Source organism: Dermacentor silvarum, chromosome 2 (assembly GCF_013339745.2).
Source record: "Dermacentor silvarum isolate Dsil-2018 chromosome 2, BIME_Dsil_1.4, whole genome shotgun sequence".
Classification (NCBI taxonomy): domain Eukaryota; kingdom Metazoa; phylum Arthropoda; class Arachnida; order Ixodida; family Ixodidae; genus Dermacentor; species Dermacentor silvarum.
In genome coordinates this window covers 29,194,651-29,266,739 of record NC_051155.1, presented here as the reverse complement: position 1 = coordinate 29,266,739, position 72,089 = coordinate 29,194,651, and the positions used below count along the sequence as shown (strand labels likewise).

Below are 72,089 nucleotides of genomic sequence, written 5' to 3'. Positions count from 1 at the left end.
TCCTTTATGCTTCCTCTACTCTCTAGTCACGTGTTGACCTTGCACACTTCGGCTACGGCACAGAGGGAAGCAGCGGCACTGTCCCAGGCCGGCCAATGAAACGGCCCACGCCAGCAAATGCCCGCTTCCCGATAACGGTAGAAAACAAAACTTCAGGGAGCTGGCGCCGGGCCAGCTGGAGCGGCGGTGCCTGCACGGTGACAGTCGAAAGTGAGGGAACTAAGAGGGAGGGCGAGGGGAACCATCGAAGCGGCGGAGTTGCCGAGGCAAAATACGCTTCCCTGCCACCCTCACATTCCACGGTCTCCGCGTGCGCCCTTCGCCATGCTGTGCCGGCGCCACCCGCTCCCAGATGTTTTGTTTACTGCCGTTATGAAGCGAGCGTTGGCCGGCATTGGCAGTTTGGTGGCCCTCGCTCGCTATGCGCGCCGTTATATTTCACGACTCGCACTCAAGATTATGGTTTCAGCCTCACTGGCTGTTCGTTCGCACCACGTGCCCTTCTCTTCCACTTCGTCTCTCTTTCTTCCTCAAGCACTCCTTGGGGCGCCCGTTTGAGGGGAGCGTTCGCTGTCTCCGCTGACTTCCGTACTGCCAGGCAGTCGCACTGTAACCGGTATTTCGTTTCCCACAACTGCACTATAAGCGATACGTGTATACATGGAGTGCTATGGGAAAATTAACGGGAGTCTGAAAAGACCGCACTATATCCGGTCCTGCACTATAAGTGGTTACGTTATAAGTGGCCTATACTGTATTTACCAAAACTCACTGACAGGCATTTGTATGAAACTCCTTTCAGCAACATGAAAGTAAAATTTGCCCCACAGGTTTTAAGCAATAGTGTGTATCTGGCAATTGAGGCATTTATTGCTTTTGATGTTCTGCCTTCTACTGCCCGCATACAGGCAGCTTTGTACAAAGGATGGACATGCTGTTCAATGCCTTGAACAGCTCCGCAGTGCGCATTAGAGAGAGGAAATTGAGACACACAATTAATTTACCTCATCCACACAGCACATTGAATTTTTAAAGGCTTGCATGCTTTGAATAAATACCTGGAAATTCAATTGCCCTCGCCAACCTAGGACTATATTTGGATGGCGGATCACAATTAAAGCAATCATGTTGCTATGGCAAGACCTTCAGCAATCTTTTAATTTCCAATTCTTGCTGACACGGCGACTGAACTAGGATCTCCTAGAAAATATGTTCGGGCTCATTCGGCAGCATCATGGTTGCAATGAAACTCCAAATGACTACCAGTTTTCTGCAGGGCTCAGGCACATTGTAGTTTCAAAGCTTTTCAGGCTTTCTGACATCAGAAACTGCAAGGAGGACAAGGGTGTTCTTTTAACTCAGCTTAAGGCACTTCCACTGAGTAACCTTAGCCAAGCAACTGAAAGGGTCCCTAGCTCCACGCACGAGTGCTGCTATCACAGAAGGGCTCTCAGAAAGCAGTGAAGAAGAAAGTGAAGATGTGCTAGAGTCAAACATAGTTTACTGTGTGTGGATATTTTATACACACATTCCTAAAGAAAAGGCAGTGCACCTCATGTCACGACCTCCTGAAGGAAAGTAGCCAGGACCTCACAAAACCTAGTCAGTTATTCATGATGTTTAAAGCCGTTGAAATGAAGGACAAAGCTCTTGGCCATTTAACTGTGCCAACAATAATGAGTATGTCGTGAGGCTGGAGGGCAAATTTACTCATGAAATAGATGCTATTGCACACCATCATGGTGTTACAAGTGAATTGCTCTCCATTGTGGCAGTGGAGACTGGTGATGCCCCATTTTGCAGTTCAGACTGCAAGGAGCAACTTCTGAAGCTATATGTCCGGCTCCTACTTCTTTGGCATTTGCAGTTTAAAAACCGCGAATTAAGCCTGTCAGAAGCACCTAAATCTGCTGCCAAACGAAAGAAAAATTGTTTTTAGTGATTTCTCCAGTTTGTGAAGTCTGAAATAGGCTGGCTGGTTGTGTGAGCTTGCCTTTTCTAGCTATGTCTTATGGTGTAGGGCTAGCCTAGTTATTGATTTCATGCAAACTGTACACGAGCCTCTTGTAGTAAACAAATGTGAAACAGTGTGCGTATCCAGATCTAATTTTAATCCTAGCACTTGCCATGTTAACAACGTTCCCTTATATTTTGTCATGTCGCATAAATATCTCAGTGTACGCATTACAGATAACTTAAATTCGACCATTAATATAGAGTACGTCATTAGCAATGCTAATCACATGCTCGGGTACTTACGGCGCAACTTTTCCAAAGCACTGTCTACTTTAGAACTACAGCTTTACAAGACTAATTCGTTCGAAACTTGAATATGCATCTGCAACACAGGATCCCAATCGCGTTAATGTTAGTACTTCACTTGAACTAGTACAAAATAACCCTACTCGTTTCATTCTTTCTAATTATAACCGTACCGCGAGTATAACCTCAATGTAAACTAACCTAGCACTTATTCCACTAGCTAATCGCCGCAAAGTCGCCCATCTTTTGCTATTTCATAAAATTTACCGTCACACCACACTTCATGACGACTTCATACTGCCGCCTCAGTACATTTCAAACTGTAAGGATTGATTCATGTAACACAAAGCCCTTCTTTCAATCTGTCATCCCCCGTACATCTGAGAAATGGAACCACCAAGTATCGTAGCCATCACAGATAACAAACTTTCTTCCAAAACATTAGCTAACATTGTATAATCAGGAGAATTATTATGTTACAAGAACTCCCTGCACTTGTTTGTTTTACTCTACTACTTTGTAACCACTCCCCTCTTTAATGCCATGTGGCCCTGGGGTACTTGAAATAAAAAATAATAAAATGAAGAGTGACTGCCAGAGTTTCAGTCAACATAAAGTATCATTTCCTTAAAATTGCATAGAGCACTTTTGATCGTTGTGAAATTCTTTGCATTTTCATGTAGCAAATTATCATTGTGAGGGAGCAAGTAGGAGCTTGCTGCATTGTTTCTGTTCTGGTCGTCATAGCTATGACTGGAAAAGAAACAAGTTGGGACTCAAGATGTTACTTCTCTGATTGTCATAAAACACCCTTAAAGCAACTGAGCTTCTCATTCAAATTTCTCATTCCCGCTCGGTACGATACAGAACTGTAGACTGCTGCTTTCCTAATAGGGCTCACACCTCTCTATCTGGTAAACTTCCAAACATTTCATGGTGAGGCACATAGTTCAAGAAGACCTGTTGTCATTATGGTGACAGTTAAGCTTCTTGTGGCTTTGCGTGGCCAGCTTACAGACCAATAATCTCTCTTTTGTCCTTCTTCCTGAAAAGAGAAATGATGAAGCCATGACACACATGCAAGCAAAAAAGTGGTGAAACAAAAGTTAGCCTCATAAATGAACAAATCACGGTTCTAGTTGAAGTGTTCAGAAACATACCCTGTGAGGATTCGGGCCCTTGATGTTACTTCCAGTGGTGACACGTTCACGGTTGACTTGCATATCCAGAGACTATAATGGAGTCCAAAGTACAAATATGAGCGTTGTCTTTGAGGCTGGAGTCGAAAGAAGAAAGAGCCTCAATTACTATGGTGGAAATGTGGGTGAGCTTGTGATTCATGTATGACAAAGAACAGTGCACAAAACGCTCCATGACAGAAAATCACACACACACACACACAACACTGTTTTGAGTGTGCATTTCTTTCAGTGGTGTCCTTGTGCGGGCTGTGCTTTGTCAAGCCTCGATTAGATGACAATTGTTTCTGCCAGATACTAGTAATAAACATGTTCATTTTATTATGTCTTAAATACAATTATTCTAACTGTATCACCGGAAGTACATTTGCCACTAATGTGCAGTGAATTTATCGCGGTGTGTCATTCATGCAGAAACAGCCAAAACTTTATTAGTTATGCTGTACACATGTTAGGAACTTGGCAAAACAGCATTTGAATTGCTTTGGAAGGGCAATAACTTTATAATTATTACCATTTTCTACTTTTAAGAAATGAATACAGGAATCTGTTTTATCCGCCTCACGCGCAAAGAAATTCAAAGTTAAAAATGTGAAGCACTGCTTTTTTTTTACTCACCGGTGCACATGCCCAGGGGCTGCAAGGTTAATCCGCTTTCGTGGGTAATCTTCAAGCAGACTGTGCTCGGTTCCAGCGATGAATTTTCACGCTGGCTAGTATTTTTTTTTTTTCAAGCAACATGTCATTACGCGGCCAGACGCGGCAGATCACTAACGGCGGAAGCCGTGCATGCAGCCGTTATGCTAGTGAAACGTCGCAGCTAATAAAGTTTACCGTCTCTGTTTGGTTGGTGGCAGCTATCGAATGTTGGACGCATAAACTGGCTGAGATATTATTGATATCTAATTAAAACGAACCTGCGTGATGCTGCTCAAAGGAAACGACCACCCCGCTCGCAAATATATTACCGCTGTACAATTTGAATCAATCAACGACACAGACTGCAATCAATACCAGTGGGCTGCTGCTGATCACAGGTCAGCAGTGAGGCCTCAAAATGTTTTTTAACAAAGCACGGACTTTAATAACACAAGTCTAATAAAAACAATAGACTGCTTATTTTGTAAAAAAATGACACCATAACTATGTTTGTCGGTTATTAAATGTACATTAATAGATAAAATATTGAGTCGTGTTGAGCACCCCTAGCAGAAAAAATACAAACTAAAGTATGCGACCAAATTATAGTAGCCCCACTTGTACACTTATGCTGGAACGCGGCGCGGTTGATTTTTCGCCCTCTGTGGCCATTTGGTGAACTCGAGAGCTTCCAGGGCCTGGTTGGTCTTTATTCTATGGTATTGCTGCCGGCACGTAGGGCTCAGGAACAGCTGGTAATGCTGTGAGTGCGCTGGATTCCTATCTGCTGAATTCCGACTGTGTTCTGCTGAGGTACATTCCCACCGAGAATGACACAAGTGAGGCATTTAAGGTGGTGATACCGCGCGCGTTGAGAGGATCACTGCTACGCTACTTTCATGACTCGTGCATCGCTGGGCACGCGAGTAACCCCAAGACTTATGTTAAGCTGTGTCGCTGCACCACCTGGCTTGGCATGAAACGGGACATGATTCGCTACGCCCGCTCGTGTCATGTGTGCCAAAGCGTGAAGCCCTGAGGCGGACAACCGCCCGGCTTCATGCAGCCTATCGACAGCCAGACTCCGTGTAGGGTTGGTAATATTGATGAACAATTAATCGGTTAAAAGTATCCCGCAAAATGATTAATCTTCATCGATGTCCGCCTTTCATTTAACCGACTTAATTGATTAGACATGTTCGATTAATTGTTTTCGAGAATTCGACAGGAGTTGCGCGAAAATGTTGCAATCGTACTAGAGTGGCGGAGCATGAGCAGTGACTATGCGGCTGTGGTAGAGCGACTGTCGCTGTTTTTGCGAGTCCCGAGTGATGCCGAGCCGAATGCTTCCCCTCTCTTTACCCACACTGCACACACCAGCATGCCACCCGAAGCTGGTGGCTTGAAATGCCTCCACAATTCAAGGCATACTATATATAGCAACCCAGGCGTTGATCGTCGTGTCTTTCCTAGTCCACTAAAGACGACGCACGGCGTGGGCGCCGGTTTGGAGCACGTATTTGACATAAGGATCAAGTTCATGTCGATTCTAGCAAATGTGTAGCTTCCGAGCGTCTATTCTCACATGCTGGCTGTGTGGCCATTCAAGAAGGTGTCAGTTTCCCCTGAACACCCCAGCCAATTGACATTCCATGGTTTTGGGGGTGGTGGTGGTAATGTTGCAGCAGGCGTGGTTAGCCTGGCATACATATAGCCGAAAATTGTTCCGCCCAAGCCTCCTATGAGTTGAGATAAGGGGTGTGTCACCAGGTGTCAATGAGCCCCGTGTCTCACAGGAAGGCAATAAGCACTCTTTGCACTCTCTTCCCGATTGCCGTGGGCCTTCAGGGGAAAACGACGTCTTCAACTGTCCTGTGCGAAATACCACTTTTTCGCAGGCTGTCAACGATCGCGTTTCTTTCTTTGTCAAACTGTGGGCATATATATATCCAAATGAAATGGCCAATGTCGCCGACATCACCACAGAAGGCACAGAGCGGGGAAGCGCAAATTCCAGTCTTGAATGACCAAGCCGGTGTGTACGCGGAGTCGGTTGTGATGCGGTACAACAGTGTCGCTTCTTCGCGAGTAAGTCCATGGATCACACAGGTTTGGTGTGGAGTCTTGTGGATCGCCCTAAAGTGATAACGGATTGCATGCATACTCTAGAGTTCTGAAAAATGCTTGGCGCTCTCACTTTTGGGACACATGTCAGCGCTAGGCGTGCAAGAGCGTCAAGGCTTTCGTTTCTTTGAATTCCTACGTGGAATGGGATTGATTAAATTTTACGTTAAATTCCTAGCTCATTAGATCTTTGATCAGTGCTAGAGATTGCCTTGTAAACTTCTCTCGAGGTAGGCCAAAATTTTAAAGTAAGCGGCGACCTCTCGGTTCAACTTCGGGCTGTCCATAGGGCAGAGGGCCACGGTCTTCCGGTCCCTGCGCGGGAGCGGCCCGCGACTGCTACTGACTCCCCCTGAACGTCCCAACGCAGTTACTCAGGACCTGAATAAAAGTTCTTTGTCTGTCTGTCTGGGGTTTTATGTGCCAATACCACGATCTGATTATGAGACACCATAGTGGGGGACTCCGGAATAATATGGACCACCTGGGGTTCTTTAACGTGCACCTAAATCTAAGTACACGGGTTTTTTTACATGGGCAAAGATGTAATCGCTGTAATGTGGACTTTGTGTCCGTCAGCACGATATGTTATGCAGTATATGCCCGTAGTTTTCGCAAGGTTGCGGTAATTGCGGCGATTTGTACTGTTGTAGATGAACCTACGTGATCGAGGCGGTTAGACCATGATACACGAAGGGATGATATGCAGAATGCCGCTGCGCAGCTATCTATTTGTGCAAACACCGGCCCAGTCTGCGTACGCTTGTAGGTGGCTTTGGTACCGTGTGCTCAAGTGGTCCAGTACAAGGAACTTGGCTTCGGCAATTGGAATGATGCGTTTCGCCGGTAGCCGGGGTACATTGAGGCTGCAGGTAATGTCCAAAACAGACCATGGTGGGCCGAGACTACTCCGTTTAGGCCATTCTAATCCTAAAAATCCGAAGGTGTTCAGCGCCGTACGGAAATGAGAGTGAGCTCTTAAGCGCCGGAGAATCGCCATGCCTGCGGTGAACTCGCCCAGCCTTAACTGCTGCGTGAACAAGGCCTGAGACACCAAAAGGCAGAGTGGGAGAGACTGCTTCATTAGTAACCTTCATTAGTTTGAAGCTGCCCAAGCAACTCCCATCGCCAAGCGAAGTCCCTTTCTATATACTGCCTCCAAGCGCGCTAATAGAGAATGCGGTTTCTTATCAGTGTAAGCATGGACATTAGATTGTTTCCCCAACGTACACCTGCCAAGTGACCTTCAACCATGCGTCGCTACAGTAGCTTGATGTCTATGGTGAGGCCCAGGAAAAGAACACTATAGTTGCGCAACAAATTGGATGGCCTCTGATATGCAGCATCAAACGTGTTGACGTCCGCGTCACTCCGGTAATTTTCGTTTCCCCTGTGCAATTGCAATTCCTTGCATATTTTAGTTAGACTTCATCTTGCACTTCTGCCACTTTCTTATTTCTTGTTTAACTGTATTCCACCGGGCTGCACTAGTGCCATTTATCTTGAAACTTTGGGTAACAGCGCAAACAGACGACCACAAGAAGGGAGACACGTACATGCAAGCGCTGACTAACAACTGGTTTTATTGGCAAGGATAGCACACCCTGATATATGCTTGAGTGAAGCAAGGGAAAGGCGAGCAGAACGGACGCGCGCTCCATTTGCTTTCGTGGTGGCGTTGTGCTGTGAGAGTTCGTGTTTTGTGTAGTCTCTTGTGATGTTCGTGCTTGTTAACGAAACATGATGGGCTGTTTTGTCACTCTGCGCACTAGATTGACCGCGAAAGAGCCGCGGGTGTTTTGTTACCCCCGCGACGTTGAACGAAGGAAGAAAAGGGCAGCGCAAGTAAAACGTGACAGCTGGGTACCGACGGACACAACGAAGATATGCGAGTGAGGATCGTGATTTTGTTAAGGATAATGTCCCTTTGTAATCCTTTTCATTTTCACAGAGAAGTTGCTTGTATATGTTGGCATGCCTTTTCTAGTGATTATAAGGCTGCAGTATGGTGGAATCGGCGTGTTTGAGTTGTTGCAACGGCGTAGGTTTATTCTAGACGTTTCTGAATTGACCTTTCTTTTTGTAGCTAGAAGTATTGGGGCACTAGTAAACTCGTATCCTGGATACGCGACCGATGACAGTACCTACCTGGTCGATTCTTTTTTCAGCAAAAATTAAACAAGCACAAAGCATCACTCAGTCGGAAGAAAGTGATGAGAGAAGCGACTTCATTCTCGACTTAGAGGAAGTTTCTTCTCTTGGGGAAGATGTGTTCGCCCACTTGGCAGGCTTTTTGTTGAAGCCGATTATCCGCACAGTGGAACACTGCTCTGTGTGCATGCTAGCGGCTGAAGAACCTGGACAGGAACATCACCTTGATCAACTAAATGAATATGTCGAAGGCGGAAATTTTTTATTTATGCAAGCAGACAAATTCTGGACTTTGCTTTTTAATGTGAGGGTGTTCTCAAGTCTTTTGCTGAAGCTCAAGATCTGAGCTGTCTGAGAAAGACCATTGAAAGCACTGAGGAAATTATTGGAAAGAATGTAACCTTGCCAGAAAACCCATGTTATCAGCACAAAGATGTGATTGGAAAACTTCTTGAGCGATTTGTGTCCACTCATCTCCGCATCTATCTGCGATGGCTTAACACTCCTGAAAAGGCAACTGAGTGTTATGCTAGCATGACTGTAGCAGATACGAGCGTGCAGTAGGGCAACCACATTTTAACCAGATAACCTCGCTGAGAGCTTATAAAGTTGATTATTTAGTGCTTACTTTTGTAAATAAATTGTGTTTGAGTGTTGAAAGCTGTTCTCAATGCATTTTTCTTCTTCAGCAGGCACCTTAACTGCTGCAGGCATACTCACGCGACGTCTCCTAATTTTTCTCTCAGTTTCATAAATATGACGGGAAAACCCTAAGAAGCAAGATTACTATTAAAAGAGATTCAAACTTAACATTTCATCAAGTGTACAATTCCAGTAATATTTGTGGGTCGCTTACCAGGGAAATGAATAAATAAAAAGGGGGGTAACCTCGCAAACAAATCGTGTTACCTTCAGGTTGCGATACACTCGAAAAGTGTCGAACAACCTCTTTTGAAACGAGCACTTTATGCAAGCAAACTGTTTATCAGATGGTAAAGCAGAAAATTTGCATTTAAATCGCTTTAGTGTCGTCCTTAGCACGCCCGCCGCCCTTTTTTTCTGCCCAATGGTTAATCTGCAGCCGTCACACGCCCAGCGCCTCCGTATTGGAAAGAACCAAGATGGCGCCGAAAAGCGTGTGTGTCCCCACCCTGAAAGCGGCGCTGGGCATTGAGGCAGTGGACCCGTGGGCTTTCTCCGCTGCGGAAGCCGCGCCAAGGCGGCGGGCGTCTGCTACGAGCCTGATATTTAATTGCTATTAGCCAACATCGCAATAAGTTGGGATATATTAGGTACGTCACCGCAAGGTAATACCGCAGTGACTCACCGATCAGAGAACGCGTTTGCCGGCTGTAAATACGGGTATTTTGTCTATTTCCTTCTAGCTCGCTTGGTCCGCGCTTACGCGGCTGTTTGAGTAACGCATTCTGCGCGCTTACTTCATTTAGTTATGCGTGGAATGAGCAACGTGAACGTGCTGCAGAAGAAAATAAGCTGGAGATCGCGATGACAACCAGGAGAACGTGGAAGATGTGGCTAGCTCATGCTAACGCTTTTACTCTATCGTTCCCTTTCTTTTATTTCATGCATTCAATTTCTTTTATAAGACTGCCTCCCACGTTCTGCCGCTCCTTTATTAAGGCGAAATCCTTAACAGGCTCTTGGGAAGCGTAATGTGTCCGTCGGTGGGGCCGCGGTACCAAAAATAAATACAAACCGCGTAACTCTCGCGTCTCGTTCACTTGGTATATATTCCAAAGTATAGCGTGGAAAGGCACAAATGTGTGACTAAGATGACTGATGAACGAGAAGAAAGGGAACCGAGGGGCCCGAGTTTTATTAATCATAAGAGGCAAACAAACAATGACACATTGCAAGGACAACGTAGGGGAAATTACTTGTACTATACTAAGTGAATTAAAAAAATTATAAATTAATGGAAGATAGAAAAAGATGACTGATGGGTCATGGCATTAGTAACTTGACATACTTGCATTCACGTCGCGATTAACGACAAGTTCAATATCACGTGTGGTGCAATTTAAACCCGCATTTTTCGGCCAGAAATCCCTCTGATGGTGTGGGTGTGACGATAAGAACGTGTTGAATGTCAATCTCGATCTCAGCGTGTCGAACTTGCTCATATATCACGAATAACTGAGAGCACAGCTAGGTAAAGGGTATTAATAGTAATGATAATTTCTGGGGTTTTACATCCAAAAATCACAATATGGCTATGAGAAACGCCGTATTGGAGGGCTCCGGTAATTTCGACCGCCTGGGGTTCTTTAACGTGCACATATATCTATGTACACGGATGTTTTATGCATTTCGCCTCCATCGAAATGTAAGCCGCCGTGGCCGCCCAGGTGAAAATTTCCAACTGGGATCCAACTGGGATCAGCTGGGATGAACAGGTTCCAGCTGGAAACCAACTGGTCCCAGTTACACACCAACTGGTCCCAGTTGGAAAGCAACTGGGTAGCAACTGGTTCCAGTTGGGATCCAACTGGAACAATTTCCAGTTATACTGGGAGTGACTGGACCCAGTTGGGATCCAACTGGGACTTTGACCAGTTGTACTGGAATCAACTGGTTCCAGTAGAGAGGCAACTGGAACTTTCACCATTTGTACTGGAATCAACTGGTTCCAGTTGGATTCCAACTGGAACTTTGACCAGTTGTATCAGTAGCAACTGGAACCAACTTAAACATTGGCCAGTTGTTCTGGTAGCAACTGTTTCCAGTTTGAATCCAAATGAAACGGTGACCAGAAGTTTAAATGAAAGCAACATCCAGTAACATGCAGCAGCTAGTCCTACTTATACTGAGCAATTAAGTTTGGCAGTTTTAGCAATCCTAGCCAACATTCTAATAGAAGTCTGTAATAATTAGTCTAATACGTCAGTTTTGTATTAGTTGTATAAGTTTTGTATTAGACCAATAGAAATTTCTATTAGTCGTACTCATTTACCTATAAGACCAAGAGGCCGTGTGTATTAGACTTATTAGTCTTTTACAAGCAGTGTAGTAGACACGCGCGTGTCTACTGGTTTCTCTATTAGACTAACAGGTCTGCAGATTGTTGCTGGTCTGATACAACATGTACTGCTAGATTCCACAGCTCTTGTTTGCTGGTGAAAGTTAATTGACAAACAATTAGAATAGCGGACCGCTTGCTTGCATGGAGGGGTGTTTCTAATTAATCACTAAATAATTAAAAATTCTGCTGTACAATTGTGCAGCAGATTGCGTTCGCACGTTTGCATTAGTTTCAGCACACCACCTTTCAGCGACGTACACAAAAGCGACGTGCGCCTACATGGTCTTGCCAATTTTGCTTCACTGAGCCTCGTCGCGATGAGTCGAGGAAACAGCTAGTGTTTACAGCACAGCGAATACTCCCCCGCGAAAAAAAAGAAAAACGCGAACAACCAGCCGTCAGATCGCGGTGCCCGGTCAGCTTACGAACAACCATATTTGTTTGGCACTGAAGTTTCCTCAGTGTCGTATTTTCTGTTGAAGTGCGCATAAAGTAAATGTTACACTTTTAATCTAAATTGCTAACTTAATATCGCATATAAAAGGCCGTAATATTTATTGACATCAAAGAGCAGTATCGCAGAGAAGGGAACGCGGCGGGTGGGAAGGATATAAAACTGCGACCATAGTCAGCGGTAGTTGCGCACAGCACGTGTGCAATGGCAGCCGCCATGTCAAGGCGAGGCGTCACGCGAGGCTAAGGTGGCTAGAAGGGGAGGTGTGAATACCGGCGGCGCAAGCGTGACCCCTCAGCGCACCGATGCCGCAGGGCGGCGCTGTTGACCGAGGCGCGGGAAGGCACGCATCCGAAATGAGCGCATCGCCAGCCTCGGGTATCGCGCGTTGTCTGCGAGCGTCATGGAATATACGTCTTTATCCATGAAATCAACGTTTTATCAGCCCACATCACTACTCCTGTGAGATTTTACGGGCCCAGTTCGCATTGCGTCGATAGATTCAAACGCGTTTTTCTTTTTTTTTTCTTTTTTTTTTTTGTCCTCCGGATCAGGATCATAGGGGCTGGGGGCTCTGGAATAATTTCGACCACTTCGGGTTCTTTAACGCGCACTCACACCTTACGGCACACAGGTGCCTTGCATTTCGACTCCCTCAAAATGCGACCGTCGTCGTCGAGGTCAGCAGTAATCACCCTATGCGTGCTGTACGTACGACCTGTAAACTGCAGTCATTACCCGATTACTTCTCGACGTACAAACCACTTTGTGCCAGCGCTTGAAGACGTGTAGCATGTGCTTTCGACGCTCAAATAAGCAATTTACTATGATTTCAGACAGCAACAGATCTGGTCATAAAATAGTTTATTTAAGTGAGGAAAACAACTATGGTAAAATTTGATCTACAACACGCAATATTTCGGTGCTTTTAGTTTATTCTCAGTGCCCTGCTGAATGACACCTTTAAGCAAAAAATGAATCCTTGTTACGCAATAAAAACGTACAACTGATGCTGTCAGGGCAGCAGAATGCTCTAGGCAACCAATTTTTGGCACATCACCAATTGATCAACTGCATAAACTTTGCCAAGCTTTGGCATGCAATTAAACGAGTGAGTTTGTTTTCAATAAGGGCATTAATTGACCAGCTTGTAGAATGGTTCTGATAGACTGGTAGATATAAAAGGCCCCCAAGGTCCCTTCTGTTTGTTCTTTAGATTCCACAAAGGTTTCGTTGTGAAGCTGCCCAGCCAAGTAGATGCTACAGCTGGGCCGCGATTTTGTAGCGATGTCTTATGACTTATTTTGGAATAGTCTTATCATCCACCGCTCACGGCCGGCTGATCCCGTTGATAACGCGAGCGGACCGTCGCTCTGACCACTGACAAAGCGCGATAAGCGCGAAAAGGCATTATTACTTTAAAGTCATCGCTACAAAATACCGGCCCTGGCAAGTCCTTCTCCAATGAAGAACACTACCATTTTGGTTAACACAACAGGCGCAGCATTTCGTTCAATGCAAACTCTGCAGTCCAGTAACGAGCAATGTTTTGTTTAAACTTTTGCAGTGACCACAGTTCCAAAGGTCGCTTAAGCTCGATAATGAACAATTCTTCTGCGACTGGACTGGGCATTCCATCCCGCTGTATATTTACAGCCTCCACGTCTGCCGGTGGGCATGTATTCCCCCGTCTTGTCAATAGACAAGCGCCGCTTCTCTTGTAAGATAATAATAATAATAATACTTTATTCGTACTCAGAGAGTCGAATATGTAGTCCAGGCATACAGGGTCATAGTAGGCGGAACTGCCTATACCGGAGTGGTTTGCGTGCCGAACCTGGGACCCGTGGAGCGTGTGAGACATCTCTTCTTTTTCTTTCTTTCGTCAGAGTCCTTCTAATGTAGTTTGGCAAGTTCGGAAGTACTGTGGGCACGGCATCTTCTGAGAGGGCAGGAATGTGACATGGTATCAAGACTGCAGTTCCATTAATAAAGTCACGAACGATAGACCTAAGGAAACAGAAAAAAAAAAGAATAAAAGGCGGTGGTGATCAGATTGAGCTAGCGTGAAAGGCCTCGTGAATAATACTAGGATGGCAATTGGCAATGCCACGACGACGCTGTGCAACACGCTATGTATCGCGAGAAGCACCACAAAACAGGCGACGAGACCAAAACTGACGGCGAAGGCACGGAGGCGAGGCGAGGCCGGCAGGCCGGCGCGGCTATGCTTCCCGCGCCGCGAGCGGTAGCGCCATATTTCCCCTGGTGGCATCGGTGCGCAAGGGGGTCACGCGCGCCTGCAGGAAAGCGCCGCCGGTATTCACACCTCCCCTTCTAGCCACCCTACCCTCGTGAAAAGGTTTCGTGATGTACGTGAGGCACCTGTGTGCTTCCAGTGAGGTGTCCGTGGACACGTAGCTCGATTCTGCCCGGAGCGCTGTCGCGGACAACCACGGTTTTACGAGAATCCACCGGCGTCTCCTCGACGGAACAATCGACCCGGTAGTGCTCGCTGGACAAGGGACACGTACTTCGGAAACAGCTTCCAGCAGAACTCCCGTGGTGACACGTTCATGGGCAGCAATTACCGACAGAATACCCGCAGCTGCTCGCCCGCCTCTGTACGAAGCTTGACGCCCCCAACTGCACGCCGGTGCCGTTCTCTATCTACTGGTCACCGTGTCACTTTCTCACCGCCGGGAAACTAGGTGGTGCGGCCGATGGAGGTGAGGTCGCCGAAGATTTGTCACTACACAGACGCATGCCTCGACCAGTTTCTATGATGCAGAACAAGGTTCACGTCCTCGTAGACGGACTTCCTACGATGGCTTTGATAGACACTGGAGCAGCTGTTTCGGTTATGAGTTTAAATTTGAAATCACGGCTAGGACCCAAAGTGATGTTTTGCTGGGACAACTGTGCCACATTACGTGTAGTGAGCGGGGAGTCGCTGTACCCTGTGGGGTTGTGTGTTGCGAGTGTAGCTTTAGGCCACAGAGTGTTCAAGGTGGAATTTGCTGTTCTGACTAGCTCCACGCACGACGTAATCTTGGGGATCGATTTTCTACGAGAGTGTGGCGCCACTGTAGATTGCGGCGCTGGTGACATTCTGTTATGATATCCGCTTTTACTGAGGGGTCTCCGCGCTGTCAAGTAACCCTCGCCGTCACTGACGATATTTGCTTGCAGCCCCAGTCGATGAAGAGAGCCCGTTGAAACCCCTGCTGTAGACGCTGAAACGGTTGATGTCCTTGTGGAGCCGGTCCCCCTCAACTGCGCCAAGAAAAATGTTCTCGTGCCGTGTTGCGTTGCGCCCTTTCTATTACCGATGGACGATCCTCATTATGGGTGGTGAATTGTTCTAGTGAGCCTGTCGTGCTACCCAGTATAATGCGGCTTGCCCTCTTCGAACAAAATGCGAGCAGTTGTATTGCAGCTTTAAGCAACGAGACAGTAGACCACGTTGATGTCACTCACCCTACAGAGGACATGGTCAACAAGATCGTTGCCGTCAGAGAAGCGCCGAGCCTTGGTCCACGTCCTGGCCAAGCATGCCGCAGTCTTTGATTTTGCGCAGAGCGCTCGAGGAATAATTTAGTGTGCCAGACTCACGTACTCGTCATGTGATTCACACGGGATCCGCTCATCCTATCCGGCAGAAACCGTATCGTGTCGCACCTGCAGAGCGCAAAATCATTCCTCAACAGGTGGAAGAAATGCTAAAAAAGAAGGTCATTAGTCATGCAGCCCTTGGGCTGCACCTGTGATCCTTGTAAGGAAGAAATACGGTTCTTGGAGATTATGTGTAGATTACCGATGTCTCAACTCTATCGCCAAAAAGGATGTGTACCCGCTTCCCAGGATCGATGGCGTAATTGACTGCTTGCATTCTGCCTTGTATCTCTCCTCCATGTATCTAAGGTCCGGTTATTGGCAAATTCCCATGCATTCGGATGACACGGAGCAAATGGCCTTTGTAAGCTCAGATGGTCTGTTTGAATTCAATGTAATGCCGTTTGGCTTGTGTAACGCCCCAGCCACGTTTGAGCGCTTCATGGATACTATTCTGCGTTCACTGAAGTGGGAAATTTGTCTATTTTGTCTTGATGGCCTTGTAATGTTTGGCCGCACATTTGACGAGCACAATCACCGTCTTGACATCGTTCTTACATCTCTTGAGAGAGCTTCGCTCACCTTAAATTCTAAGAATTGTCACTTCGGCAACCGTGAGACTCTGGTTCTTGGTCATCTTGTCGACAAGCACGGCGTTCAGCCTGACCCTCAAAAGGTCGCTGCATTTACCAGCTTCAAACAACCGCAGTCACTACGAGAGTTGCGAAGTCTCTTGGGCTTGTACTCGTACTTCCGTCGCTCCGTGCCTAAATTTGCCGACCTGGCTTACCCCCTGACATGTCTACTCAACAAGGACGTGCCTTTTCAATGGTCAGCAGAATGCGAGTCATTGTTTAAGCAGCTTAAGTTTGTATTGACTTCAGGGCCCGTACTTCGCCACTATAACCCATCTGCTGCAGCCGAAATACACACCGACGCAAGTGGTATAGGCCTCGGGGCCGTCTTGGTTCAACGGCATGACGCCATAGAACATGTGGTTGCCTATGCCAGTCGTTGTTTAAGTAAACCTGAGATCAACTACACGGTGACGGAACAAGAATGTCTCGCGATCGTCTTCGCCGTCCACAAGTTTCGCCCGTCTATATACGGACGCCAATTCTCAATTGTCACCGACCATCACTCGTTATGTTGGCTCACCGGACTACGCGACCCATCCGGCCGTCTTGCTCGTTGGGCCATACGATTACAAGAATATGACTTTAAAGTGTGTTACAAGAGCGGTCGTTGTCACGCTGACGCTGATTGCTTATCAAGGCCGACGACCGAGTGTGACGCAGACAATTTTGATGAATATCTGGCAGTTGTTGACCCTCTATTTCCCGACCTTACCACCTTTCGCACGGAGCAACGCAGCGACACCATGGAGTCTGGCTCCTCTGTTTACCTCCGAAGCGAATGGTCAACGCCGTTTTGTTGTAAAGGATGGCATTCTTTACAAGCAAAATTATTCTGGCAAGAGTGCCCATTTGCTTCTAGTCGTGCCGACAAGCTTGCGACTTGATGTGCTCCAAGTAATGCACGATGACCCTACATCTGGACGTATGAGATTTTCCAGGACGTTTCAGCGGTACACAAAAACGCTTCTTCTGGCCAAAGAAGCGTCAAAGTGTAGCAGCGTACTTTGCGAGCTGTGAACTGTGTCAACGCTACAAGCGTCCAACTATAGTGGCCCTCCAGGACTTCTGCATCCCATCGAGCCCTCTGCTTCACCGTTTGAGGAAGTTGGTGTTGACCTGCTCAGCCATTTGCCGCGATCAACGACAGGCAACCGGTGGATTATAGTATACGTCGATCACCTGACACGCTATGCAGAAAGTGCGGCGATTCGTGCAGCAACGGCCACTGAAGTTTCACACTTCATGCTCTCATTCGTCATATTGCGCCATGGATCCCCTCGTGTTATTATCAGTGATCGTGGCCGGCAATTTCTTGCCGATGTGGTTGAAGAGCTCCTCCATCTTTCTACGTCTCATTTTCGTCACGCCACCCCGTCACTCTTATCAACATGCTTGCGATCATAGGCGTATCTACCGGGGGGCAGGGCGGGGCACTTGTGGGGGGGGGGGCATTGCCCCCCCCCCCCACTTTTGAAAGCGGGCACTTTCGGCTACACGCTGGAAAGTCCAACAAAACTACAGCTGAATCAAAATTTTCTTTTTTAATTGAGTGACCACCTAAGTAATGATTTTCTTTACTACGTATCCCCTGCTTGGGCAGTGAAGATTGTCTTTTGTGCCTCCTCGTGACGCGCTGTAGCACTCGGGGAACCAAGTTTATGCTGCAATGAGTTCGCGCGGTTGATTTCATACTATCGATAGTACTAACGATAGCGCTATCAATATTTGTTTTTACCATCGGTAGTTTGATAGTGATTCAGCTATCGTTAGTATCAATAGTACTATCGATAGTTCTGCATCACTAGCGCCGACACCCAGGAGGGCGGCGCGGCGCATGCGCACGCGGTCTCCTCCTCACCAGCTCCCTCCCTTCCCGACCCCCGCCTCTCTTCTCTCCGCGGCGCGCTGAGCCAGGAGAGAGAAAACAAAAGGCGAAAGCTTGCACTAGGCCGTGCAAAGCTCACGACTCAGCGAAGCTGGCCGATTGATTGCATCTTTTGGTTGTAGCTAGGCCTATACTCGTGTACGTCATCTGTGCTAGTACTGGAAAGGCTGCGGTAGTACTGAACAGTGCGCGGCGGTGGGGGAGCATGACGTCATACCAGCTGTGGCGGCGGCGATAGAGCGGCTAGAGTGACCCAGCGCGGCGGTGGCATGATGGCGCGGCGCACCTTTCCAGTACTAGCACAGGTGACGTACAAGAGTATAGGCCTAGCTACAACCAAGTTTAAACCTCGACATAGTCAAGTTCACCCTATAGCTACAACCAAGAGACGCAATCAATCGGCCAGCTTCGCTGTGCCTCGAGCTTTGCGCGGCCTAGTGCAAGCTTTCGCCTTTTTTTCATTGTGGGTGCTTTTTTTCGTCGCGACAATAGATTGAAATTTTTACAAGTACTGCTCCAGGAGGGCACATGTAACCGGCAAACGGAGGTCTCAGGAGAACACCTGAGATTATAATAAAGCAGGCGGCGCAGGATCTCCAGGGCACCCAAGGGGCAGCGGGGGACATCAAAGGTGGAAGCAGGGCACGCGCAGGCCTCGGGGAGCAGCAACCCATGGACCAGTCCAGGTTCTAGCTTTGGTGTCCCCATTGCCGCTTTGGTGTCCTGGAAGCGCCGCCAATAATACGAAATAATGACACTTTGCTACAACCAGTAAACAAATATAATCATGCCTAGCCACCAAATTGTGACGCTACGTTCAGCGCTACCGCGCTCCGCGCCTTCTACAACGCCAGTCAGAAACTTGTCCAGCTAAATATAAAAAGAAAGGTGCACCCGGTCTCACAAACGAAACATCATTTGTCTTTATCGCAAGACACATTGACCAGGTAACTTTACAGTTTTAAACTGCGTTTTAACAGTGACTTTTCCCATAAGAAAACCCTCGCTAAATTTCGGAAAGCTTTTGGAATAAACTCAACTTGGTTCGATTAGTTGTTATTCACTTCTCACGTTTCACCAGTATTTGAGAATTTCTACGGGCGGCAGGTGTCTGCTGTGTTCCCAACCCTGGGCCCTATACCTGGGACACCACGTAGTGCGAGCATGAAAAGCGTCAGTCATCGGACGTAGACGACCTTCTCATCCGTATCATGCGAACTATAAAAAGAAAGGTCCACCCGGACTCACAAACGAAGCATAAGTTTTTATCCCAAGACACGCTGACCAGGTAACTACAGTTTTTAGCCTCGTTCTAACAGTGCGCAATATCTGTATTTAGCTTCTGAAGCACGACAGACGTTAATGCCTATATCTGATATACGAGAGCTAATCGGAAAGTCCTTGCTCCTATTTTTTATTACCCAAAATAAGGCATACATGCAGGTAATTACAAATATAAGTACTATTCCACGTACCTTACACTATTTTTCCACGTAGTCATCACACCGATTCAGACATTTGTCCTATCGCACCACTACATTTGAGATTCCCCTGTTGTAGAATTCGTCCGACTGACTGTGGAACCATCGTCGGACTGCTGCCTAGTCTTCACGGCCTTTTGCGAACTCGCAACAACACCTAATCACACTTCTAGAGATGTTCCCTGGCCTGGTGCTCGGCTCTCATAGGGGTTCACATCTCGAAAGAGGGCCCATTAGAGATTTCAGGAGTGTACTCCTGAAATCCGGAGTCTGGCGCCTCTTGTCCAACCACAGACGGCCTTGTTGAAGAGCATCCGCCGCGGCTGTGGGAGGCAAGTGCTGCCGCCGGGTATCTACCGGTAAAATAGGCACAGAAGTCAACACACTTCACTAGAACGCGCGAACCACGTTCGCAGGACTGCACTGGCGATGTCTGAAGATGATATATGGCGCAAAACCGGCTGCATGTGAGGTTGCGGGACAAAATTTGCAGTTTCCATTGGTTTCTCTCGACTTGGTGGTCAGCTCAAGCTTGAGTGAGTGAGTGAGTGAGTGAAATAACTTTTATTACAGGTCCGGTGAGGACGCGAACTCGTCGCGCACCCGGCTAGTCCCACGTCGGGACCGGCAGGTCTAGCCCACCAGCCCGGTCGCGGGCACACCGGACAGCCAGGATTTGCTTGTCTAGAGCGGGGCTACGCAGAAGCGAGTCCCACTCATCCTTGCTGAACTTGGGGTATCTCGACCCGCACTCCCAGAGCATGTGGGCTAGAGTGGAGGTCTGCCCGCAGGACGGGCAGGCGTCGTCGCGATATACGTCAGGGTAAACTTCGTGCAGAACGGCCAGACACGGATATGTGCCGGTCTGTAAAAGTCTAAGCGAAACAGCTTGCGCCCTATTCAATTTGGGGTGAGGGAGTGTTAAGACCCTTCTGGACATGTAGAAAAATTTTGTCACCTCGTTGTGAGTAGCGGGAGCATCCCTGTGGCCGTAGGGGCCGGGGAGGGGTGTCGGCTCTCCTTACAGAGGAAGCGCGGTCGGTGAGGTCGCGCGCAGCCTCGTGAGCAGACTCATTGAGGTTCGGGGGAGAACCCTCGACCGACCCTACGTGAGCGGGAAACCAGTGAATCGAATGATGCGTGAGAGCATCCGGATTGGAAACGCTAAGAAGACGAGCAGCCTGCTCGGCGATGCGACCCTTCTGAAAAGCCCTAACTGCCGTTTTGGAATCGCTGTAGATCTCAGACCCACGACCGTCTAGCAGGGCGAGGGCGACGGCGGCTTGCTCGGCGACTTCGGGGTCTGAAGTGCGAATTGAAGCGCTATTGGAAAGCTTGCCGCTGGAGTCGACCACGACGACGGCAAAGGTCTTTCCATCGCTGTACTCCGCGGCGTCGACGAAGCGTGCTCTGATGCCTTGTTGATAGATCTGTTTCAGAATTGCTACTGCTCTCGCCTTGCGTCTGCCCTCGTTGTGGACGGGATGGACGTTTCGAGGCACGGGGGCCACTTCGAACTTGTCTCGAATGCACCTAGGGATCGGTGTACTGACCCTCGAAGATACCACAGGAGGGTAACCCAGCTCTTCGAGGATGCGTTTACCTGCCGCTGTGGTGGTCAGGCGAGCGAGTTGCGCGCGTTCTTGGGCTTCGGCAATCTCCTCGGCGGTGTTGTGTACCCCCAGCTTGAGGAGATCTTCGGTATGGGTCCTAATGGGTAGCCCGAGAGTCCTTTTGACTACTTTGCGGATGAGAGCATTGAGCCTGTCTCGCTCCGCTCTGAGCCAGTTGTGCATAGAAATCGTGTACGTGAAGTGGCATAATACGAAGGCGTTGATAAGGGTGAGGAGATTGGCTTCCTTCATGCCTCTGTGTCTGTTTGCGATTCTGCGAACGAGGCGGAAGGCGTTGTCCGTCTTTGCGATGATCTTGCGGAGAGCCGTTCCGTTCCCGCCGTTGAATTCGACAAACATGCCCAGGACCCGAATGACGTCGACCCTGGGTATCACCCCTCCATCACAAGTGTGAAGACAGATGTTGCTTTCGGAGACTGGCTTCCAATCGTTCGGTCTTCTTCCCTTCTCTTTTCTGTAAAGCAGAAGCTCCGACTTGGCGGGGGAGCACCGAAGTCCGGTGGGGCGGAGATACTCCTCGATCACGTCGATCGCCTCCTGCATGGCTTCTTCGACTCTGCCCTCGCATCCCCCGGCGCACCAGATGGTAATGTCGTCGGCGTAGATGGTGTGCTTGACGTCCTCAACGCATGCCAACCTCTCGGAAAGACCAATCATACAGATGTTAAATAGTGTGGGGGAGATTACGGCGCCCTGAGGAGTGCCCCGTGCTCCGAGGGGCAAATCTTCGGAGCGGAAGTCTCCAATGCGAAGATTGGCCTTCCTGTCCGTTAAAAAAGAGCTTACGTAGCTGTGGAATCTGGAACCGAGACCTAGGTCTGAAATGGTCTTGACGATAAAGGCGTGGAGCACGTTGTCGAAAGCCTTCTCGAGGTCCAGACTGAGCAGAGCCTTGACGTCTCTGGAACGGCCGTCCACGATCTGATGCTTGATTAGTTTCATTGCATCCTGCGTCGAGAGTCCGGCGCGGAACCCGATCATGTTGTACGTGTAAACGTCGTTGTCTTCGAGGTACCCGTTGAGTCTGTTGAGGGCGACGCGCTCCATGACCTTGCCGACGCAGGAAGTTAGAGAAATCGGCCTCAGGTTCTCGATGTTCGGGGCCTTGCCGGGCTTGGAAATCAGCACCGTGCAGGCCGACTTCCATTCTGCAGGAACCACGCCGCTCTTCCAGGACTCGTTGATCTTCTCGGTGAGAAAGACAATCGACGGGTCGTCGAGGTTTCTCAACATTCTGTTGGTGACTCCGTCCGGACCCGGCGCAGACTTGCGGTTGAGCGCGAAGATGGCCTGTCTGACCTCGGCAACGGAGAAGTCTTCGTCCAGCTCGGGGCGAGGAGGGCCTCGGTAGTCAGGGAGTTGGGTCGCCGGATCCCCGTCGCGCCGGATGGGCAGGTACTTCTGAATGAGCTTGGAGACGAGTACATCAACCGTGTGAGACCTGGTGGCTTCGTGAAGGGCCCGGGCCAACGTGTGCTTCTGATTTGACTTGGAGCCGCTTTCGTCGAGAAGGTGCTTCAGCATACCCCAGGACTTGCCATTGCGCATCTGTCCGTCAATGGATTCGCAGAGCTCGTCCCACTGCTGCTGGCATAGCGCTTCGCAGTGGTCATCGATGACCTTGTTGAGCTCCGAGATTTTCTTTCGGAGTCTGCGATTGAGCCTTTGACCCTTCCATCGACGGAGCAGGGCGTTTTTGGCCTCGATGAGATGGGCGAGTCTGCTGTCCATTCGCTCGACGTCGAGATCAGTTTCCACTTTCTTGGTGGCCGCGGAAGCGTCGTTGCGGATGCATTCGCACCATTCTTCGAGGCTGGTGGTTTCCCTGGCTCTCCCGGGTTCTTCCCGAATGTTGCGAAAATGGTCCCAATCGACGAATGTGAATTCCCTGACCCTACTCCGAGCCACCTTGAAGTGGGTCTCGAGAATGTAGTGGTCACTGCCAAACTCCATGGCGGTGTTCTCCCAGCCCACGTCCTCGACGTTCTTGACGAAGGCGAGGTCGGGTGTCGTGTCCTGGGTGACGGAGTTGCCGATACGCGTGGGAAAAGCTTTGTCCGTGACCAGAGTGAGGTCCATCTCGTTGGCGTCTTGCCACAGGTTGCGCCCCTTGGTAGTGTCGTAGATGTAACCCCAGAGGCCGTACGGGGCGTTGAAGTCGCCGACGACGACCAAGGGTCGTGGGCCGGCCAGGTCGGTCGCTTTCTTGAGGATGGTCTTGATCTGTTGGCGCGAGTCCCTGGGGTTGCTATAGATATTGAGAACGAAGACACTGTTTCAGCGCTGATTCCGCTGAAAGCTCAAGCTTTGGTAGCTGCATTTGCCCTCAGGAGTGTGTTCTAGATATGTGTGTTGACCTCTGTACAAGCGCGCTCCCGGCCTGGTGTTCGGCTATTATGGGACTTCAACGCTTGGGAAGACGTGTTTGTCCTCAACCTGAAGGCGTCCCCACCTCAATAGGTGCTTGGGGCGCCACATGGGAAATGGCCGCATTGGGAGCGGCCTAAACATCACTTTTTTACCCTCGTGAGCACGAAACCCTCGTGCTCATGAGGGTTTCGACGGGAATTCAGGGCGCAGGTTCCTTTCCCAAGCGTATCACCCCTGAAGATGCCGAACGCAAGGCCGGGGTAGGCTTGTGCCCATTGGAACCAGTGGGTTCCCGGCGGCGGTGGGAATCGAACCCACAACCTCCCGCAGCCGAGGCGGGCGCTCTACCACTATATATATATATATATATATATATATATATATATATATATATATAGAGAGAGAGAGAGAGAGAGAGATGAATTACGTGATGCGATGTGAGCGCCCAAACGTCGCCCCCACACATAAGATATATTTCCGGAGCCCCTGCTGGCATCAATAGGTTTGCAGCCGACGAGAGCGCGGTCGTGAGAAAAGCTCAAACTGCACTGGGAAAGGAGGCCCTGGAGGGAAGCTTGGAGTATCTGTGTATCCACCTCACATTATTGGCTAATACGCTTGAGAAGCTGGAAAGTTCTATCGCAGGCCTGACTCAGAACGTTGGTCTCATTGCGGCAATACTAGCGTGGTTCGGCGCCATACCAAAAAGACAGGTTGCCACCCGCCGTGGTGGTTCAGTCAGCTAAGGCGTTGCGCTGCTGAGCACGAGGTCGCGGGATCGAATCCCGGCCGCGGCGGCCGCATTTAGATGGAGGCGAAATGCAAGAACGCCCGTGTGCTTGCGTTGTAGTGCATGCTAAAGAACCCCAGGTGGTCGACATTAATCCGGAGCCCTCGACTACGGCGTGCCTCATAATCAGAACTCGTTTTGTCACGTAAAACCCCAGAAAAACAAAAGACAGGTTGCCGAAGGAGTTTGCAGAAAGCTACTGTCAGTCTTCCGGCAAGAACGCGTGGTACTCAGTACTCAATGAAGTGTCAGATTATCTCCGTGCCCAACATTCCGTGACGTGATCCCAAAGGCTTTGAAACCACTGAACGTTCCGTTGTACAAGTATGCGCTGCTTACATGTGTGGTGTGTCTGGCGGTCCTTCGGGACAAAGGAGGCCTCATCGACATACGGCGAAGCTATCAAGTGCACTTCACGCTTGTCGGTTCTCGCGGCCGGGAAGAGTCACCTGGGACTGAAAGATGAGCAGTTAGTCTCCAGGCTGTCTCATGCGTCGCTGAACGGCAACTTCGGCCTTTGGTGCGTTTCCGTGGAATTACCAGCGCCGCCCGAACTACGACGAGGCCCGGCGCCGAATGTGACACGCCAACCTGGAGCCCCCTTTCGAGACAACAGCCCTCGCCCTCCCTGGAAATGGTGGCTTCCGCGAACTGACCGCTACGGAGACGCGACTCTTGCAAAGGGCCAGCGTCTAGCAATCCCGTGGAAGCCACATCAACGTTCGATTCCCAAGATGTCAACCGCTGCCTGTATTCGTGGGCGACCAGGCAAGATTGGAGGCGGAGCCCGGCGGGAAACGATGTCACATCATGTGCGGGATATGGCGACCTGGTCGAAGATGGTGATTGGCTAAGAGGAACTAAAGTGCATTTCCTCGTCGAGTGAAAGAGGGAAACGAAAGGGATAAAACGCGGGACTTGAGTGTTGTGAGGGACGCTCGACCATGTAGAACGCTAGGAGATGTAAACGCTACTACAGGCAAAGATGTTAGCACGTAGACGGCTCCAATACCAAGGAGCCCTTCTTGTAAAATACCATATGTACATTTGTATATAAAACAGTTTTCTAATCTCCCTGGATATCTCCTCCTCTTGGCACCTGGCACGGCACCATACATGGAATCTTCGTGGCCGCTCGGACCATCGTCTTTCGCAACAGTGGTGGCAGAGGTCGGACTTCGACTGTCGCAACAGTGGACGTTCAGCGCTCTTTTTCTTCGTGTAAGCTGATATAAATGGGCACAATGTTGCGCATTATGCTCTTTTGTCTAAAAAAAAAGTTGCCATGAAATGTGATGTACCAGACTATATATTTCTGCATTATAAAATCGCAATGCATTGTAAATGCTACTCGGGAAGCTATCAATATTAACGCCTATATTTGCCTAAACCGCACGGTTAAGTACCTATATATGCCTAAAATGCACCTTTTTATGCTATAATATATAGGCCCCCTAAAAGCATTTTCTGTGACTAAAAATCTGATGCGCGGCTCTAGTCATTAACAACCGTGTCTAATGTCGAGCGAGCGAATGACACATCAGCCAACTCTCCGGGCGGGCAAGTAAGTGCCCAACAGCATTTATTGAACCCTTCTATAGCCGCGGATGCAGTGCTGCCATCTAGTGTTACTGTCGTACACTACATCTAACGCTTCTTTGATGTCTAGGAATACCACGTCCGCGACTCCATTATTGTGGAAAGCTGGTGAGAACCAAGACTGTGGTAAAAGTTCATCTAAGAGGTATAAAGCTATGCTGGTGGGAAGTGATCATATGTTATGCTTGTTTTTAGTATTTTATATAATTACAAATTATTTTCTTAAACATTTAGTTCATTGCGCCAAAAATGGGCTATGGGCCTGTAGCGAGATGGCATAGAATGAACAGGCACTGCGCTTCATCGTTTTGAAGCACATCTGAGTATATCGCTGCATCTAATACTTCCGAAAGGAAACAGGGCATCGGCTCCGTAGAAGAAGACGATGAGGAACGAGGATCAAGCAAGCAAGCAAACAACAACAACAACTACAAAGGAAATTAACCTTGCCAGTATTTCCCAAGGATCTACATCAGCAACCAGCGACAATGTCAGCATCAGCTTTCACGGCTCCGAAGCAGGGTCAGGTGCCACCCGACAACCTGTTCTACGTCTTTGTTATTAGCCGGCATGGCCAACGGACTCCCGTCATGCGCTGCCGGAACTTGCCCAAGAACGAACCCGTCGACTACGGCCAGCTCACCGCGAAAGGTCGTGAGCAGACATTCAGACTAGGCCAGTTCCTGCGGGACCGGTACAAAGTGTTTATGGGGGCCTCGGACAAGCCCGGTCAAGTACTGGCCACCCATGTCGGTCTGGATCGGTGTCGTGACAGCGTGAGAGAGACCCTGCGTGGCCTGGGTGTGCCCGCGGCAACGCCCATCGCCGACCCGACGCGTTACGGCGTGCCGTTTCTCGGCAGCGTGAACGACAACATGGACAAGGTGCTTAAAGAGCCGGGTCGAGGCGACTTCTCCACGCTGGGAGACCTGGTCGCCTTCGTCGCGGAGAAGACGGGGGCACCGTGGCAGAACAATGGAGACAAGTTCCTCGTGATGGACAGCCTGGTGACCCATGTGCTCAACGGGAACCCTGTGCCGGACTGGGCCAAGTCCATGTGGGACGACTTGCTGTGGGCGGACCGGAGGGTGTTTGTGCGGTCGCTCGTGGGTTACGAGCGGCCGTTCGCGGGTTACGTGCTGGGCCGGGTGCTGGACACCCTCACGATCAAATTCGAGAAGCGCGTAGAACGGCCCGACAAGATGCACGTCTTCTCCATGTCAGACACGAGCGTGTTTTCGGTGCTCAAGCTCCTCGATTCATCACACGATGGCCGACCTTGCTTTTGTGCCAGCATTCTGATTGAGGTGTATAAGGACGGCCACAAGGACTGTGTGCGAATCCTGTACCGCACCCAGGAAGAGCCTTGTCTTGTTCCCATGAACAAGACAGAAAACCCGTGTGAGCTGAGCAAGTTTCTGGGATTTCTGCGTGGCGTTTTAAAAACGCCTTAGCAGCAGATTGAGTTGTGAAGGGGCCGCGACACCTGTTTTGTGTGTCAGCGTTTTGTTCGGCATTGCACTGTATACGCTGCTCAGAATTCCCGCAAAAAAAGTGCTGTGGCATTTGTAATCTCTTCAGCTGTATCTGCGTATTGTTTTCAACTCACTGCGTTGAAACTTATATTGAAACTCGGGTGCCTGCAAAGCACGTGCAGTTGTTGCAGACATGCATGACATCTAACGAGCCACCGTGGCATTACGGCTTACTTATCGCAGAGAGATGGAGATAAGCAATTTTCGTAGTTAGAAGCACTTTCTGTAGCATACGTTGTGCTACTCGATACGTAATTTTCTTCGGCCAGTGTTTCTTTATTGTTATCTCACAATTCTCGTTGGCTTAATTTCGATCAATACTGCCGATTATATACATACTGATAATCATTGATTGCCGAGGAAAGCAGGAGTCTAAAGAAAGAACGAGCTGCATCTGCAGCGTTTACTGAAAATTCTAAAGTCACTCCACACTTGTCCGGGACTTTGTAATTTAAGGACCTAGCGCTAGCAGCCTTTCTGATCGTTCCACAGAAAGTTGGTTAAGACTAGTTGATAACTCATGGTAGCAGATTAACTAATTGTTGGCAGAAGTGGAAACAGGCTCACAAGAAGATAAGAAACCGCTAAAATGGAGCGCTACACAATATGCACAATAATGTTCTGTTTTCTTATCAAGAAAAGGGGTACACTTTATGAATGCCACACGGGGATGCCACGTAACATAGACAAAAGTATCAATTTGTTTGATTGCTCCTTCTGCTTGTATAAATGCATGTCTGTTGTATCTAATTTTTCATGCGTATTAAATTGTAACCATATATACCGTCATCCTGTAAAAGAAAAATACATCGAAGTCCCTGCTCATCCTGTCACTATCTGTTAATCGGCGCTGTTAATGAAAATTCTGGTCCTCCATAGTTTAGAGAAACAATTATGATCACTCTAATCAGCTTTAAAGCTCAAGCTTATCAGAACAATCCCTCAATGAATTACACAAAGTTCTAAAGGCTTCATTTTCCATATGTGTTCGTGGGCTTTATATGGTCCTTACGGAAAATTAAGCGCTCAGTTACTCTCAGTATTCTTTCGCGGCATTAAATCGGCCGCAGTTTGACGCTCAGTTTAAATTTTTCAAGAATATAGCGCAGCGTTTTCTAACCTCTTCCATTCAGCGCTTCTTTCTTTTTTCTTTTTCTTTTTTTTGTAAGCCCTGTACATCTTGTTGACTGTGTATAATACCTGTATGCGCTCGTATTTCGAGCTATTTTGTTCCGTGAATATGCACAGCCACGCATACATAGGGTGTCCAAGCAATCATACACCCACAGACAGACAGGCAATGAACTTTATTCAGGTGCTGAGGTGCGACTCCGAGACCCCCTTACGGGGGAGGAGCCACCGCGGGCCGCTCCCACGTCGGAACGTGCAGGCTGATTTGAAAAAAAAAAGAAAAAAAAGAAAAGATACCTTCTATGCGCATAAAACCGATATTCGATTGTACGTCATTACTAGCAACCAGGAAAAGCTTCAGGTTGTTGTGTTCTTAATAAAGTAGTTTATAATAAAGAATTACCTTTCTTATTTTTATAGTTGTCAAAGATATCTCAATACTGTAGATGCTCGAGCACAATCGAAAACGTCAATTTCAATCGTTTGTATATGGCGTGGCTCTTTCTTGCGCGCCTAAAAAAACCCTGGGAAATCTGTAGGATTCCCGTTACCCAAAATCAACGCGAATTTCCTTTTATTAAGGCGGAACGGTAGTTATTACCGACGCGTAAGGCTACGCGCACGTTCTCTCCTATCGTCACCATCAGTTGACCAAGTAGCGTCTTTGAATTTTTGTCTGCTCACTGAATGGCTTTGTCTGAAGCCTCTGTCGCAGACTGTGTCAGCTAGTTTTGCGGTGGCAGATGTCAAAGAACTACGTGTGTGCATCAAGTTCTCTTCTGTCTTGTGAAATTTTACAGCGAATAGCTTCCTTTGGCTCTTTCGCCTGTTTTGGTGGTTAGTGGTCGAACTTCCGCAACCAATTTCTGTAAGGATAATATTTTGTTCGTGTTATGCAAACACACTGCACGTCTTATAGATTAAATTTATTTCTAAACTCTTTTTGAGACGTTTAAATAATGAGCTCACTGTACTCAAGCTGAAATGATGTCGCAGTGCGAATTGTTATGCTAACAATACAGCCTCCTGCTTGAAGTTATCACAAAATAGCACGTCAGCACGTTTCTACTTTGCTTTTATTTATTTATTTATTTATTTATTTATTTATTTATTTATTTATTTATTTATTTATTTATTTATTTATTTTGTAGTGAAGAAGAAGAACAGGGAGCAAGCAGTAGTGGGGCGCTCTCATAGATGTAGGGCGTGAGCGCAGATCACGCGCTCTTGGCGCCGAGACCGTTGCTCTTTAACAAACTCCTCAGATTTTCAGCACTTGTAGCATTATTGGAATAGCAAACTCTGTCAGACGCGATCGCTTGAAGTCTCAATCACTAGACTACGCTGCAGAATTCCATTTTTTAATTTTTACCTACACAGGCTGGTCTGGTTCCCTCACCTAACTGTCCCTATATTGTGGACAACATGAAACATTAGATCATTTTCTCATTGTCTGTCAAAGATATTCTGAATTGCGAAAAAGAACCTTAGAAACACCGTTCCGCCTTTTTAGATTAGAATTAAATGATCAAAATTTACTTTCATTGGGGGCCTCTACCCGTGGGCACAGCGACAGGAAGGTTGTCGATGCCATCCAGGATTACATTGCAGGGTCAGAAAGATGACAAAATCAGGGCTTAGGGTTCCGAAATATTTTTACAAATTTGATGACTAGCTGTTTATTTCTTAGTTTTTGTATTCATTTATTCCTTTATTCTATTCAAGTCTTGTGATATATTCGAATTATTCATTCTCATATGTGTATATATTCTCAAATTTATGTTTGCATTACTTTATAAATCTCCTTTCTCATTGTTAATTCGAACTATACCCGGTTCTTGGACAATCCCCCAGAGTGGGTATGTGCCGCTAACTCCAAGGCTCTACATCTACATCTACCGTTGCCCTCTTGCGACTGTACTGGTTTTTCGCCTGCCGCTTGCCGTCAGTAAATCTCCTTATCAAAGTGGTGGAGGCGCTGGGTACCCTCTTCAAACCTAGAACTCCGAAGCCGGACGTTGCCCACCACTGCTCCGACAATGCCTGATGACGCCACCCGCAAGACGCGGCCCAATCTCCGTCGGTCATCGTGTCAAGCGTGCTGCGCCAGCGCGACCCCGCTTTCTTTAGCGGCACCGATGACCATGACGTAGAAGATTGGCTATCGTCGTTTGAAAGGGTGAGCGCGCACAACAAGTGGGACGACGCTACGAAACTATGCAACGTCCTGTTCTACCTAACAGACGTCGCAAACCTCTGGTTTCGCAACCATGAGTCGGACTTCGCCACTTGGACCACTTTCAAGACGAGCTTCGCGGAAGTGTTCGGTCGCCCAGCAGCGCGCAAGCTTCGCGCTGAACAGCGATCACGCGGACGTGCGCAGCAACAGGGCGAGACCTTCACGAGCTATATTGAAGACGTCATTGACTTGTGCAAGCGCCTGAATCCTTCTATGATTGAGCAAGACAGGATAAAGCACATCATGAAAGGCATAGACGACGACGCCTTTCAGATGTTGCTGGCCAAGGACCCACGCACCGTGTCTGAACTCGTGACCTTGTGCCAGAGCTTCGACGAAATACGTAAGCAGCGCGTCCTAGCTCGGACGCGCTGCCCACCACCAGCCCACTTCCGATGCCCAACCTTTTGCTGCGCGTCGGTCCCCCTCACCGCGCCGCCGTTCTCTTTCGCCTATGCGTCGCCGGTCCAATACTGGTGAGGCGGAAAACTGACTACCGCAGCTTCTGAGGCACGAGCTGCGCCGTCGTCAACCTGTTTAAGTCCTTGCTTGTCCCCCGCCAATGTTATTGAAGTGTTTGTTGACGGTGTAGGAACTCTTGCGCTTGTGGACACTGGCGCCGCTATTTCTGTAATGAGCCATACGTTTTGCCGTTCTATCCGTAAAGTGACGACGCCACCTTCAGGGTTTTCTCTCCGTACTGCGAGCGCACAATACATTCAACCCGTTGCAGCATGTACGGCCAGGGTGCTCATACAAGACGTGATCTACAGCGTTGAGTTCCTTGTGCTGGCCTCGTGTTCCCATGACCTGATCCTCGGGTGGGATTTTTTGTCCCGGAACCACGCTGTTATCGACTGCGCTCGTGCTCAGGTAGAGCTCGCTGTGTTTCCTGAGATGCCTTCCACCCATGTGGCCGGTCCTGGGGATAGAAAGCTTGTCGGCACCGCCGATATTGACCTGCCACCTCAGAGTGCCGTCATTGTTCCCGTTTCCTGTGCCGCCCTTTCCGACGCCACCGTTCTGTTCACGCCATCTGACTAGTTTCGTCGCCGCCACAATACATCACTGCCTTTTGCCATCCTCGCGCTTCATCAGGACAATCCCGAACTACTTGTTTGCGACCCCAACTCCGGCCCTCTGACTTTGTACCGAAATGAAACGCTTGGCCACGTTCAACCTGTAGACGCTGCTGTTGTCGTACCCCATGACCCCTCTGAGCCTGAGACCCAGCATCCGCTGAACGCCCTGACCCCTCACCTTGCGTCCGACGCCGTGCTCTCGGATTCTTTTCACCGTTCCATCGACAGCGACCTCTATCCGGCTGCCCGGACGCAGCTTCTTGCCCTTCTACACGTGTTCCGCACTTCGTTTGACTTACCGCAAGCGTCACTAGGCCGAACTAATGCGGTTGTTCACACGATTGACACTGGGACTCACGCTCCTTTGTGACAGCGCCCCTACCGTGTGTCACCTGTAGAACGTCGTGTCATTACGGAGCAGGTTGACGACATGCTTCAGCGCGGAGTCATTACGCCTTCTTGCAGCCCCTGGTCCTCTCCTGTTGTACTGGTAAAAAAAGAAAGATGGCTCTATTAGATTCTGTGTGGACTACCGACGCCTCAACAAGATTACTCGCAAAGACGTCTATCCTCTGCCTCGAATAGACGACGCCCTCGATTGTCTTCAAGGCGCCGAATTTTTTTCTTCCCTCGACTTGCGATCGGGATATTGGCAGGTCCCTATATGGCGGAGTGTGATCGTCCCAAGACGGCGTTCGTCACACCGGATGGCCTGTATGAATTTACCGTGATGCCTTTCGGACTTTGCAATGCGCCCCCAACATTCGAACGGATGATGGACGGCATTTTACGCGGTTTGAAATGGAAGATATGTCTGTGCTATCTGGATGACGTCGTCGTGTTCTCTCCCGATTTCGCTACACATCTCTCTCGCTTACGCACAATTCTACGCTGCCTAACAAACGCACGCCTTCAACTCAACCTGAAGAAATGTCACTTTGGGGCTCGCCGGTTCACCATCCTCGGCCACGTCGTCTCCAAAGATGGCATTCTCCCTGACCCGGACAAACTACGTGCTGTTGCCGAGTTTCCGAAGCCTTCTACACTCAAAGAACTTCGAAGCTTTGTCGGCTTGGCCTCCTATTTTCGTCGCTTCGTCCGAAATTCCGCCTCCATCATCGCGCCGCTTACGAAGCTCCTCGCCGGCCCCAGCGACCTTTCGCACTGGACACCGGCCTGCGACGACGCATTTGCGACACTGCGCTGCCTACTTACTTCGCCCCCCCCCCCCCCCCCCCATGCTACGCCATTATGACCCTGCTGCGCCAACCGAAATTCATACTGACGCCAGTGGTATTGGTCTTGGTGCAGTTCTCGCGCAACGCAAGCCCGGCTTCCCTGAGTATGTTGTGGCCTATATATGCAAGCCGCGCCCTCACCAAGGCGGAAGCGAATTATTCGATCACCGAAACAGAGTGCCTGGCGATTGTATGGGCGTTAGGAAAATTTCGCCCCTATTTGTACGGCAGGCCTTTCGACGTTGTAACCGACCATCATGCACTCTGCTGGCTGGCTTCCCTCAAAGATCCCTCTGGTCGTCTCGGTCGATGGGCTCTTCGTAATCAAGAATTCGACATTCGCGTCGTTTACCGATCCGGGCGCAAGCATTCTGACGCGGATGCACTCTCTCGTTCACCCGTCAAATCCGAAGCAGGGCCCCCTTCAGCGGTCGACTTTTCCCTGGATGCTCTCACCATCACCGACATGCCTTCGGAACAGCGCAAGGAGCCTTGGATCGCGTCCCTCTTGAAAGTTCTCTGCGCCTCTTCACCCGCTAGCCAACCCCGTGCCCTTCGTCGACAGGCCAAGCATTTCGCAATACGCGATGCACTTTTATACCGCCGCAACTACCTGGAGGACGGACGTAAATGGCTGCTGGTCATACCCAAGCACTTGCGAGCCGTTGTGTGTGCATACTTCCATGCTGATCCGCAACATGTCCATGCTGGCGGGCTGAAAACGTATCAACGGCTCCGCCAATGCAACTACTGGCGTGGAATGTACACATTTGTCCGTAAATATCTTCGGTCCTGTCCCGCATGCCAACAACGGAAGACGTTTCACCATACACCTGGTCAGCTGCAGCCTTTACTTTGTCCTGCCCGCCCTTTTGAACACATTGGAATCGATCTTTATGGACCGCTTCCGTGCTCTGTTGCTGGCAATCGCTGGATAATTGTCGCGGTGGACCATCTCACACGATACGCAGAAACAGCTCCACTCCCTGCGGCTGGTGCTCGTGACGTCGCTTCCTTCATATTGCGCCATTTCATACTCCGTCATGGTGCCCCACGGGAACTGCTGAGCGACAGAGGCCATGTTTTTTTGTCCAACGTCATACAAGAGCTGCTCCGCTCGTGTCGTATTGTTCATCGCACATCAACTGCCTACCACCCTCAAACGAATGGGCTCACGGAACGTTTCAACCGCACGCTCGGTGATATTCTGTCGATGTACATTGATTCTGATCATTCCAATTGGGACGTCGTTCTCGCCTTCGTGACTTATGCGTATATCACCGCTACACAGTCTACGACGGGCTTTTCACCATTTTTCCTTTTATATGGCCGTGAACCATCCTCCACACTTGACACAATTTTACCGTACCGCCCCGACGCCTCCGAATTCAGTGCAATTTCGGACGTCGCCCAGCATGCAGAGAAGTGTCGTCAGCTGGCCCGCTCGTTCACGTCCGACAGCCAAGCCCTCCAGAAAGATCGCCGCGACACCGACGAGCATGTGCAGAGTCTTGCCGTTGGGTCCCTCGTCTGGCTCCGAATACCTTTCAACTCTCCTGGCCTCACTCCCAAGTTTGCTGACAAGTACCACGGGTCATACCGCGTCATCGAGCGCCGGTCTCCAGTCACTTATGTCATTGAGCCGGTCAACCCCTCCTCGGACAAGCGCCGTCTCGGTCGCGACACGGTCCACGTCAGCCGCCTCAAGCCGCATCACGACCCTCTCATCCTTGCGTCCCCTTGAGTCGCCAGGATGGCTCCCCTTGCACACACACATTTCGGCACGAACATTGCGAACTCGGGCTCGATTTGGTGGCAACGCCCTTGCACCCGGAGTCACATAACGCAAGGAGCCCCATCCGAGCACAAACTTTCAAGGGCTTTTCGGTAGCGAGCGGGCGCGTTGCGGCATCTCGCAGCGGCCGCGGAATCTACGGAGCGCATGGATTTCAATTCTGAAACTTTATGGGTATGGGGTTTCTGCGTTGCCCAGGGGGCGCTGCAAAAAATGGCGCTAAAAAGCGCCCTCAATCCGAAACTAGGTAGTATCAAGCTCGGTCGTCTGCTTCGGAAAGCACGTTTACAATATGGACCCGCCACTTTCGGTTGTGTTGTACCACGGCTCGCAGCGAATATCGGGCGCCGAAGATTTTTTCAGGGGTGGCACGCTGCGTAAGGGCAAGAAATTATGCAACGCCGAATACGTGTACGCCGTTCAAGAAATAAGCGGCGAAGTGTTAGCGCGGTGTCAATCGCAAGTGAAGCTATAGTCACGTACGAAGTTGAACTTCAGGTAAGGTTTGCACGCTGCTAGATATTTAGGCGCACAAACGCGAGGAAATGCTTTCTATAAATGAATTCACAGCAGCAATAAGCAGACATGTGTACGGAACTGCTCGAGCGCACGATCGTATACGCGCCGCGACGGCAGCGGTCTTTCGACATGCCGCGAAACGGCGGGCCTCCTGCAATCTTTGTTGACTGCATGCCGCTAGACAAGTAATTATGCCTGCGCTGTAGTAGCGGCCATCTGTTCCTTTAGCAATTGATAAATAACTGATGCAATGCATATAAGCTCGCAGTAATTAACGTACGTACGTGCGAATCGCGCTGCAGCGCGAGCTCGTGCGCTGCTCGCTTGATGTAGCTCTTAATGACAGCGCTCGAACATCGATGTGCTGTAATCAATACTGCCTTGCTGTGCTGCCTCAAAGTTCTGGCTTAAGGTCAAGGATGAGCACATTTAACTCTCTAACCTGCGCTGCGGGTAGTGAATTGTCACCGAATCAGCCCGACCATTTGTGGTCATTTGCACACACCTGGTCACTTCACCACTTCACCCAGCGCGACGAACTGCAGTTATCCAGCACGCCCGACGCTCCGCTTCGGGAGGCCTTGAAGGACAACGGTAGAATCTGATGTTGGGATTCAGGCCTTCTTGCTCGTGGCAGCTCACGACGCAGCAGTAACGACAGTGACGCTTTTTCGAGGCTGAGCTAGGTCTCTCCGGATCGGCGTCGCCGATGTCTTCTGCTTCCAGCATTATACGTCCCACGGCACACGGAGAGTCCGTTTTCGTTAAACTATAGGCTGCGGCCAGCTCGCAGCGTGGTCGGCGTGGTCTGTGAGAATTATTGACGAGCCTTTCCGCACTCGAAACAGGGCAGAAAAAAGTGCGAATCGACGCAAAACTCGGGTTCGAAACGTGCTTCGCCACAGCCACGGCTCAGTACTACCAGGGTCCTTCAATACTTTCTTCTGGTCATGAAACTCCCACCGAAGTTTCATATAGGGACAAAAGCTGCCACCAGAGGCGCCGCCGTGAGTAGAAGGGCACCGATCTGCCGCGCTTGGAAGGGCAGTCGCGCGTTCGCGTGGATGTTTCCCCCCAAAAAACACCTCACCCACATTTTTATTTCACTGTGTCCGCTAACTGAACATAGCAGTGCTTACTCTTGACCAAATAAGCTAGCATGCGAGTTGTTTATTACTTCAAGTCATTGATTGTTAGCAATGGTTCACCTAAGGCTGCCCGTCAAGTGTTGCAATTTCGCTTGTGCATTCTCGTACCTATACCTACGTTTCTTGATTCCTGCGTAGGTGATTAAAATCGTGCTTAAATTATACAGTGCGCCATGACTAAGCTTAGCTGACCCACAGATTAACGTTGCTTACGCAAGAAATTATGGTGCACCCTACCGCGCGCTGGCGGTCCGCAGCGCTTATTCTCCTGTTAATTGCCTGTTTATTCTGGGGCATCGCGAAGCTGCCAATGGGAATTTCGCACGCAGAACAGGCACGTCTGAATAAAGTCATCTTGGCACTATTTGCAGCAGCAGCTGCGAACTGCGCATGCTAGATACAGGCAATATAAGCGGTTTCTAAGCGAAAGTTCTTGCATTTATACCCATACAAATTTAAACATGAACAGTTCAAACCTGCGCGAGTGTATTCTTTTTTCATCCATTCAAATTTAATGTCGCACTGATCATCAGTTCAATGTTGGCGTTTCACTTATAATCACCCGAAAACACCACCCGAGTCTTTTTATGAAAATACGAGCGCAGATTGAAACCAGCTCGGAGCTTCCATCGTCATTAGGTCATTCAAGGCTACATTTACCGATCAAACTGAATAACTATATTATTTTTTGCATGTTTCTCTTGTTTGTCTTTATACTCAGTTTTCTTAATCCAACTAGAGCCTAATTTTTTGTATTATTTTTTCTGCCTAACAGAAAACAAGCTTGCGCAGGTCTTTGTGGATAGCATTTTGACTTGTGCTAACCACGCTACCCCATGCAGGACAGTGTCTACTTAGTAAAAGGGCGGAATGGAGGGCATGGTATACAATTATTAGGGAGTAATTACTAGCAAGCGTCAAGAATCAAAAGTGCCGCAAGCACTACTGCACATATAGTTGCAATTAAGATTGCGTTTGATAGACTGGCAGAAAAGTTGGTGGATAGAGGGAATGAGACAAAACACCAGGAAAAATAATTTGTCACTGCTTTCCTCTCTCCTGTGGCTGGACAGGATGAACGAGCACCAGCACGAAATAGCCTGTTCCTTAATTTCGCGTGTAAAAACATGCAAACGGCACTTAATTAAAAAATGCACAACTTCAGCCGTAGTGCGTACAAAATGTGTTGCGCAGCCAACACTGGCCGACGAAGTACGGTCGTCCAGCAGGATGTCTTCAACAATGTTCATGTAGACAATGGCACGGGCTATATTGTCCACGGTGCACACTTCTAGGTGCTCGTCCACAATTTGCAGAAGGCAATGCAGCTGGTCTGGTGGCACTTGAAAAAATCCCCTAGTCTTTATTTCGGTCAGTGCACTTGGCTCTCGGGAGGGGCTCCTCAGTGTTTGGAGGTAATCCTTGCAGCTTATTTTAGCAAACATTCTTGCAACCTAGCCACCAAGGTAGTCCAAAATGCAGTCCTTCGTTGACTCCGGACGATTGATATCTTGCAGGCACTCAGGCAGCTCCAGTAGTATACATATATATCGTCCAAAAGAACTACCAGGGTATCAATCTGAAACATAAATATATTGCTCTATCACTCAGTGAATGACATGAGTGAGAAATTTCATACACTAGAAAGCATAATAGATCTTCACTGCATTTAAAACGAGACGTGTATGCTATTAGCATCAAATCGCTTGACAATCATCACATTTCCATACAGTGCACAGCTACTCTGCAAGTTGTTTTGGTGTGTGTTATTAAAAAGTTTACCTGGTTAGCAGTAGGTTCTTTATCCTGAAAGAGATCTTGCATTTATAAGAGTAGGCGTGGCCCATCTTCATTTTAGTCAGCGCTATCACTTTTTCGTTTGGATCATTAAGCAAAAAGTAAGCACGTTCATTACAAATGCCGCGCTTCAAGTAAACCTCTAAAACACAGACACTGTCGCGGTTTGTACAAAAAAAAATTATCAGGAATGGAGGCTTACCGCACTGAATTCGTTGACCTCATGTTTGCCTTCATGATGCAGTAATCTATAATGAGCTTCTCGCGGCCCGATAGCTTCTGAATGGTTTCCTGCATGCCACGTTTTTTCATTTGCCTGCACCTCCGCTTTTGCAAGCTTCCGCTGACACGAATGAAGTTGTTGCTTCACACTGCGAAGTTGGGCCTTCACCCTTTGCAGCTCTGAGGCAAAGCAAACGGTGTGCTGTGTTAGGCACTCTGCATCAGCACCGCCAAGGCGATTCACAGTTCGTACTTCATCTGTAAATAGTGACCAAGAACGAATTTCGTAATGAGAGTGATGCCAGCTTGCCTGCGTAGTGAGCAAGTAGCATACTCCAAAGGTGTGTACCAGACTAACCGTGAATTTCTTCTTCGACTGCATCGGTGACGTCTGCAGTTGAGACGGCCGCAACTTCGGCTTCAGCGCAGTTTGAAGATACCGCTCGCCGCCTTTTTGCAGGTGGGCGCCGTGTCGGTGCATGCGAACGTTCTTTGGGCTTAGACAAGTACACAGGTACGCCTAGGAAATCCTCGGAATGGCGTCTTCTACCAGTTTGGGTCTATCGCGTGGCAGTGACACAACGCTTCCATTCACTGTACACACGTCCGCACGAATAATATCTCCGGCATCAAAATGTTTTTCGCACAAGCGAAAGTACTTCGATTCAAACGAGAACCAGGCAGTTTCTTGTCGCGGGTTTACTCGCTTTCACCTGTCGCGTAGTTCCGGGTTGGCTGACAAACAGAATGAGGAGACTTTTTCGTCGACGCCCTTGCATCCGGAGCGGCAGCTTGGCGCACAGCAAGTGTTAGGCATCACTGCTATGGTGAATTACGAAGTGTCGATGTCGCTACATGGAGAGACACGTTCAGACGAAACAAAAAACAACCACGCACAACGGCACGCCGCGCCGACACTCCGCTTTCCGGCGGCAGCGGCCGCCTTCCCCGTCGCCCTTCTAGCGACGCGAGCGCCGCGGCGCCGCAACAAGTTTGTATGGGTGTTCTGTGCCGCAACTGCGGGCGCTATATGAAGCTCTCCAATAGCGTTACGCGGGAGTTTCATGACCAGGAGAAAAATATTGAAGGAGAGAAAAGTATTGAAGGACCCTGGTACTACCCAAGCTGGTACTACCCAGATGACGTTTTTCGCCGCCACCAGGCGCCGCAACTATACCTTAAACTCCAGCGCAAGACGCCCATAGGTTCTCAAACTTTTGACGCGAAAGTTGGACTGATATTTCCAAAGGCGTGCTTTAGATTTTCAATTCTGGAACTTTATGGGTTTAATGTTCTTATAAACTTGGGCCAACATGCGCGTACTGGAGCACTCGTGTCCGAACCGTTCCAGAAATGGAAGCACGCGCTCGCAATCTTCCACACACACGAAAATACTAAATATCACCGTGGCTGTCAGCTGGCAGCTGACAATTTTCACCAAACATTATCAGGAAGCGCGCCCCATGTGATCGATCAGCTGGACCAGGGCAGGCAAAGTAAAATAAAAGGAAACAAGAAAGTTGACAGCCTATTTTGAGGCAGTTATTTTTTGCGGGCGACAAGGTTTGGCTCTCCGTGGCCAAATAGACAGTGGTCCTATGGATTTAAGCAAAGGCCCCGCTGAAAATACTGGTATTTTCAGAGCGCTTTTTCGCATGCGAGCTGATTGTGGAGATACATATCTGAAAAACCATTTGGAAAGTTGCCCCAGTAATGCCTCGTATTTAAACCCAGATTTACAAAAAAAAAACAAATTATATAAATTTGTGGTGAAATTATCAAAGAAAGCCTAGATGCAAAAGTAAACGCTGCAGGCTGATTCTCTATACTTGCTGAAGAAATGGCGGGTATTGCTGGAATCGAACAGCTTACTGTTTGTGCAAGGTACTTAAACAAGGATGCCAACGATATCGAAGGAGTGTTTTTAGGTTTACCGGAATAGATGCCCTCTCTCATTGCGACTGCAGGTTCTATGTAAATCTGTACAAACTGCTGCAGATTTTAGTCACCCTTCCAGTGACCACTGCCAGCGCAGAGGGAATATTTTTCAACATGAGATTACTAAAAATCTACTTCCGCTGTACAATGTCCGAAGAACGCATGGTTAGGCTGGCGCTTCTGTACGCCCACAGATACGTCGGCATTGACAGAAGTCATTGACCGCTTCGCTAAACTTCCCCATCAAGTGAAGTTTGTCCTTTAGATAGCGAAGCGGCAAAAATCAATGCAAGTAAAAAGCTCCGTTTCTTCAGGTCCTTAAACTCTTAATTATGAAAACGTATGACTGCTCATTAGCTTCTAAAACCGCAGAAATTTTCGCCGTTTATTCTAGGAGTTAGCATCATGACCAAAATTATCATGCGAATACGAAAATTACGAGGACATCAATAACCAATTTTGACCAACCTTGCTCATTGAAAGCCCGGCCCACGCGGCGTTTGCCAAAACCACACTCGGATATTGGGTAATTCAACTTGCCGCATGATTTGCGGCTTTCGATCGTTTGGCCTTTTCTTTCCTTTTTAGCTACCTGCTTTTACTTCTTTTTTGAACCGAAGCAATACCCTTCTTTAATTTTGGGTGCAGAATATTTGTTGCCGCTCTGCAGGCAGTTAAATGACGCATTTTCCTACTGATTTCTGCATTATTCCTCTATTATTCTACTTATATGGTGCTGTCGTGACCGCCATATGGCCAAAGTACATATCACGATTTATGCGATCATAGTTTTGTTCTTGCCTAGATCGTCTGTCTTTCTATGCGTTAAGTTTACTCTCTGTGACTGTGCAACATGTTTATTTGCCTTGTTTGACGCATTATATACAATGACGTTTGCTTAAATACGTAGATTTATTGGATACTTATACGTATATTTAAATATCTTGTTGCGAGGTTATGGTGTATACAAGCAGTGAACTTTGTTTCCAGCGACACTATTTGGCCCTTCATCAAGTCATATCTTGGCATTTGTATATTCCATTCTATCTTCGCAGTTCTAATCTATATTTTCCAGAACTCCTGCTTTCTATATGTACTCACTGTTGCGACTATAATATCTGTATAATTACAATACACGACCGGTAACAGCTGCTCCTGCGCAATCTATTGCAACGAAGGACAGCGTCATTGAGGTTTTTCCCTGGCCGTTGCATATGTACAAAATGTAAACAAGGTTTTTGAATGACAAATATTCATCAAAATGTTTGTCCTCAACTTGTTCATTTCATGGCCTTTATGTTTTAATATCAGCTGCATGCACTGCTTTGCTGGTGTCGAACTAATATAGTTCTAAAGTTCGTGTGATATTTTCTTTACTTATTAAATGCACAAAAGAAAACGCGGAAGCATTGATATCAGTTATATCTGCCACAATTTTTGGGACATACGAATCCATATTCTTTTATGAAAAATACACATTTTACTTGACAGTGCGTAGCGTTCATACAATGACAATGCAGTTATTATTTATGTATTTGATTCCTCGACAAATTCTATAAGGAGGAGGCTGCTCTGCAACGTGCACCCCCCCCCCCCCCCCCGAACAAAATTTCTGGCTACGCCACTGGTGCTGATATAAGGGTTTTGGGGAATGACGCCGAAATTATCCTATTGGTGACGTGAATGTCCACATACAGGATCTAGATGGCTACACGAACAACAACGGGAAGTCAATGCTAGATTTTTGTGAGCAGCATAACCTCGTTATCGGGAATACAGGGCCTAAGTGTGATTGGGCAGACCACGTGGAAGTGAAAAACCGGCTATCAACCATTGATTATTGTTTAATTACAAAAGGAATTCATGATAACTTCAGAGAAATGGTCATTGACGAGGGAGGGTATAGCAGCATAGGGAGTGACCATAAGCGCATCATTTTTTAAATGGTGTATGCAGTTGGGAAAGAGAGCAAGGTGCGAAGAATGGCCAGTCTAAAATTAGAACGCTGAACAAATAACAAATATAGTCACTAGAGTCGAGGAAGAACTTGGCAAATGGCCAAGCAAAGAGTGGGAATATAGTGATGCTTCTAAGTGTAATTACGATAGAAATACGGAAAAAGAAGCAACATGTTCGTTGGAAAGGAAAAAGAGCCGGCCGATATCCCACGCCCTGTGGGAATCGATGTTATGCGAATCGGTGTGGGAGGAGCCTACCAAGTAACGAAACGAACATAAGAGCACCAAGACGTAGGCAGCTGTTTCATGACCTACATGACACGCATGTCATGACCTATCATTTATGTTCGTCATACAGTCTTGTCATACTACGCCAATTTTGGTACATACCAAGCTAACGAAACGACCATGAGAGCACCAAAACGTAGGCAGCTGTTTCATGACCTACATGACACGCACGTCATGATCTATCATTTATGTTCGTCATACACTCTTGTTATACTATGCCAATTTTGGTACCTACCAAGTTAATGAAACGACCATGAGTGCACCAAGATGTAGGCGGCTGTTTCATGACCTACATGACATACATGGCCTGACCTATCATTTATGTTCATCATACACTCTTGTCATACTATGCCAATGTTGGTGCCTGCCAAGTTAACGAACGGCCATGAGATCATAAGAGTGTTTTAGCTGAGCGCTTGCGGTCCGTTCCGCTCAGACCGGCATATGCTAGCAAATGCCACACAACCGCTTAGCGGGAACGCTGTTGCGCTTGCGCACAACGCTCACACCGGCAGCGGAACGAAGAGCGCATCCCTCGCTCGGCTACAAAGCCGACTGAGCGGAGCGTGTCTGCTTGGCCTCTGCCTCGTTTTGCAGCCGAATTGATGGCGCGTCGCTCGCGTCTCGGGAAGACGCGCTTATCAAATGCGAAATCTACGCAGTTCCCTGCAGTATCTCAGAGCGTGAAATCTGAGCGGAGCGGAGCGTAAAGATGGATACACACGCGAGGGCAAAATCCCGCCTGCTCCGCGGGCCAAACAGTCACGTGATCACTTGAATCCGGCGCAGCCGAGTTACGTCGCATTCCCACAGCCGGAGCGCCGTTTGCGGAATCCGCGTGCTTACTCGCGACTCCAACGCTTATTAGCAGCTGCGTGTTTGCATACTCGGCGTGCTCTATATTCCATAGCACTGTGAATCCCTCAACAAGAGCCAAAAAAGTGACGGTTGTCTCGTCACTTAGCGTTTTCTTGTGCACCTCACTCATATTGAGGTCACGCAGGCTACGCGGTCTGAGTAAATAGAAATGCGCGCGCAACCACGACTCGCCTTTCCCGCTGCACCACAACAAAAGCACATGCGGTCACTGCTGCACAACAGAAACACACGTGGCTTCAAGCCGACAACACGCCTCCACAGCCACGCCAATTCGTCCAATGTTGACAGATTTGACGCTGACTGCGCTGAATTGAGGTCAGACGACCGCCAAACGGACGGATGCAAACACCGGCGAGCATTTTCAACCCGGACCGCGAGCGGAGGAGGCCGGACTAGGCGAGGGCAGCACGTTGTGATGACGCGCACGTCACGTGATACGCCATCCGCTGCGAAAATTCCTCCTCCGTCCGGTCGTGTGAATGCACCTTAAGCGGCTCTCTGCTAAAACTGTCTATTAAAACGTAAATGGCTGTTTCATGATATGCCCTTACAAATGTTCACCGGCGCCACAGCGTCTGCTCGGCGTCTATACTTCGCGTTTGCTCGCTACCGTCATCACGTACCCTGCTAGAGCGGGGTAGTAAATTAATAATGCAGTGAACGATTAGGCTTTCATATAGCGTTCCCCATCGTCAACGCATCACCAATGCTAATGCTGTGGCGCCATCTGCTAACTCGAAATCAAGCAAGTTTTACGGCTCGGTGCCGTGTCTCTAGTCCTAGCAGCGTGAAAGCAAACAGCCGATTATTTATTTATTTATTTATTTATTTATTTATTTATTTATTTATTTATTTATTTATTTATTTATAGATACTGCGATCTGAAATCAGATCATAGCAGGGTGGGTATACATAGAAATATGCAAGCATGTAAACACATACAAAATTCATCAAATATGCAGGCATTTTTCAAACTTTGATAAGAAATTCTGCGTAACAATCTCAGAATTAAGATTATTCCAGTCTGTTATTGTCATAGGAAAAAAAAAGAATATTTGAAACAGTTATTCTGTGCGTTCAAGGGGGTTATTGATAAAGCGTGCCTTCGTCTCATGTTATAGCCTGATGAGTAACTGAAGAACTTGGAAGTGTTAACGCTATAATGGCCATTTACAAGTTGAAAGAGGAACTTTAATCGGCAGATACGGTTGCGCACTGTCACCGGGGTAATCCACTGCGTCTTACGAGCTCACCAACAGACGCACGGCCGTATGTATTAAAAACAAACCTAACTACTTTATGCTGTACACGTTCAAATTTTTTAAATATTGGTTAAAGTTAATGGGTTCCAAATAATTACGGCATATTGCAACAACGGACGAATGTAGGAATTGTACGCCAATAAACGAACACTAGACGAATATGATTTTAGTGAACGCCTCAAGAAAAACAGTTTACGCAAAGAATTTACAATAACAGTATCTATGTGCTTCGTCCAGGAAAGCTCATTGGCTATCCATAGGCCCAAATATTTGTACTCTGTTACCTCTAATAGAGATATGTTGTCAACACTATATGCAAATTGAAGAGGTTTTTTTTCTTATGTGTGATTCTCATAAAAACAGTTTATTTTAAATAATAGACATTTGCAATTGTTCGCACCAAGCAATGACCTTTGCCAGGTCATTATTTAGACGCACCTGATCATCAACAGAAGATATATTTTCATACAAAATACAGTCATCTGCATAAAGTTTCATGGAAACTGAAAGTTCTGCGACAATGTCATTAATAAATAATAGAAAAAAAAGTGGTCCCAAAACAGATCCCTGGGGGACGCCAGACGCAACCTCCGCATTGTTAGAAGAAGTATTGTTTGAGGTGACGAATTCAATAATTACGACAAAACATACCTAATGCTTTCACCTCAGCTTGAGATGAGACTTCGCGATGACAAATTTTGCCACTTGTTTCTTGCGGGTGCTGTGTGGGCGCTGCCATGTTGCCACGGTTAGGGTGGCTATTAACCGGTGACAACTGCCACACTAATTCTCGGTATACGGCGTGCATGCGCAAAGGTCCTAACATGTCGCATTTCGCTGTATACCGTATCGTGTAGCAAGCAAAAATAAAGCTCTCTAGTGTAGCCAATAATCAGCCACTTACGCCCGGAACTATATAACGCTGTGAAAGGATGCCTGTCGTACGTTTGGCAGTGCTGCAGCCAGCTTGTGAGCGGAGTATAAGCAACCACGGCGGGTGAGACTAGGAAACGAGACAGCAGTGCGTCGAACCAAACTTCTTACTTCTCTTCCTTAATATATGCCAAGGCGCTGGATGATCGAAGGCATCGGCGTGAATGGATTATTCGCAGAAATCAATTTACGCCGATGGCTTCGAGCACCAGAGCGGTATTCCGGCAGTCATTTTTATGTATTTCGGAATGGGGCAGCCTCCGGCCATTCCAGGAGATTTTCAGTATTGTTCGGCATAATAAAATGCATGTATAGTGCGTACACGCCACCTTGGCGTAGTGAGTTTGGCGGTCTTGTGATGTTGCGTGACATACATGCGAAGTGGGCGCCCCCCAAGAAATTTCGACCATAAGCGGAGGGCTATAATGGCGACAAAAGTAGATTAGAAAATAGGTTTTCTTCCATTGTTCGGCCGAATCATGCATATTCAGTGTTAACACGTCATCTTCAGCTGGGTTGTTTTCGTGACTTCGCGTGACAGAGAGGCGAAGTGGGAGTGGCCCGAAATTTTTTGATCAAGTGCGGAGGGCTCATGGTGGAAACGGCATACAAATCAGATTGTAATTGGGAATACCTTTGTGTTATAGCAGCGCCTGTATCTGACACGCGCGGTAGGTCTTGTTGATAAGCATTGGCGCTTTCATACGAATAAGTGGCCTGACACATGCGCTTGAACAAGCTTATAAATCGGTGCTGTGTTTATGGGAATAAACAGTTGGCATAGCAGAGTTAGTCCCTGTCTATTCTCCGTGTCTCGGTCCAAATGTTTGAGTGCTAACTTTTCCAGTCAACAAGATATGCTGGAGACAGCAAGAGCTCTTTATTTAAAGGCAGAGAGGTTTGCCGACCGTATAGAAGTGTTCGCCTACATGCTACTGAATGCGAAATTAACTGAGTCTGAAATTTGTTGATGAATATCTCAGAACCAAGGACAATTAAATAAAGCGAAGTTGTATTCGAATACGATTGTATTAACGTTTCAAATATAAACACAATCCATAAGCGTGATAGCAAAAAAGTAATATTATTACGCATTTTTGTACTATAATTTGTCGCGGAAATTGTGCCCACCAAGGCGCATAAACCGCCTGTGCAAGCAGACTTAGCGTACCTAACATATAGCGTTGGTTTAATATTGAAGACCCATCTTTAGCCTTGGCGCACACTCCCACAAATAGATGTGTTACATACACTATATAGTTTTATTTTTTAGTTGCGACCTTGTCACTGACTTACATGCATATTTAATTGCGATTATTGCATTTTATATTGTTCGCTTATTATTGCGATTTTTCTGTCGTTGTAATAACAGCCTCAGGCGTGAAGCCTCCCATTCTTTATTCGTATTCCCCTCTGGCGTAGATTTTATTTTGATACGACACATGCACGGCACAGCGTGTGTTCTGTTACCGTCGTTCTCGTGATTTCGAGCGTAAGCCAACTGCGACCTTATCATTCATATCCTGCGTCGCTGTACTATGACAGCTCTCAAGCGACAGCTGCGAAATCCGGCGTATACAGTACGTGACCTGTGAAAGACGCAACACCATCGCTTGTACGAGACGTTTTGCATTCGTTCGAGTGGGCATGTTGGAGCAGCAGGGATGCAGCCGGCCATAAACCCGTTCCTTTTCTTGGTGCAGTTCGCTGCACTTGCGTCAGGAAGGACCAGCTGCCCGGACAAATGCCCGACGCAGACCAGCCGACTCGCTATGGCGCTTTCGGCTCCGCACTGCGCAACTACGTCACCGGACGATCTTCACGCAACTGGAAGGGCGTCATCCATATCTGATGCATTGTCAGATACCCAATGTCCTGTTTTGTCGGCTAATGCTCGATGCGCGATACCGGAAATGTTCATCTACGCACGAGTTCTGCCTCCTCATATCGATGCTTCGCTATCGTCAGTGCCATCACCCCTACCCGACTGTTTAAAACGCCAGCGGCTTGCTGAACCTTCCAGTGGGCAGCAGGGATGCAGCCGGCCATAAACCCGTTCCTTTTCTTGGTGCAGGTTGGTGAAGCTCCTTCATATTATTGTAAAAAATCGAATAATGCATTTCTGCGGCTCCTACCATGCCCCAGTGTTCTTTACACCATTACTTCTGATTGTTTCAATGTTATCAAACTACTAATATTGTGTGGGGACATTGAAGAAAACCCTGGACCCGGTGACCTGAATTTACCACCAGAGTTAGCAGTTGTTGTTAAAACTATTGTTGCACATGTTGACTCGCGTCATGATGAACTAAGGATAACGCTTGACGACGTCAAAAAAAGTCAGATCGCCCTAGAACAAACTGTCTGACATTAACACTAGACTTTCCATCGTAGAGGACCGTGTAAATAATTTAGATGAGTGCCAAACTAATGGCCTGCAACAAGTAGTTGCGGACACAGTTCGCGAAGAAAGTGCCGAGCTTCAGAGCAGGCTAGACGATTTTGAAGACCGCGCACGTAGGGAGAACCTAATTTTTTATGGTCTTGCTGACTCGTCAAGTGAATCCTGGGCTCAATCGGAAGAAAAAGTTAAAGCTCTTTTATGTAGTAGCTTAGGTATGCAGTTATCATCCGACAGTATATCTAGAGCCCATAGATTGGGAGCCTTCGTTGCTACTAAATGTCGACCAATAATTGTAAAATTTACGAGCTTTAAAACAAAAGATGCTATATTTTCTAATAAGGGCAAGCTTAAAGGCACAGGTGTAAGCATTTCTGCAGACTTTTGCAAGGCAACTCGTAATTGCCGAAAGAAACTTACCGAGTATGGCAAGGCAAGCGGACAGCCGTTTTCCTTGCGACACAATAGGATGTTCATAAACAAAAAATGCTTCATGTACTCCTCACAAACCGATACTGTGTACGAAATTCCCCAGATTGCTGATCGTTCTCCGCTTTCGTCAATTGCTTCTACGTCACGGCAGGATAATCCACCAAAGAGATAGCAAAAGTCTTCTAAGAAGGGCGTGTCTACCGTAGGCAACATATCTTTTGTCTTTACAAACATTAGAAGTGTCATTCACAAACGAGATGATTTATCTTCTATCGTTGATGATTGTGCTGCAGATGTGGTTGTACTGACAGAAACTTGGCTTTCAAGTAAAATCACTGATAATGAAATTTTACACTGCCACAATGATTATAAATTCTTTAGATCTGATTGAAGCGGAAAAACAGGCGGTGGTGTGCTTATTGCAGTATCAACGCGTCATTTCTGTCAAGTTATACCAGTCATATCTCCACTAGAAATTGTGTGCGCATGCGTTCGTTTCGGACATCACGAAGTAATTATTTGTGCCTGTTACCGCGCACCTCAGTCTTGTTCCACGTTCTGTGATTCTTTGCATGACACTTTAAATAACATTCTAGTTCGATACCCAAATTCTCCCCTTCTAGTTTTAGGTGATTTTAATTTCCCAGATATTCTGTGGGATAGCAACCATGGCGTTATTTGTACGCATACTAATGAAAGTTCTAATTTTGTTAATCTCTGTCATGATTTCAATTTAACCCAATTAGTTAAAAAACCTACGCGAGTTTCTGCTACCTCATCAAATGTGCTAGATTTAGTCCTTACTTCAATCCCAGATGTGTTTTCAGCATTTACATATTTGCCTGGGCTAAGCGACCATTGTATCCTTCACTTTCTTTGCAACTTTCCTTTCGAGCGAACGCCACAGCACAGGAAAATTATAAGAGATTATGCTAGAGCGAATAGCGCCGCTATTGACGTCGAAATGCAATCTTTTTGCGAATGGTTCCTGCGCTTCTACACGTGTAATAGTGTAGAAGAGAACTGGGCAATTTATAAAACAAAAATGCTTTCGCTTATCGAGAGATATGTGCCTTTGCGTAAAATTCATTCTAAGTTTCGCTCTCCTTGGTTCACTCCGCTGCTCAGCCGTCTACGAAACAAGAAAAAAAGAATTTACAGAAAAGCAGTATCAAGTGATAAAGCTGACCGCTGGACAGCTTATCAAAACTGCGTCTCTGATTACAAGCGTGAACTTGAAGCGGCCAAGCGCAATTGCTTTTCAAGCACTCTTCCATCGCTGCTTCGAAATAAACCGCGTAAATTTTGGGAAGTGGTTAACGGCAAACCGAAACAAGATATCCAACTATTTGATGAGACGGGGATTGTCATACCATCTGATATGTGCTGTGTTGCTCTGCATAACGTATTTAAATGTTCGTTTTCTGATGATCAGTCTTTTTCATCACCCGTATCTAATAACCTCTTGTTTCCCACGATGGATCCCATAATCATTGACTGGGTTGGAATAACAAAGCTCATCGAGAATCTAAAGGTATCTGCACCCGGCCCTGATGAAATAACTGCTCAGTTTTTGAAATGCACTGTGACCCACTCATCTATCATTTTATCTAAACTTTTTGAGCAGTCCTTAGAATGCGGTGTGCTGCCAATTGACTGGAAGGCGGGGAAGGTGGTGCCAATTCCAAAACAAGGTAATCCTTCATGCGTTATCAACTACAGACCCATTTCGTTAACCAGCATTCCCGGGAAACTTCTGGAACACATCATTTTCTCTAATCTCGTGCTATTCCTTGAACCTAACAACTTCTTTAGTAAATATCAGCATGGTTTCCGAAAAAATTTTTCATGTGAGACACAACTAGTTATGTTTACTAATGACCTGTTCTCATCTCTACACCGAGGTTCTTTCATTGATTGTATCTTTTTAGACTTTGAAAAAGCCTTTGACACAGTATGCCATCGTCTCCTTCTTCTGAAATTAAGCAGACTTAACATTGACCCCTATTTACTTAAGTGGATTGAATGCTTTCTCGACAAACGAACTCAATTCGTATCTGCTAACAATTCCGTTTCACCAACCTGTTTTGTAACTTCTGGTGTGCCCCAAGGTTCAGTCCTTGGGCCTCTTTTATTTCTTATTTACATTAACGATTTGCCGGAGGAATTGACGTCTAACATTCGTCTTTATGCTGACGATTGTGTTATTTATCGTGAAATAACTAACCCAGATGATTCATTTTTACTTCAATCTGACCTCAACACCATTTCTTCTTGGTGTAACCAGTGGTTAATGAAATTAAACGTAAAAAAATGTAAAATGATAAAATTTTCTCGTGGTAGTGCTGTTTCTACATCCTCATACAAAATTAACAACACTATTCTGTCCTCTGTCACTTCCTATAAATATTTAGGTGTTCACATTACTAACAACCTGTCGTGGCAAACTCACATTGAATACGTGACAAACTCCGCCAATCGAACACTAGGTTTTTTACGTCGCAATTTTTCTCGCGCGCCCTCTTCCCTCAAACTTACATTATATAAAACGCTAGTAAGATCTAAACTAGAGTATGCTTCATCAATTTGGGATCCACCTACAGCACAGCTAACATACTTACTTGAAGCCATTCAGAACCGCTCTGCACGTTTCATTGTATGCAATTATTCCCGCAGTGCCAGCGTATCTGCCATCAAAACTAGCCTTCATCTGCCAGACCTATCATCAAGAAGGAAACTCGCCCGGTTATCACTCTTTCATAAGATGTACTATACTAACCCAGGAATAAAAAATGACCTTTTTATATCACCCCCTTATATTTCATCGCGAATCGACCACAACGTCAAGGTACAAGTACCAACTTGCCGCACAAACCTTTTCTTCAATTCCTTCCTGCCAAAGACAGCATCCGAATGGAACCACCTCCCCCGCCTCGGTCGCCAGCAATCCGGTTCATTCATCCTTTCAAACTGCTGTTTTTAACATTATATAATGATTCACCACTCCTCTCTGTAACGCCATCAGGCATTGAGTTTTATGTTAAATAAATAAATAAATAAATAAATAAATACTGATCCCTGTCAAATTGAATTGCGCACTCGTAAATTCGGACTTGCTAAGTGTTCCCACACACGTGAAATCCTTACCCTTTCTGCGTACGTGTGGTCCCCATGGCAATATCATTCGCCTTTTTCCGTTTTCATGCAAGGCATTCTTGTGACGCGACGACTAAACGTCTGCCTTTTATCCCACTGGGGTTGCCTCTATCTTAATTGTCACATTCAGAGTGCAAGGTATATGGCCTCTGCAAGGAATACCGCCAATGCGCGAGTCAGGTCGCGCGTAAGCTGACAGAGTTGAATTGAAGAAATGTCATAGTTTTAAAAGCAAGAATAACGAATGTAGTCGCCGTTTACTTGACTTCCGAAAATTCCTTGTAAATTTTAAAACATCCTGCCATTTCCTTTTCTCTCATTCTGTTTTAATCATCAAGCCGAGTTGTAGCAGCTATCGACGAGAACGCTCAAAACAAGAAAACAATATTTTCGATAAAGACAGACGCGAGAAGAATACACTGAGATCGCCAGGGTAAGTCAGGGCGTTAATACGGAATCGCATTGCGCACACGCAGAAGATAAGAGTGCTCGAATAAATATTTCTTTTGTCGTCTACGTCGCCCAATAATTTCAATGCCGCGAGTTCAATAATTTCCTCTAATGTTTACATGCTGGAGCACATCGGAAACAGTGTGCTTCATCGTCTCCACTTCTACATCGTAGACGCTTTCAGCCAGTGCGACGTTCTTGGTTTCCGGGAACCACCTGATCAGAACGTGCGCAGACACCAGAGCGCACGCCACCACAGCAAGCGACGCACAGTCGTGGCAGCACTCGGCCAGGTCCTTGAGAAGCGTGGCCAAGGTCACGCCGAACCTGCTGAAAATCACTGCTACAGATAACCCGAGGACTCGCATAACGGTGGGGAACAGTTCGAGGCTGTATAGTTCCACAATGGCATCAGCGGCGAACACCGACGTCAAAGCCAGTTGATAGAAGAACTGGCTGGTGTGAGCACCTCGAAGCGTGGCGCTCAGGCACGCCGAAAGCGTGGGGAGAATCGCCAAAGGCAAGACAGCCATCAGGGCACCCTTTCTGGGGTAACATTTCAGCATTAGGTAGGCCCCAATCATGGCTGTGCTTCGAAGTATAACTTCCGCGAGCGCCTGCCATATTGTCAATGCTCGCGGAGTTAAGTTCCAGATGCCGAACAGGCAGAAGAAGAGACAGAACCAGAGGGCAGAGGCGATGACCGTTCGGTACCTCAAAGATACGTTGGAAAAGAGATCCAGCACCGACATCTGCAGCAGTTCCGTGGTAGTTTCCTTCTGCTTGAGGCTTAAGCTGTGCCGATCGTCGGCGGCTTGCACAACCTCACTGGCGGGAGGTGGGGTATCTTTCACTACAGCGCCGTTGACCGGGATAATGCGCTTTTGGACTCGGTGGAACTCGTCCAAGTGACCAGTCGCCAGGAGCCACCGTGGAGATTCATCGACTAAACAGATGCTGAATACGAGGAGGCACGTTGGAATCAGACTGAATGCGCTCACTACTCGGTGGTGCAGCACTGAAGTCTCCAGCAACGTGACAGCCATACTGCCAGTGACGTAGCCGGAGTGCGCGCTGAGGACGTAGGCGTCTCTGTGACTCGGCGACGTCGTCTCGAAAAGCAGCACGATAGTATTAATTCGCAACATAGTCACAGCAGCAGCAAAGAACACGCGTGCCAGAAGGAACACGGAGAAGGCCGTGGCGAACGTCTGGGCGGCCGACGCGGCCACGGCGATCGGCACGCATGCCACGATGACTTTTCGGCGGCCGCGTTTGTCCGACAGCTGGGCGAGGAGCGGCACGATGATGCAGCTGCCGATGTTGTAGTACACGGTGACCAGGTACACCAGCCAGGCCCTGTCGCACACCAGGCCCCAGTAGCTGACCACCGTGTGCACGCCGGGCTCGACGTCGTACGCCCACTCCTTGCATGCCACAACCTTGCGGCTCACATTCTCCGCGGGCCGAAACGAGGCAACCATGGCGATGTCGTCGTACATCGAGCAGCGACTGTGTCTGCCGTTCTCGTCCAGCGGGATGTTGTTGTTTTTCCACTGGGTGCTGTTCACTCCCGGCGGGGGCTTGCACCAGTAATCGAAGGACGGAGCCAGCAGCTGCACGGAGAAGTTCTGGAATGATGCGGCAGCGGTAGCCAGGTAGGCGCAGGCAAGCAGGCACCACTGGTAATAACTGTGTCCCGAGATGCGAGCTTCGGACGGCATCGCAGAGCCCTGGTTTCTGAAGACGTTATCGATTTTCTGCATAGTGACCGTGGTGATGCTCGGCGTCGTGGCCTCCTCGTGTGTCCGTATCACCGGATGCCTGGCGTCGTCCGAGTATTCCATCTGGGGCGACCACCTGCGAATGCCGTGAGGTACCGTGCTTGCTAGAGTCATATAATGCAGTGGCGCACCGACAGGGGGGGGGGGGGGGGGGCGTTCGGGGGTTGTAACCCCACCCCCCCTCCCCCTGAGGCCGAGTTAACCCCCCTTTTGTTTAACCCCTTTTCTTTCCTTGCGCCTTATTCAGTACTGCAACTAAGATGTAAGACGCGCAATCGTCTGCACACTCGCAACCTTGCGCAAAAAGCGCATTTTTTGACAATTTCCCGTGAAGAAATTGAAATCAGTGCTGTTTAGATGGCATTGGCAAACTAAGGCAAACTGTCAACCCCCCCCCCCCCCCCCCCCCCGGCAGAGATCCTGGGTGCGCTACTGATATAATGTGTCTTCTTTGTCATCTTTGCAAGCCAGGCAAGTTCTGCAATGGAATTTCAGTCCTATATTGTTGCACGTATACGCGTAAGTGAGAAAAACGATGACCGGTGAACGTTAGTGGGTGTGCTTTCGAAGCACGTTCACCGGTCATCGTGTTTCTCACTCACGCGTACGTTCAACACTACATATACGTAGTTTATCTCCCGCTCTTTTTCGTTACCAGGTGTTATGACAGGTTAAGTGAGGGAAGAAGCACCCTGCAAGCATATACTGCTATGCATGTAACATTAGAAATCAAGCGTGTCAGAAGCTTATAAATTTTCAGATTCGAAAATACCAATACCCCTTTACTAAAAACGCAATCGAGAAGGCATGAAACGGACATCATTACGAATAGAAATAAGCAACTGGAGTGAACAGCGGCAAACCCGTGACACTAAACTAAAGCTTAAGAGCACCATATGGTTTACCCAAACACGACACATTGCTGACTGCCGTGCTTATCTTCAGAAATGCTGGAAAAACGATACATGCAGACTATAATAAGCCATGATAATGAACCTGATCTGAAATCAACTGACACATGATTTCAATTTAATACTAATGCTCATGCCATGTAGCGTGCATCTGTAGCTGCAGGCATTTCCGGTCACTTTAGCTTTGATGACACAAACCACAGGAACTCACGGACTCTGCTGCAACCTATGCGCACATCGCGAAAAGTTGAGCCTGGCTAAATATAAGCTATAGCGAGAATTGTGTGACATATGGTAAATACATTCATGTGCACCAATTATACGCACCCAGGCCACTGCTGGCCGCGCTGCTGGCCGCGCTGCTGGCCAGTATCGTTTCCCTCGACACGTTGCCGCTCTCCAGTCTCTTTTGTACTTGAAAGCGATGAAACTTGGGGTGGTATGAACTGCACGTGGCTTTCCCCGTACGGCGCAGTCTTTCCTCCTCCGGAATACTTGCGGCCACTGCTTGACTGCGTTCGATCCATCATGTTGCTGACGATATACTGCGGCTTTTCAGGAGCAGTAGTTTGAACACTGCAAGAGTCGCCTGCTCTGTAACGGACCAAGCTGTCCCCGATGACCTTTTCGATGTTCGCATGCTTTTTCAATGATGAGGAGTTCCGGCTTAAACCTAACTTGCAAACAGCGTTCTTGTGGCGTCGGCGTTCATATGGCAGTGTCCCACACGTCCTGCTACAAGCACGGTGGCCGCTGCGGTGCTGTAGACAAGTTTCTTCCGATTTGAAAAAGACGACGTCGACGGTTTCCCCCGTGCACTCCGTTTTGCTCCTGCACGTCACCTTGTCACGACAGAACTCGGATTTGCCACTCGACGTACTCGTCCCATCCGGTGGCTGACGCATCTTGTGGTGGTTTAGACTTTTATAAGGCTCGGTTCCGACGCGGTCGTGCACACCATCCTCCCCAAGTACTTCCGTGGGTGCGTCATGCACAAAATGATAACTCGCAAAGCCAACTTGTAAGCCGAACAAAAGTCCCTGGCTCGACGCGCTGTCAGCTTTACCGATGTTACCAGTTCCATAGTACGTAACGTTGCTATCCTTCTGCCTCCGATGTGCCGCGCCTGGGCAGTCCACAGTTTTGTGCGGAAGTCCTTGATAGCTCCTGCGCGAAGTTGGTGCCGTCGAGGGACTGTAGTGAGTTTCGCTACGAACGCCGTCGTAGCTCCAAGCGCCCGCGGAGTTAGACCGGTGAGACGCGTCAGTCGAAATGCCCACCTGACGAGAGACCTCTTCGCCGCTGGACGCAGCAGCGCCAAACTCCACGCACCGCTGTTTGACGATGCCAGCGTACTCTGCAGACACGGCCTCGCCACGAGCAAATTCGACACGGCTGGAAATGGCGTAGGCTCGACTTCGACCCTTTCTATGTCCGCTCTTCTGTTTCTGTTCGTAGGCCATCTTGTTCTTGATCTCGTCCCCAAGCAGTGACACCTTCCCACTACGGTGTACCAGAGAAGAAGCAGGTAGCTTTTAAGAGTTCCTCAAAAAAAAAAAAAGAAAACATGACACGTTTTGATTGTACAATGCAAGTTGAAAAGCGCTGTGCAGTGAGCGTTATACCACAAGAATATATAAAAAACGTTCAATAATATAGCCGAGATTCAAAATAAAGTGATAGAAATAGTTCTGTCGCGGTAAAACGAGACAGGAGACTGTGTGCAATAAATCAGAGAAAGCGTGGTGGCGTTCCGAAACGCTTATCTTTCTGCTCTAAGGCTTTCTTCCGCCCATAATACGGAGTTTTCTCCACCTCAGTCAGGGATGTTGCGTCTTCATCTGGGATGACTCTCGCCGTTGTAGACACCCTCTCCAGCTGCCTCTCCTGCCTCCTCCCATGTCAGAGCCGACGTCCCACCTCCTCCTTAGTGAGGACCCTCTCCACTTTTGAAGACAAGGCCGTCTTGGCCTGCTTCAGACGCATTTGGCGTATCGGCGACCTGGGCATCTCGTAACCACTTTCAAAAATAAACGGTCGCTTAGATGACCTGTACGTGTCGTATGAACATGAAAATGGTAGTAAATGATACCTCGTCATGCCGAGAATACGTAGAAATCGTCAGCAACAAAGGATATAATAAAGAATGAGCAGATCCCACGCACGGTGGGAATCGTCGTTATTGGAAGCACTTTACAGTCAGCTGGCTATGCAGCATTGTTTGCGGTTCCAAAACGTTACAAGGTTGATGAATGTGGTGTCTTATGGCGCATGCGTTACCAGGTTTACCAATGTGTTTGTGTAAATCCAGTATTTCTGCGTTTGACGCGAGCACAGTGTAGTAGAATTAACGCGAGCGCGTGTGTGTGACAACAACAGCATGACGACGACGGCGGTAACGACGATTGCATGATTTCTGCGGACGATTGAATTCATGTGAATGAGCGGCATATGGAGGTGCTGTAAATGGGTCTGAAACGCAGAAACTAAATGCTCACTGACGGCAGCACGTGGCATCACTTAGAGGGCACAAACGGGTGACTTGACGGCGATACTGTATACACAAATTGAAGCCCGTGTGCTTTTTCGGACGAGTGGCGTGTTGCAGCTGTTCACCTTGGCCGAGCCGTGATGACGCTTCCATATAGTGGAGTTCGATGCAGCGTTATTGTACCCGGACACCTTGTGCACCAGGAAAGAGCACGCCTCGATGTTTGATTAAGCATCCTGGTAACGACGAAAAGGGCCGTGAAAGTCCGGTACGAGCTTTGGGAGGAACGAGGAGGCGGCGCGCTGCTGTCCGGTGCTCGGAAACCAACGTTCGTGGGAAACTTGCTTTTCAATCGCTGTTTGAACGGATGCAACCACCATCCGGTGTTCTGTTGCCGAGATGCCGGAATCTTCTTACGCGTAAGAAGATTCTGGGCGCAGATTCTGAGCGCAGATGGTACACGAGAATCAGAAGCGAGAGTCAGATTACGAAGCTGGAATGTCGATGCAACGACCATCATGGCATCACGAACTCGAGCATATAGTCATCAGCCCAGCTTATTAGACAACTTGGTCTTCTTCTTTCTAGGGTTTTACGTGCCAAAACCAGTTCTGATTATGAGGAAAACCGTAGTGGAGGGCTCCGGATTAATTTTGATCACCTGTGGTTGGTCCACTGGGTCGGCATAGTTCTTGTCGTTGTATACGATGTCATGCCATGCATGCCATGAATTTAGCTAATTCTTGTCATGCATGTCATGACATGTGCATTCATGGGAATCATGTGATGGCTTGACATAGAAACCATGCCATTTATTCCAATAATTTTATGACATACACGGCAAGACATGTCATTAATGTCATACATGCATGTCATGACACGCATATACGGAATATGTCCAGTTAAAGAAATGCGTGGATGAAGTGTAATGTGTGACGGAAGCCCGTCTGGTTGGGATGATACATTTCTTGAAAAGTAGGGGTCATGACACCAACAAAAAAAAAAAAGGATTTAAAATCGTTGTTAACTTTTCGGCTCCCCCACGAGCCTCCCGTGGGGGAGCCGAAACGTAAATCATTTATTATTTGGTGTCTTGATGCATTCCTTTAAAAAAATTAAATACATGGCATATAATTTATGTCGTGAGAAGATTGTCATTAATGTCAGTTCCATTTTCTAACATGATATATATCAGGATATAGCGACATGGACGAAATGACATGACATACATTACGTGAGTGATATTACATGTATGTCATGACGTGATAGTCCCGTACTCCTCCTATCCAAAGGAAATAAAGGTTGATTGATTGATTGATTGATTGACTGATTGATTGTCATGAATGACATAACTAACATAAGGTGACAGCGTCGTGGTCATTTCTTTACCTGGATATGTATCAGGATATGTGTGGCGAGTCGTGCGCGCATGACATGACAAGAATGATATGGAATGACATGCTCATACATGTCTTGTCATTAATGTAATGTCATGTAATTCATGGCATTCATGTCATGACACACATGTGATTCATGTGATGACAATTATGTAATGCCATTCATGGCAGGTTATGCCCTTATGTCATGTCATTCATATCCAGATATATATCTAGTCATGGCATATATGTCGTGACACAAATGGTATGTCATTCATACCATGAAGGTCGCAAGTGAACTGCCGGGTGCCGTTTTAAACCTAATAACTTTATTTGGCTCTCTCGACAAAGAATATCATGTCATCAATGTCAGGTCACGCATGCGTTTCAATCATATTCTGAAGTAGTATATATTGAGCTAAAGATACGACCACGACGGCATCATGTCATTCATACCGTTTATGTCGTGGCATACATGCGATGACCAATATGCCATGTCACTGATGTCACGACATGTCATTCATGTTATGTATTCGTGCATGTCATGCCGCACCATGCCTATTTTGATATATCCAGTTGATGGCAGCCCGACTAGTAGGATTTTTGGGAATTATAGAAAGGTAATTTAGTAACATAGGTCAACTCAGTTCTGCCTTTTGTGTCAGTTCGGCAGTTGTATTCGCATTCCGTGAACTTAATGCGCCGGTTTTCTGCTGTTTCTGGATATCGATCACTCCAGTACAGCTGCTCACAGAAGTCCTCGGAACACAAAATACACGTCAAGACGAAATATCGGCGCAGCCTGAGCGCCTGTCGAGGAACAGCAACCTACAAGGTCCACCTTCATCTTGCAGGGTGCACGCACAGGCAGCGGGCAAGTGGACCTGTAATGCTACGGCATTCTTGGAATGTAAAAAAGCGTGAGCACGTAGTGTAAAGGTGGTGCACGCCAACTCAATACACCGAACGTACAGGCACAAAGCACAATTTGTGTAGTAACCTTGGTAGCACCAATGGCATACATAAGGTAGAAAACCCGCTCTTTGGAATCTCACAGACAGCGCTTAGATCAAAGGTAAACATTCGGCAGATAAATGCCTGGTTGGGGACAACTCAATTAAAGAGCAAAGAAAACCACAACCATGTTCACCGCGCTTTATAAAATTCAGTGCTTAGATCACTCGGCCAAATCAGCAACTTCGCTTCTTCCGGTAAAAATTGTATGGTTCCCTGTATGCCACTGCGGCCTCGCGAAAGTGCCACTTACATTCTGATGTGAGCTAATAAGCTGGTCCAGTTCTCATTATTCCTATAGCAATTGTACAGACACCGGCAGTCCGCTTCGGGCGAGGGTAGAGAATGCAGAACTGGAGTTCCGCGGGCTTCGGTGCGCGGCCGTGCTGGAAAGCAAACACCGTTCGCGTTCCATCCCGGACGTGACCCCATACGGTGTTTTCTGACGCGCGCGACGGTCTATGCTAGACATTGAAGAAGGGAAGAACTAGGAGAGAGTATTGCGTAACACGATTGAAGCCAGAAGTATTGGCCCAACACGTGATTGCCACTTCAGAGCGTGCGGTAGGTTTTCGTGCTTTGGAGCTGTATACAGCATAGAGTTTCACACAATTACTAGAGGGAACTTTTGAGTTATTGCCTACGGCAGCTGCATGCAGGACCGTTCAGCCAACAAGGGAATGATGGGTAGTAAATGGATTTGCCTAAACTTCGTCCTTCTGGCTTTAGATGGCTTAGTGACTTCGCAAATAAATCATTTTTGAGGATTTACTGCGTTATAAATAACTAAATAAACATTATTAAAATTGTCCGTCCGACGGCAGGATTCTCAAGCACAGGACCTCTAGCGCAGAAGCTCGATATTGAAAGCATGTCGCCACGGACGCTTTTTTCTTTATTTATTGCAGTGGTATAATAGTCAACCACGTAATGACAAATTCATATTTTACAATTGTTTCATATGTAACAAAGATTCCATACGGGGCACCCAATAAGGTACACACTTTTGCACTTTTTCCATTTCGAGAAATGAAATCAGACTCACAAAAGTACTCTATAGCAAGGCGAGCATAAACGTCTGCATGGCGAACAGCCATGCGTCACGTCCAAATGCAGAGCCAGTAACATAGTAATATCATATGGAAAACCATCCTCGCTATCAACCATTAGATACCTTATTCCCTGTGCATCCAAAGGGAAATTCTTCTTTAAGGACCTTTGCAGGACATCCCAGAAGAACAGGCCATCCCAGGAACAAGTGTTCAATCGTTTCTGGTTTTCGGCACAAGAAACAGTGGTCACCCCACGGAACGACGAATCCCTTTTTCAGAAAGCCATGCTGCTGAGCACGAGATCGCGGGGTCGAATCCCAGCCGCGGCGGCCGCATTTCAATGGAGGCGAAATGCAAAAACGCCCGTGTGCTTGCGTTGTAGTGCACGTTAAAGAACCCCAGGTGGTCAAAATTAATCCGAAGCCCTCCACTATGGCGTGCTTCATAATCAGAACTGGTTTTGGCACGTAAAAGCTCAGAAAGAAGAACATATCTTGTAGTCTCCGGGTTCGGCCAATTCCAAGAGGATCGCGCCACCGCACGAAAAGCCGTTTGGCTCCCCGAACGGGAAGAGGGAAAAAGGCGTCTGCTCTCCTCACTTCCGTGGCGCGCGTAAGGACGCGGGGAAATATGAACCTTCATAATTCCCACATCCCTCCCCCCTTATGACCGAACGCCCCCTTGACTCCAGTGGCGCAATGTTATGGCGGTCTCGCCACAACTAACCTACTCGCTGTCGCGGTTCCCTCAATGCAGTCGGCGGGTCGATGTCTTCAGATTCCTTCTCACCAGAACCCATTGTCTCGTGACATCCCCCGAAGTCAGTCACACCAGGGTCAGCCGACAAGGGCATGGTGTACTTGTTGGGTTGTCCATCGTCGACCTCTGATCGGATGGCTTGTGCCACTCCAGCCCCTCAGTAGCACGGCGCAGGGACAAAGGTGCACTCCTTAACGGGTCCTCCGAAGGTTGGCTCTCCATGCCGGCACTCGTCTCTTGCGTCCAGTGGGCCCAGGGAGTGCATGAGCGCGGCTATCTTCTGGAAGGCTAGTTGGTGGCTTGTCTGATCAGCTGAGGTGCAGCCGTGGCTCCGTGCCGTATGCCCTCGCTGACTTCTATGGCCAGCTTTAGCTGCTGCTCCATAGGTGTGGTTCTGTGTCCGGACTGGCTACGGTCTGTTCTGCCGACTGCGGGTATTGTAGGGGTGCGCCACGGGGGTCGATGGACATTCGCTTGCCTGCCCACGGGTTCGCAGCGCAGGCGCCGCAGCTTCCACAGTGCCTTCCCTCCGGAACTACCGCTTCAGCTCACCGACATGAATTGGTCCGCTGATACGACCTGTGTTCAGATGTCTCAGCTTGTAGTTAAGTCGCGTGAGCTTCTCAGCAACTTCGAAGGGTCCAACCCATTTGGGTGCCAAACCAGCAGCAAACCCTGTGCTCGCGTCGCTGAGCGCGTGGTTGCGTTTCAGGACTAGGTCTCCCATTTGGAATTCCATGTCCCGATGCGCTCGGTCATAGGAGGCCTTTTGACTCGCCCTTGCCTCTGCGCGGTTGCGATTCGCTTCTATCATGGCGTTTGCCAGGCGATCATGCAGCCGCCGTGCATAGTCGGCAATTGGCGTTCTTGCGCCGGCTGAATCTGTCCGTTTGGATAAGATTGTGTCCGTTGGCGTCTGGAGGTCTCTCCCGACCATCAGGAAAGCTGGCGCGAAACCTGTCGAACGGTTTTCACTCGTTCTTAGGGCGAAGGAGATCGCATCTAGGTGCTCGTCCCAGTCGTTGTGCGCTTGGGCGTATGCCCCAAGTAGTGGCTTCACATCTCGATTCCGGCGCTCCGTCACATTCGACTGAGGATGGTAGGACGTTGTCTTCACCTGCCGGACACCCATCGCTGCGCATGTATCTCCGAAGATTTTCGACGTGAAATACGATGAGTTATCGGTGATCAGCCGCTCTGGGAACCCATAACGGCAGTTTTTTCAGGACCTCCTTCGTTGTCGCTGCTCGTAGCGGGTAGAGTTCAGCGATTCCACTGAAGTGGCAAGTGATGACTAGCACAAATTTGTGCCCTCTCTTACTGCGCGGCAGCGGCCCGATCAAATCGCACGCCACAAGTTCCCATGGCTTTGTGCTCACAATCGGTTGCAGCAAGCCGGGCGGCTTCCCGCCTCTCGGCTTTCTTGCTTGGCAGACGTGGCAGGTTTGCACGTATTTACATACATCACGCTTCATGCCAGGCCAGGTTGCGAATCGACAGAGTTTCTTCCATGTCTTTGGTGCGCTCCCGTGGCCATCTATGTCGTGGTAATGCTGCAATGCCGCTCGTCTGAGCTGGCGCGGGATGACGGCTTTGAATCTCTAATTTGAGTCTTCTTTGCCTGGCACGTATTTCAGCAAAACTCCGTCTGCATCAAGCAGATAGCTCTCCAGCTCGGTCTCAGTTGCCCTAGAGTCCGCACCCACCGTCGTACCGGCGGTTTCCATGCGCTCTCCGACTCCTCTCTCTGGGTCCGTCTCTTCCCTGAGGCTGGCGACCAGGTTTTGACAGTGAGTGTCGTCATTTTGAGCCCTGATGAGCTGATCTCTGCTGAATGCAATCTCGAGGGGCGGTCTCACTCTAACGAGATGCACGTGCTCTTGGTTTTGTGCCGGCGGGGTTTTCCCTTCTCCCCGGCTTCCCCGCGATGAGAGCGGCTCGGCTGCCCCCTCCTCCTCCTCGTGACCGGCTGGTAGGGTGTCCTTCACCGGCGCCCGTGACAGCGCATCGGCGACCACGTTTGTGGTTCCTTTGCGATAGCGGATCTCTAACTCGAAGCGCTGTAAGGTCAGGGCCCAACGCGCAAGCCTCCCGCTCGGCTCACGGAGGCGGGTCAGCCAAGTCAAGGCCATGTGATCGGTCTAGACTGTGAACCTTGTTCCTTCTACGAACATCTCGAATTTTTGGAGTGCATAGATCATTTCCAAACATTCCTTCTCCGTCACTGAATAGTTGCGCTCTGCCGGCGTCATCGCGCGGCTTGCGAATGCCACCGGGCGTAGCTCAGTCCCTTCTGCCTGAAGGAGCACTGCACCAATTCCGAAATCGCAGGCATCTATCTGTCTGGATCACGAAATGCCTGTTTAGGTCCGGTAGTTTCAGTGAGGCTGTGTCTGCGATGGCCTGAGCGAGATGGCGGAAGCTTTGCCGTTGCTCCTGCCCCCATTCCCAAGCCATGCCCTTCTTCAACAGTTTTGTTAACGGGGCTTGCATGCGTACGCAGTTGGGAATGAACTGTCGGTAGTAGCCTACCATCCCAAGAAAGCGGCGTACACCACTCACGTCTTGCGGTTCTGGAAACTCGACGATTGCTCGAAGTTTCTCCTGGTCCGGGGACACCTGCCCTCGTTCCACCCGGTAACCGAGCAAGCTCACTTCTGCTCTGCAGATTTGCGCCTTGGCCGGGTTGAGTGTGAGGCCGGCTGTCCGGAGTTTTCCCAGGACGTCTCGGAGATGATCCAAGTGCTCTTCAAAGGTGTGCGAGTACACGACGATATCGTCGAAATAGGCGAGCGCGTGATGCCATTTGGCGTCCCCAAGTACGCGGTCTATCAGCCGTTGAAACGTGCTCGGACTTCCGGAGAGACCGAAGGGCATCCGCACGAATTCGTAGAGGCCCCTGTGGCAAGTAAATGCCGTTTTCCACTCGTCGCCTGGTCGCATCTCTACTTGGAGATAACCTTTGCTAGCATCCAACGTATAGAGAAGTAGTTCGCTCCGCCGAGGTTGGAAACTATCGCGTCCACCCTTGGGAAGGGATACGCATCCTTCTTCGTGACTGTATTCAGCCGCCGGTTGTCCACACAGAGACGGGAACTCCCATCCTTTTTGGGGACGAGCATGACTGGGAAACCCCAGGGGCTCGTGGACCGCCGGACGATACCAGCCTCGAGCAGCTCCTGTAGCGCCGCGTCAATTGCCTCCCGTTTGGCAGGACTGACCGGTCTAGGGTTGGATTTCCAAGGCTGCGCGTCGCCCGTCTCGATGCGGTGTTGTACCAACTTCGTGCATCCTGGGCGGTCTGTAAACATCTTATCGAAGTCGTTTAACAACGATAAGACGCGGTCTCGCTCGTGCTCTGTCAGATCACCGACGTCCGCCAGGAGATCGCACCTTTTCCGATCCGGTCTCGGCGAAAATCCGTGTTGACAGGCCGCCCCCAGCAGTTTCGGCAGCGCGCGGGACGCGTTGTTCTCTTCGAAAAGATGCCTCCTTTCCACTTCGGCGAATACCGGTGCGGCGAAATGCGCGAGCGGCGCCAACGAGTGTTCCCGGTAACCACCGTTGCCGAAGTCGATCACAATGCCACTCTTCGCCAAGAAATCTCGGCCGAGGATTACTGGGACCGTGAGGTCCGTGGCATAGATCGCGCCCCACGCGAGGCATGTAACTTGTGCGCGCGCCCACCACGCTTGGGCCACGCCCAACTTATTTTTTGGCAACAGCGACGTCGTGCGGAACTGAGAGGCGTTACCAAACTTGACCGCCGAAATAACACACGCAAAACGCACTGTTATCGGTTATGTACTGAGCACCACTATCAAAAGCGAAGCGTCGACTTTCGCTGGCTTATCCATAAATCTTCTTGCGCTGTCATGGCCCCACAACACTGTTTCATTGCCTGCATTGTGGCGATGTAGCGCATAGTAAATAATTATCGGCACGCCACTCTAACTGCTTGCAAGGCGTCGGTGCGCCGTGGTGTACGACGATGCTGAGCAGTGCGTAGTGTTCTCCAACGACAACGTATCGCAGCTGTCGTTTGAGATGGCTGCTCTGTCATCGGTGATGTATCAGAGCAGCAGTGTCGCAAACACGGTCAGCGTCGAGAAACCCTCGCTTTTCTAGACCCTGTGCGATGGCATTTCTTCAACACAAGCACGGCACACTAAACAGTTGCAACACCTTCCTGCGTTCGAAGTCTAATTTCCTAACTCTACACAAGAGCCCTCACCCGCCAAAATGCGACTGCTGCGCTGTCGTTGCGATATCCATCTGCGATCGCTGTTAGCTCAGCAGCAGAGGCAATCGGCAAGCACATTGTAGTGAACAAAACACTCAAATTCTGCGTACATGCGCACGGAGGCACCTTCACTGGGCAAGCGATAACAAGCAATGTATTGTGTCGCTGGGCAGCACTCTCTTCATCGCAATGCATCGCGGAGGCTTCGCGCATGCAGATAAACTGGTGCATTTTCACTGTGCTGCGTCACTACGGACCCTAGAATGCCGCACAGCCATGTTGAAGCGACAGGCTACAGCCGTTGCCCCCGTCTCTATGGCTAGAGTGTCGTTTCAGTTGGTAAAAAAAAAATTAAATTATGGGGTTTTACGTGCCAAAACCAGTTCTGATTATGAGGCACGCCGTAGTGGGGGACTCCGGAAATTTGGACCACCTGGGGTTCTTTAACGTGCACCTAAATCTAAGTACACGGGTGTTTTCGCATTTCGCCCCCATCGAAATGCGGCCGCCGTGGCCGGGATTCGATCCCGCGACCTCGTGCTCAGCAGCCCAACACCATAGCCACTGAGCAACCACGGCGGGTCAGTTGGTAAAGCGGCGGCCTTAATAGCAGCCTGCAGTGAAGCACCTGCGGTGAACAGTCATGCCGCAGCGCTGCGTTGCCATTCCCCTAATGGACAGGGAATGGACAGATCATTGTCATGACTCACTTAATCGAACATAGCGCTGCAGCGCTATGAACTCCCGTATGAACTCCCTCGTGCGTGCGACCCTCTAGAATGTATCCGCTTGTAAGCTTTCACCTCACTGTCGCCACTCGCGGCAAAAAAAGTGCGAAATTTAATAATTCGCTCGATCTCCGTTTGTCATCACAAATTTATAGCATTCAAAACGAAAAACCGATACTTTAAGAAATAAAATGTTCGTTTTATTTCTTGTATTTTAAAGTATTCTATTGAGGGAAAGTGTAGATGCAAGAATGCACCGCATGTGCCCCGTTCGCATTCGAAAGAGGATAGACATATAATGCCCGAAAGAGGAGGCACGCCCTTGACGCGCCCGAGAAAGGCGTGGCAAACGGCTGACGGCAAGTGTGCAGATAGACAGCGGGACAGTGACGGTATTGCTAAATTGCGATAATACGTTGATAGCAACACGCGGCGCTGGCGCGTTTTGTTGCGCAGTGTTCTGTGCTTGAAGCGCGGAAGCACTGTGCTGCACAGGGTGCGCTCATGTTGTCATACGCGGCTTTATCTCGACATTTCTTTTTGCCTGCTGTTATTACACGTTCCTTGCTATCTCCGTTCACTGACTGCCATCGAGCAAACTCGGGTAAAACTCGTGCGAACGAGAAACTCGGCGCATCCTGCATAGCACCCCTGGAGAAGCTTTAAGTGGATGGATGGATGGATGGATGGATGAATGGATGGATGGATGAGGCTGAACCCTTTAAATCGGGCGGTGGCATACGCCACCTAGCCACAACTATTAACATATTTTGTACTTTCTGGTGGGTGAAATTTCACCCCTGCCTTGATTTTAGCCACCAATCAGATAACCTCCGTTTGGTTATTTCTACCCGCTTAAAGTCTATTTTGCCTTCACTGTCCCTAAACCCCAATGCTTTGAAAAAATCAGCCCCGTTGCTTTGCACTGTAGGGTTAAGCCCTTTACAGAAAAATATGAGGTGTTCAGCCGTTTCCTCTTCTTCTCCATACGCACAGCACAACGTGTCTATACCTTGGTGCTTGACTCGGTACATCTTAGTCCGCAATACTCCAGTCCTGGCTTCAAACAACAAAGAGCTTCCCCTAGAATTATCATAGATATTTTCTTTGGAAAATTTCTTGCTTGAAAGTTCTGTATGTTCCCAGTGCTGATTTCGTCTGCATCCCTGTTGCCACAGACCCCTCTCTGTTTTTTTTTAAACCTTTTTCTCAACCGCTGTTTCCTGGTTTGCACCCCTCCTGCAGTCCAAATATTTGATGTAACCTCCTGTATCCTATGCTCGCTGCCCTGATTATCATTAAAAATCATGACTGCCGATTTTTCTTTACTAAACTTCGAACCTAAGCTATCTCCCTCTTTACCACAGATGTCCATTAATCTCTGCAAGTCTTCCTTGCTGTCAGCCATAAGTACAATGTCATCCGCGTACATCAGTCCTGGTAATGACTGTTTAATCCATTCTCCTTGCTTGAAAAATGAAAGGTTGAAGCCAAGTTCGCTCCTCTCTAATTTTTTCTCCAATCCTTGTAAATACAGCATGAACAATAGAGGTCACAGAGAGCACCCCTGCCTAAGCCCCTGCTGTATCTCTATATAGGCCCCGATACTTTCCCATTTTATAAGCGCCTTGTTACATTTATAGATATCCTTTAAAAGATTACTTACTCCATCTTCCACATCTAGAGTGCCCAGTATGTCCCACAAATCCTTTTGGATTACACTGTCATAGGCTCCCTTGATATCCAGAAATTCGAGCCATAGGGGCCTGTGTTCCTTTTCTGCTATTTCAATACACTGTGTCAATGAGAACAGATTGTCTTCTAACCTTCTTTGTTTCCGGAACCTATTTTGTAGTTCCCCCAGCACCTCCTCGCTCTCCACCCATGCCTGCAGTCTGCCCTCTATAATCTGCATCACTACCCTGTAAACCACTGACGTCACTGTTATGGGACGGTAGTTGATTATGTCGGCTTTGTCTCCCCTTCCCTTGTCATGCTCATCCTGCTCAGTCTCCACCCGTCGGGGGCTTTACCTTCCATTACCGTTTTGCTCACTGCCTCTCTTAATGCTTTCTTAGATTTTGGGCCCAATGTCTTTATCAACATAATTGGGATGCCATCAGGACCTGTCGACGTGCTACAGGAACCCTCTTCTCTGCCCTTTCCCACTCGCTTTGTGCCAGTGGAGCCACTGCACTGACTAGTGCATCATCACCTGATTGAGCACATGCTATGTTTCGTTCTTTAAATTTTTCTGTCATCATTGTCCTTATATGTTCCATTGCCTAATCTCCTTCTAGCCGAATACCTTGAGCTGTAATTATAAACCTCTGCGCTAGGCTAGTCTTATTACTCAAGGAGTTGAGATGTTTCCAAAATTTCTTCGCTCCTTTTCTATCGTTTTTGTTTACTTCTGGCAACCATTGGCTCCCCTTTCTTCTAATCTTCTCATTGATCAAATGGGATGCTTCCCTTCTACAGCTTAAGAAGTTATTCCATTTTCTGTCTACATCAGCTTCTGGTTCACCCCTCTGCTTTGAATATCTGTGTTCCCTGGATCCTTCCTGACGTTTCTCTATGGCTTTCTTAACCTCCTCATTCCACCAGCTCTTGCGTTTACGTCTTCTGTTCCCTTTGGGCCTGACTCGAACCTTAGCAAGCTCTAGCTCAAATAGCCCTGTTAAACTTGCATCTGTCCATTCTGTTTTAGTATCCTCTGAAATTACTTCCTCAATTTGTTGGGTTGCTATTGCCAGCTGCTTTTCTGAGTAAAATATCCCAACCTCGTTGTTCATCTTGTCTCCTACCTACATTCATTTCTCTTCTAAAACTCACCTCAATACGTTTGTGATCACTACCTAGACTTCTGGAGCTATATTCATCTATGTTCATTACCTTTAGCCTATCATGCATCCTATGTGACATTAGTGCATAATCTATCGTCGACTGCAGGCTCCCTACCTCCCATGTTATGTGCCCTTCGCACTTCTCAGCGCTGTTGCATACAATTAAGTCATGCCTTTCACACATATCCAGCATCATGTTGCCTATTGAGTCTGTGTACCCGTCCATGTCTTCTATGTGTGCGTTCATGTCTCCTAGTATAATAATCTCGCACCATCCTGCTAGCTCATTAATGTCACTTGATATGCATTCCAGCATTTTTTTGTTTTCCTCTTTGGCATTTGCTCCTGTCCATGCACAGGTACACAAAGCCAAAGAGTGTCTGCTCTCCTGCCACTTTCCCTTTTAGCCATAAATGCTCCTTGCATTCCTGTTTGACCCTTTGCCAATTCATACTTTTATGAATGAATGCCCCAATTCCACCCCCTTTTCTGCTGCCCTCTGTTCTATTGCAATACTCCCATGCATAGTCACGATTACAGAGTGGTTGCTCCATGTCCCTAAGATGTGTCTCCAAAATCCGTATACCATCAGCTTTTCCTGCTCATCTATCTCCCCCACTTCAGCCTATTCCTGCAACCTTGCATGTTAATGTACCCTATATCAGAATAACCTTGTCCCTGCTGCTTACGTCTATTTCTTCTCCTACAGACTCTACATTTCTTGAATCTTGGGGCCTCTCTGGGTCCGTCGTCTACACTGGTGGCCTCAGGGCTCTGGGTCACCCCAAAAAAGCCATGGCTTGGCGCCCTATCCTACTACCTACCCTCTTGCCCGTGGCACCACTGTAGTGAATGCCATCCCGTGCAAAAGGGTGGGAGCCAGACTCGTACACGTCCCAGTTTACGTCCATTACGCCGTACCCAAGTGTTCGGCTCACACCCCTAATGACCCGGTTATGCTCAGCCACACACCGTTCCACCCCGATAGCGTGGCCCTGGACCTCTGGGATTGTGCATATGTTCACATGCACATTCGCAGAGGCTTCTCTGAGTTTACGCAACCCAACCTCTAACTATCTCTTTAGGTTCTGGCTCCTTCCCTTCAGCACATCGTTGAGACCAGAACAACCAGATTTTCGTGCTCCATGCTGTCCCATACCACCTTCTGAGCTTTTGCCATTGCGTCAACCATGCACTTCCCTGACTGGGCCTCCACTCTCACCCGCCCGTCTGCCTTCACTTTTGTAAGGACGCCCTCCTTAACCCTCGCTACGCTGGAGTCCCCCACCACCAGGACCCTTCGCTCTACACGTTCGCCTCCCGCCTGCGATTGCTGTCCTCCAGTTCGCGGTAGCTGGTTCTCCACCCGCCGTGCGCCACTGACACGCGGCGACGAGCTCCCTGCTGCTCGTACCGTCCCACCCGAAGCCTGCCGCGCTACATCGCTGTAGTGTTGTCGAGCCCCCGTGTTGCCGCCTGCTCTCGCCCGCTGTTCTACGGCCCCATGGTGTCCTTCGCTGCTCTCATAGCATGCCTCTGCCTGAGACTCCGCTCTGTCCTCGCCGTCAGCCTGTGCCATTTAGCGCCTCCACCCGCTCTTCCAGCTCGGCCCGCTTTTCCCGTTCTTCTTGTAGCTCGCCAGCTATTCGCTCTAGCAGGCTGGCCTCGGCCCCTTGCCTGTCAAGCAACTCACCGATCCGAGTTTCGAGCTCTATCCTCCGCTTTCGATCCACCTTCAGCTCCCCTTTGAGCTCCTCCACACGAGCTGCCCATTCCCCTTCCATCCGCCGCACAGCCCCCTTAAATCCTTCACACGACCTGCATGCGAAGCTAGCGTCCTCAGCGTCGGCTAAACTTGCGAAGTGCGTCTCGTCCAAATAGCACCAACGTTTGCACTCCTCGCACTGCACCAGCTCGCCATTACCCGTGGCTTTCCTAGCCTACCGCGCCATCTTCCGTCCGACCACCTAACGAGAAAGCCCGCCAAAATACCTGAACAAAGCCCCACGGTAAGCCCTACGGCAATCTCGCTATCCGGCTACCTCCGCTAGCTTCCCTTAACACGGTTTAAAACTGCCGTCCTACACTACTTTCACCTTGCAACACGTGCGTCACTACCCGCTTCCAAAAAATACAACTGTTCGTTACCTACTAACATCCAACCAAAATAACCAAGGAACTAAAAAAGCATGAAAAACAATATATATATAGGTAGCTCGGTTAACCTAACACTTCTATCAACAAAAAATGTCACAGTTTCGCCCTAAGGGCGAAGCAATGAATGCGATAGCAACACAGCAATGTCATACGAAACAATGTGAGCGGCTTTGGTAGCAATATGAATTGTAGTAAACATGAGCTGATAAAGTAAGCAGGTGTGCTGCGGCGTAAGTAGACCGACATGAAGAGAGACTCGATGACCACGAGAAGGCGCGTGTGAAACCGTGGTGTTGATGAGAAGCGCTTCCCGTGGGCAGCGCGTGCGAAGGGACACACCTGTAGTGCTGCACTGCCGATCCGGGCAGCATTGCATGTGTAGCGTGCGTTGGAAAATGTGGCCCGACTATTACTAACTGAATGAACAAGCGTGGTGTGAGC

The 72,089-nt window shown here is 48.4% G+C and overlaps 2 protein-coding genes across 2 annotated transcripts; one reads left to right on the top strand and one right to left on the bottom strand.

Annotated features, from left to right (window-relative positions):
• Nucleotides 1–26,372: 26,372 nt before the first annotated feature.
• On the top strand, nt 26,373–27,338 carry LOC119439950 (testicular acid phosphatase-like). The gene has a single exon (XM_037704911.2). It carries the CDS (start codon nt 26,373–26,375, stop codon nt 27,336–27,338), a length of 966 nt encoding a protein of 321 aa, XP_037560839.1.
• A 25,044-nt stretch (nt 27,339–52,382) lies between these two features.
• LOC125943389 (solute carrier family 22 member 12-like) lies at nt 52,383–61,768 on the bottom strand. Its single transcript, XM_049662679.1, has 4 exons — nt 61,650–61,768; nt 56,263–56,485; nt 55,310–55,605; nt 52,383–54,147 (listed from the first exon to the last, which is right to left on the bottom strand). The coding sequence occupies exons 1-4, from the start codon at nt 61,766–61,768 to the stop codon at nt 52,383–52,385; spliced, it is 2,403 nt and encodes an 800-aa protein (XP_049518636.1).
• Nucleotides 61,769–72,089: the final 10,321 nt, after the last annotated feature.

Bases quoted from the DNA above. Each gene is read 5' to 3' on its own strand.
- LOC119439950 (XM_037704911.2), top strand. From the start codon at position 26,373: ATGTCAGCATCAGCTTTCACGGCTCCGAAGCAGGGTCAGGTGCCACCC.
- LOC125943389 (XM_049662679.1), bottom strand. From the start codon at position 61,768: ATGCCCTTGTCGGCTGACCCTGGTGTGACTGACTTCGGGGGATGTCAC. The intron at 56,486-61,649 runs GCGAGTAGGTTA...GGTACACCGTAG, and splicing joins GCATTGAGGGAACCGCGACA to TGGGAAGGTGTCACTGCTTG. The intron at 55,606-56,262 runs GTGGGCATTTCG...AACATCGAAAAG, and splicing joins GCGAAGAGGTCTCTCGTCAG to GTCATCGGGGACAGCTTGGT.